We start from the raw sequence: 72,089 nt of genomic DNA on the forward strand, positions 1-72,089 counted from the left end.
CCCGAGTAACCGTTCCGCCAGTACGAGAGCCCTTGATTTCTTGACTTTAAATCCTCCGAAATTTTTCGGGTCGAAGCCGGATGAGGACCCCCAAGGCTTTGTTGATGAGATGCTGAGGACGCTGAAACTTATGCATGCTTCCGAGACTGAATCGGTAGAGTTGTCCTCTTATATACTCCGCGATGTGGCGGTGCTATGGTACAAAAATTGGATGATATCAAGAGGAGAGAATGCACCACCTCCCGTTTGGCAAGAATTTGTGGATGCCTTTATTCGTCATTACTTGCCGCCTGAGGTCCACCGAGCTAGAGCGGACAGGTTCTTGAATTTAAAGCAAGCAAGAATAAGTGCTCGAGAGTATAGTGTGCAGTTCAATTCGTTGGCCAGATACGCTCCAACTATGGTGGCCGACATGGGAGATAGAGTCTACAGATTTGTGAGTGGTTTAGGACCCCACTTGTTTAGAGATTGTTTGACGACCTTTTTGCAAGATGGGATGGATATTTCCCGGATACAGGCTCACGCTTAAAATCTGGAGGAATGAAAACAACAACAAAGGAGTGAGCGTGACGGTGATAGGAAAACAAGGTAAGATGGCTAGATCGATGGGAGCGAGTAGCGAGTATAGAGGGTGACCGAGGCAGACGCACTCTAGGCACTTAGGTCAGTCAGCGACCAGTGCGCCTCCCAGGTTCTCAGACAGGAGGTTCGATCGTTCTTTTCAGTCGGGACAAGGCCAGAGTTTGAGGGCCTCCGATTTTCAGTTCGAGGGAGATTTTAGCCAGAGGAGACCCCCAGTACCGCGGTGTAGCCAGTGCGGTAAATTACATTCCGGACAGTGTCATCAGGGTACCGATGCTTGTTATGCCTGCGGGCAAGTTGGTCACATGATGAGGGATTGCCCTTCAGTGAGAGATAGAGCAGGGACTCAACCCACAGGTTCAGCAGTGGGTTCTTCTTCAGTGCGTCCGACAGGACAAAATTCTCAGACTACAGCAGGTAGAGGCAGAGGCAGAGGGGGAGCATCTACTTCAGGAGCTGTTCAGCCCCGCGTATATGCTTTGGCAGGGCGACAGGATCTTGAATCCTCCCCCGATTTTGTCACAGGTACCTTGACTATATTTTCCTGTGAGGTATATGCTTTGATTGATCCTAGTTCTACTTTCTCTTATGTTACCCCGTATGTTGCTAATTGTATCGGGGTGGAACCCGAGCCGATTAAACCTTTCGAGGTGTTCACCCCGGTTGGTGATCCTGTAATAGCGAAGCAAGTATATAAGAATTGTGTAGTCGTTATATGTGACCGACAAACAAGGGTCGATTTGATTGAACTGGAAATGATAGACTTCGACGTAATAATGGGTATGGATTGGTTAGCGTCATGTTACGCAAATGTTGATTGCCGAACGATAATGGTTCGATTCCAGTTTCCGGGAGAGCCCGTACTTGAATGGAAGGGTAATACAACATCCCCTAAGGGTAGGTTTATTTCCTACCTCAAGGCGAAGAAGATAATAGCCAAGGGCTATATTTATCATCTAGTTCGGGTTCATGATACAGAGGCAAAGTCGCCAATTTTCCAATCTGTCCCGGTAGTAAATGAATTTCCAGATGTATTCCCGGATGAACTTCCAGGTCTTCCTCCTGAAAGGGAAATCGACTTTGCTATCGATGTATTACCAGACACTGAGGCTATTTCTATTCCCCCTTATCGAATGGCTCCGGCAGAACTGAAAGAGCTAAAAGCACAGCTAAAGATTTACTTGAGAAGGGGTTTATAAGACCCAGTTCATCGTCGTGGGGAGCGCCAGACTTGTTCGTAAAGAAGAAGGACGGATCTCTACGAATGTGTATCGACTACAGACAGTTGAACAAGGTAACAATAAAGAATAAATATCCTCTTCCCAGAATCGATGATTTGTTTGATCAGTTACAGGGCGCTAAGTGGTTTTCCAAGATAGATCTGAGATCGGGTTATCATCAGGTGAGAATTAGAGAAGCAGATATTCCTAAGACTGCCTTCAGGACAAGATATGGTCACTACGAGTTCCGAGTGATGTCCTTTGGATTGACAAATGCCCCGGCGGTGTTCATGAATTTAATGAATAATGTGTTCAGGCCATTTTTGGATCTCTTCATGATAGTATTTATCGACGATATTCTGGTATATTCTCGCACAGAGTCAGAACATGCAGACCACCTAAGAATTGTTCTTGGCGTTCTCCGAGCTCGAGAATTATATGCGAAGTTCTCAAAGTGTGAGTTTTGGTTAAATTCTATGGCATTTCTAGGCCATGTTATTTCAGATGATGGCATCTGAGTCGACACCCAGAAAATAGAAGCTGTGAAGACTTGGCCAAGGCCTACGACGCCTACAAAAGTTCGTAGTTTTCTGGGTTTGGCAGGTTATTATCGAAGATTCGTAGAGGGATTTTCATCTATTTCAGCCCCATTAACGAAGCTAACCCAGAAGTCAGCGAAATTTCAGTGGAATGATGCTTGTGAGAGTAGTTTCCAAGAGCTAAAAGATAGATTGACCTCAGCTCCATTGTTAACACTTCCAGAAGGGCCGGATGGTTATGTCGTGTATTGTGACGCTTCCGGTGTGGGACTAGGATGTGTGCTGATACAGCATGGCAAGGTTATTGCATATGCTTCGAGACAGTTGCGGAAACATGAATAGAATTATCTGACTCATGATCTCGAATTGGCTGCGGTTATTCATGCCTTAAAGATATGAAGGCATTATCTGTACGGTGTGCACGTCGATATCTATACAGATCACAAGAGTCTTCAACATATTTTTAAGCAGAAGGAGTTGAACCTACGGCAGAGGCGGTGGTTGGAATTGTTGAAGGATTATGACTTGAATATTTTATACCACCCCGGGAAAGCGAATGTGGTAGCAGACGCTCTTAGCCGTCGATCAATAGGCAGTTTAAGTGAAGTCCCTTCATAAAAGAAAGAAATGGTTTGTGAGCTCTATCAACTAGAAAATCCTGGGGTACGTGTAATTGATTCGGGTAAGGCAGGAATTAGTGTTAATGATCCTGCAGTCTCGCCTTTGAATGCGGAGATAAAAGAACGCCAGTACGAAGATCCACAGATGTGTCACCACAGGGATGTATCCCGTGGGAAAGAGAAGTCTCCATTTGCAGTTTCCATAGATGGGGTTCTTAGATACCGAGACAGACTGTGTGTACCGGATGGGGAAAAATTACGCCAGTGAATTTTAGAGGAAGCGCACCATTTTCGGTATTCCATCCATCCAGGTACGACCAAAATGTATCATGACCTTAAATTGCTATATTGGTGGGATGGCATGAAACGAGACATAGCAGATTTCGTGGCGCAATGCCCGAACTGCCAACAGGTGAAAGCAGAACATCAGAAGCCAGGGGGCTTATTGCAAGCAATGGAAATTCCTACCTGGAAATGGGAAGAGATTAATATGGATTTTATTGTGGGATTACCCCGTTCCCGAGGTAAATATGACTCTATATGGGTGATCGTGGACAGGCTCACGAAAGCAGCTCATTTCCTCCCAGTCAGAACCACGTATTCGGCGGAAGATTATGCGAGGTTGTATTTGAAAGAAATTGTGCGACTTCATGGAATTCCTGTAGCCATTATTACAGACAGAGGGGCCTAGTTTACAACTAAGTTTTGGAAATCTTTTCAAGAAGGGTTAGGTACTCAAGTCAAATTCAGCACGGCATTTCACCCACAGACTGACGGGCAAGCCGAGCGTATCATTCAAACTTTAGAAGATATGTTACGAGCGTGTGTACTAGACTTCGGCGGTAGTTGGGATGATCATTTGCCATTAATTGAGTTTGCCTACAACAACAGCTACCATTCCGGTATTCAAATGGCCCCATATGAAGCTTTGTACGGAAGAAAGTGTAGATCCCCAATTGGATAGTTTGAAACCGGAGAAGTACAATTGATAGGCCCCGACTTAATCCAACAAGCAGTTGAAAAAGTTAACGTGATTCGAGACCGACTGTTAACAGCCCAAAGTCGCCAAAAGTCTTATCCGGACAACCGCCGACGAGATTTGGAATTTCGGGTAAATGATTGGGTATTTCTGAAAGTATCACCGATGAAAAGGGTGATGAGATTTGGCAAGAAAGGGAAGCTAAGTCCAAGGTACATCGGACCCTATAAAATTGTCCGTAAGGTGGGACAGGTAGCATTTGAATTGGACCTACCTTCGGAGCTTGAATCAGTCCATCCGGTGTTCCATGTTTCGATGCTCCACAGGTGTATCGAGGATCCTACAAGAATAGTCCCGGTTGACTATGTGCAGGTGACAGAGAAGCTGACATATGAAGAAGTACCTATTGCCATTTTAGATAGACAGGTGCGACGACTTCGAAATAAAGAAGTCGCTTCGGTCAAGGTTCGATGGCGAAACAACAACCGGGAATAAATGACTTGGGAAGCGGAAGAAAAGATGAAAGCCAAATACCCGCATTTATTCCAACCCCCGGAAGGGATTCAAGATGAAACGTCGAAGATGTAAGGTATGTACACTTTAGTATTATGCTTTTAGTCGTGTGTGGCCATGGATGTGTTGATAGTGTGATATAGCCCTGTAAGGCCATGATATTGTGGGTTGCTGTGACAGGTTGGTAGAGTCAAATTACAAAGGAGACTCTGGCAAATTTTTTCTAGAATTCCTGAGTGTCGAACATTCGAGGACGAATGTTCTAAAAGGGGGGGAGAATGTTACACCTTAGAAATTTTTCCGTACTTATGTGATGAGTAGAACAACGAAAGGCTTGGGTGCAGGATGCTTTGTTAAGTCAGGAATGGCAAATTATGAATTTTTGGAAATAAGGAAGTGGCAGAGAATTTTCAGCTCAGTGGTCGTAAAGGGCACTATACGGCCCGTAAAGTGATTTACGGACCGTATAGTGCAATCGTCCTCCAGTTGTCCAAAAATTTCAAGTTTTGTCAAAGTGTTGAAATGGCAAAAAATGACTTGGAGGACGGCCCGTAAACCTCGGTCGTAAACTGCCATGTCCCTTAGCCAAACTTTCTGTTTTTGAAATGCTTAAAAACGATTGCGGAGGACGGACCGTAAACCACAATACGGTCCGTAAACTGTGGTTTACAACCATTGTTCATCCCGACAATTTTTCATTAAAGATTAGTTTTGTGATTATTAAAAGAAACTTAGGCTTCATTTCATTTCATTTTTCTTCCATATAACTCAAGAAAGCTCTAGAACTCTCCAAATATTTTCTCCATAAGAATTCAAGAGAATCAAAGGGAAAATCAGGATCAACACCACTAAATTCACGAAAACAAGTGTAAGAACACATCAAAGGATCATCTAAGTCAAGAAATCCTTAAAAGGGTGGAACTAGGGTTTTGGCTAAGTGAAGTATTTCAACTCAAGGCCTGTTCGATCATCATTTAAGGTATGTTTCATGAATATACCACGTGATTCAAGGTGTTGGAAGGATTAGATACTTAAAATGTAGAAGAACATATGAATGGGTCATTATTGAGTGAATAGTGACATAAACGAATGATAGTGGAATTAAATCATGAATGTTGAAGTGTTGTGAGTACAAATACGATATAAATGATGTTTATAACGTGAAACAAGTAGTAAATGCACGAAATCACTAAGGTGAGCTATAGGGAGAAATATGGGAAAATTGGAGGAAAATGGTGGATTTTGTTAATGGTGCATAAATGATGATTTTGATTGAGATATTGCGAATAGCATTGTGAATGTTGGGAGTAGATATAAAACATGGGAAAAGTAGTATAAATGAAGGAAGCACTGCCCAAATTTTCCTAGAACTAGCGATCCGTTATTGTAGTTAATTAACTAATGAAGTACGAATTCTCTCATGAAGGTGACGACGTGGTATCGAAGGAGAATAAGTGGACAACAACTTAGCTAAACGGCAAGGTATGTGAGGCTAGTCCTTTCTTTCCAATGGCATGAATCTTATAGTCCGAATTACCATCTTTCCATGAGCTCCTACATTCCAAAAAGTTAAATGCCTATATGAGATAAGTTATACAATATGATGATGCTAGGATGATGATGATGTTATTCCTTGCCTACACTCACCTTATGTACTAGTCCTTTCAAGGTGAGGCAGAATGTCCGCAATTGCTCCATAAAGTAGTCGGGGGGTCACTACCTTACGTCACCTCGATAGAGTAAAGTTGTTCTCAAACCTTACGCATGTGCTATGATAAGATAAGTATTTTACAATGAGTACTTTATTATGATTATTTTATGATAAGCATGGCATGAGCATTGCATACCGGGCCTAGTTGGCCGGGAAGACACCGCTTCGGCGGGCGGCGATACGAATACACCACGACCTTCGGGCATGGGCAGACACCACTAGTGGGCGGCATGAGATGGTATCCCGGACGCGGGAGGCCTGGACGCGGGCGTATATTATTGATTATCACACCGTTCCGACATGGGCGGGCAGCTTGCATACGATGCATACATGTTACGATGATAAGTATAAGTAAGACAGCATGCATTATTCCATTTATGATTATCGGTCAGATCCATATGCTTTATATTGATGCTCTAATTATATAATTGATGCCTTTCTTCATTGTTCATGCCTCTCATACTCAGTACAATACTCGTACTGACGTCCCTTCTTTGGACGCTGTGTTCATGCCCACAGGTAGATAGGGAGGCGAGCTTGATCCAGATACTTAGGAGCTGTCAGCTGTTGGGAGCACTCCATTGTTCGGAGGTGCTTATGATTTCTCTTTGGTATATATGTATATATATTTTGGGCACGACGGAGTCTTGTTCCGTCTATGTATTCATTATGACAGTAGAGGCTCGTAGATACGTAGTGTGGGTCAGGTGGTCTCAAAAGATGCTATTATTAGGTATATATTATTTTGATGGTCGAGAGACATATGTATATAAAGTACTTATGATTTGATACAAATTATGTTTCCTATACTTTCATGCGTAAAACTGGCAAAAGATCATTAAATGAGTAAAATGAGTAGTAGAGTGAGCGGTGCTCGGTATCTAGCTCCGGGTACCCGTCGTGGCCCCTAATTGGGTCGTGACAGTAAAGCATGAGCAACATCAATAAATAAGCATCATGAACAACATATGAAATAGCATAGGAGGGGGGGATAATAACATCATCATCATTACACTTACTTGCCTTTCATAGGGGCTTCCCATTTTTCATACGTATTCGTACACCTACGTCATCATCCGTATTCCATAATAGTACTCGTACCATACTCGTGCTCATATTCGTATACATGTCCTTAGTCGTATTCTCATACATAGTCTTCTCACATTCATATTCATATTATATATTTAGTCATTTCATATACATAGCATTTTACATAGCATACCCGACCTCATAGGATCGGTGTTTCATACATACTTGGCCAACCAAGGCTCTAGGTTACTCATACCTGGCCCTACCAAGGCTTCAGGGTTATCCGTACCATCTGCAGAGGTGTGCGCACGTTTCGTAATTGTATACATACTTTATACATAATCATATACATATATCCTACCCGACGTTATAAGCTCGGGGTTTCATTATAGCCCTTCATAGGCACACATATAAGTATAATAGCCCATAGGCACCTTTAGCATCATTATTATCATCCTTATCATTACTATCGTCATCATTATCGTTACTTCTATATCATAGGCCTACTCGTCGTACGAAGTGCGTGGTACAATCGTAGTACATATCAAGGATCGTGAGCTTATGAGCTCAGAATATCAACCAATTGAAAACAACGTACTCATATAGAGGATGTAAGAGCTTTGCCAAGGAACCATGCCTTATGAAAGAAGGGTCGGCCTTACATACCTTTTCGTCGAACTATTCTACACTTGCACACTTCCTTCCAATGTTTGCATTCCTACCTTCATTAATATCATCACAATGGTCGTTAGTCATTCACATTATCCACATAATCTAGATTTCTCAATTTGCTTCTAATTCACCCATATTTATGGTCATAACATTCAACTTCGCCCATTCGTCCAAAGTGTCGAGTTCATGATCTCAATACTATTTATAACACATTCATATCACAACACAACAACATTTGTGATTCAATTCAAACTATTTCTCAAAATGTCACTATTCATCATTCATGACCTAGTTGACCATATTTTCTACAATCCATGCATTTCAACTCTCCAATATCTTAAACATCGTATAAATATCATGAATATTACCTTAGCAGTTGTAGGAACAAGCTTTAGTTGATAATACTCCACTTTGAGCAAAACCCTAGTTTTTCTCCATTTGGATTTCTTGACTTGGATGACCTTTGATGATGTTCTTACTCTTGATTCACTTTGTTTTATGTTGTTGATGACTTATGATCCTTGAAAACTTGGATAATTAATGTAGAGAGATGTTTTAGAGAGAAGTGATGTAATATTGAAATGAAATAAAACAAGTGTTGGTCCCTTTATTTAATGACTTGCAAAATCTGAACTGAAGTGCACAGTGGTCGTCCATGGGGGTTTACGGTCCGTCCTTCGTGGTCGTCTTTAACCATATTCAGAACCAGAAACTTAAGGCTGCAACATGGTGATTTACGACCATGGTTTACGGGCCGTAAATCACTTTACTGTCCGTCCTCCAGGTCGTATATAACCATTTCCTCAACTGGCAGAAAGTTGAAGTTTTGCATGCCAACTTACGACCTGCTAGTTTACGGACCGTATACCAATTTATGGTCCGTCCTAGCACTTTACGACCACTGGGCAGTTGCAAATCTGCAACTTCCCATATTTCTTAGACTTCTCATGTAATCACCCACGTCCATGCACATGCATTGCTCACCTTATATCTCATCTTAACTTAGCCAACTTTCTCATTTCACATCGGATACCTTTGCAATCTCGCCTAAGGTCATCAAACGTCGTTTCTTGCTCATGGACATCATGCACTCATATTCATCACTAGTTCATTCACTTTCGTACCAACGGAAAAATTTCCGAGGTGTAACAAGTATGTTCCGCGTACCTTGAGGGATAGGAAGAAGGATGAGTTTGGTAATATTGATCAAGGGAACTCGTCTATTTATATTTATGAGTCCCGTATTCATTTCTTGTCTCGATATGCTGTTCAGTTGCTACCTACTGAGGAGGAGAGAATCAAAAATTTTTGTTATGTCCCGTGTTTTCGTATAACGGGAAATTGAGAAATAATTACGATTTGTGTGTTATAAGGAAATATTTTGATTTTGGTGAATATGACTATGTTGGTTATGGAATCATAAATGTTAAGACATCGGGGAAGGCCGGGGATAAATTTGGAATTTCGGAAATTAGTTTCGGGAATTACAAAACGGGACGTTTATCGAATTGGGCCAAGAAAAATTAGAACACAAAATGAGGCCCAAAGTTAGTGGGGTGGCCGACCATATTGGCTAGGCCCAAGCCCTTTTTAATGATCATGTGCCATGCACATGATCTATATTTGGATATATATCACTTAAGCCTCTTGGAATTATCAAGAATCAAGATCAAAACAAAAAAAAATTAAGAAAGCACCTCAAAGAAGCTCTCGGCCAAGCTTGAGAAAAAGGAGAGAAAAAATTTTCCCAAGCTTTGTTGTTGATCCAAAAATCTTAATTTCTACATAGTTGTGAAGTACTCAAGGCCCTCTTCAACGGGGTATAATTAGTTTGGCACAAGAACCTCGTTTGCGACAAGTCGGAAATTCAAGAAAAGGTAAGAATTTTGCCCCTCTAATGTTATAGAATTGATATGAATGTGTTAAGGATTGGGAATAGACGAGAATCCCGTAACTTTGGTGTATATAGAAAGCCGTGGGTGTGTGTGTATATTGTATGTTGGTCGTGAGCCTAGGAAGAAGAAAGTGAGGTGAATTGATCTTGTTTAGTTGGTATAATGTGTTGTTGTGATCCTTGTGTCGTAAATGATTGATTAATGAATTAAATTGGCGTTGGAAAATGATTTCGGACATTATCGGAAAGTGTATACCTTTGGTATAATTGTGTATATCATTGTATATTTGGGGTGCTAAAGACTTTAAATATGATTTATAGTTGATATTAATGAATTCGGAATGAAACGACGCAAGTTAGAATGTTCGTCGCGAATTTTCGATGTTTTGAAGAATTATGGAAAGTAATGGATTTTGGGACAATTTCGTGTATGGTTGGATTGTATTTGGGATGTGATTGTATAAGTTTGAATGAGGAAAGGAATACAATTATGTAGATATAGAGTTGGAGTTTTGGAAATTTGAATGAAAGTTGCCAACTTAGGTAATAAGGTAGAACTTTGAAGCTAGAGTGGTTTGATTATGATTTGTGTTGTTTGATGATGTGTGGGCTGTTGTTGTTGATGTATTTTGAGCCGAGCTAAGTCTCGGGGATGTTAGATTTATAGGGGAAATGCTGCCGAAATTTCGGTAGACAAAACTGAAGTTAATGGCATTTTTAAGCCTAAGAATCTCAATTGGTAAATTTGACCATTTGCAGATTTCAGACGAGACGGGACTTGACTTTTGGGAGAGCGTAAGACGTCTGTAAGGTATGTAAAGCTTCCCACTTCTTCGTTTGGCATGTATTAGTATGCTAGGTGAATATTGGAACCTCCGGAGCATTTCGGCTCCTCGAAAGCCGATCCATAGAAAGGTTACTATTCATTCAATTCAATTGAAGCCTAAGGGCTGTATTTTGGCTAGAATGCCACCAATCGTCCGAAACCTATCGAAATGTGTTCGGGTAACTTAGAAATGATTATGTATGAACTTTTAGCCCCTAAATGGTCGTAAATTATGTTCGCCACCTCAATTCGACTCGAGGTGGGCCCGCTAACCCCGAGACGCCCTATTTGTCTTATTGGGCTGTCCTTTTGAATAAAGTTTGAAATGATACCTTCGATTTTGGAACTTCCTCCTACGAGATATGTTTTGAATATTATGATATGCTAAGTTACGTTTTGAGCCATACGTAATATTTTGGAAACGTTTTGTGAAATGAAACTTTGTATCGACTAAGTATTCGATTATTTTGTACTATGAAATGACTTATGAGACTACTAAGTTTTGAAAGGCTATTTTGAAATATGAATTGCATTTGTCTGCTCACGACTCCGCTCGTGCCTTATTATGACTTCGTTCACCGGTTCCCGGGCCGGTTATGATTCGTGCGCCTTACAATAATTCGGCCGTATGCTGTGTTACGGTTCCCGAGGCTTCGCCATAGGGTCGGGTTCCGTTTGGAGTTATGCTGTGATATGGCTCGTGATGCGATACGCTCACCTATGTTTGTGTTTGTGTTCGGAGATACGGAGATTTGAAACATTCTGGTGTTATGCTGTGTGTGGCGCCAGCGTCGGAGTGGCGACCACGTTCCTAAGCGTTTGCATGATTTCGTTTGCATTATGTATACGTATATGATTTTGATACGGATTTTGACATCCCAATTTGTACTCCACTTTGTTATCTGATTTGCTTTCAGTTTTGATCCATATTTCTGTACTCCGTGCTTTACATACTCAGTACATATTTCGTACTGACCCCCTTTCTTCGGGGGCTGCGTTTCATGCCCGCAGGTGCAGATATTGGTGATCCTCCACTGTAGGCTTCACTCTTTGCTACTTCGGAGTACTCCTTCTTGACTCGGAGTCCCCTTTTGGTACAGACTCCTTTTGCTATGTGTATATACTCTGTACATTTGACTATTTGGGTACGGCGGGGCCCTGTCTCGCCATATGTCTTTGTTTTGCGTTCGTAGAGGCCTGTAGTCATATATGTGGGGCGAGGGTCCTATATATGTTTGTTTGATTTTGTTTTCTGGTCTTAAAGCGGTCCGTTTGTTATGATGGCCCTAAATGGCCCTTATGCTCATATTTGCACTTCTGACCGGCGATGTCTATTCCGCCGCTCCGTTTGAATTTGATGTGACATTATGATTCGTGCGACCGCTTAAGACGTATTTTGATATAAACTATGTTTGATATGACTTGTATGGAATTCTGAAATATGTTTGGGTTTGGCAATGAATATGTAATTTGGTCTGGGTACCCAAGTAGGGTGCCAGTCGCGGCCCACGGGGCTGGGTCGTGACAATTTTGTGAAAAGATTGAACACTGGACTTCAGCTATCAGTTCTTCAACTTGTTGTTATATCCCGTATTTTGTGTATTCGGAGAAATTTGAAATAATTGTGACTAGCAAGAGGTAAGGCCATATTTGATCTAATTTAATATATATGTTGTCATGAAAAATATTGATGCGGAAATATTGAGGAAGGATAAGGGAAAAATTAGAAATTTGGAAAATGGTTTCATGAATTACAAAAATTAGCCACAAGTAATTGGGCTTGGAAAAAATCAAAAAAAAAAAGAAGAAGAAGAGGCCCAAAAGGGGCTGGCCATTAGGGTCAATGGGTCAAGGCCCATGTAGGATTTAATCCATGTGAATAAATAAGATGCCTACCATTAATTATCATCATATTTTAAAGAACATTCAAGAAAGAAAGCTTGAAGAGCAAACTTAAAGGCCATTCGGCCAAGTGAGGGGAAAAACACCCCCTTGAAATCTTGTTCAAAAAATTATTTTCTTCTAGTATTCCCACTAATTCAAGGGTCCTCTTCAACGTGGTATAGTTTTTTGGGTGAATAAACCGTCCGTTTCATCGTTTCCGCACCCTAGCCAAGTGAAGAAGTTAGGAAGAAAAGGCAAGAATTAATTCCCTTTCTATATGTTATGAAGTATTGTTTATGTTGTAGTATGTAGAAATGGAGAGAATTCATGAAAATATGGAAGTTTGCATGGTATAGCCGTGTGCATGTATATGTTGTGTAGGAAGGATGAACTAAAATCTATGTAGTAATTTGATTGTTGTTGATATGTATTCTATGATGAAAATGAGAATTTGATGATTTAAATTGATGTTGGAATGGTTACGGGCTGATTTGGAAGCCAACGTGATTTTGGTGTCATTTCTTTAATCATGAGAATAATGTTGTTAATATGTGTGTTGTTGGGATGGTTCATGAGTTTGGAAGCAAGAATTGCATTGAAATTGTCCTAGGGAAGTTGGGGAGTTTTCGGGTGGAATATGGTATGTTGGTGGAATTGTTGAATATTGTGTAGGTTATGTGACTGTGTTCTTGGATTATGTCTAAATGATCTCGAATTAGTAAATAAATATGTAAGCGTTGATATTGGTTTGAATGTACGTAGTTGGAGAGGAAGTTGATGTATTAGGTAGAAAAGAAGATTACATATGTTAGAATGCGCTCTAAATTGATTGTTGATGTTGTTGGTATTGTCGTTGGTATGGTTGTTGTTGTTTTGGCCGAGTTAAATTCTCGGGGACGTTGAATTTACAGGGGAGATGCTGCCGAAATTTCTGTAGGCAAGTGTTAACTTAAGATTGGATTCTTAAATGCCTATAGTTAATGTTTGGTATTTATGACCAATTGTAGATTTTGTGAAGCGCGGAACTTGAGTTTGGATTGGCGTAAGGAGCAAGTAAGGTATGTAAAGCTTCACCTTTCCTTCTTTTGGCATGTCCTAGACATAATAGGTTATGATACGAGCCTCGGGGGAAACTCGATTCTTAGAAATCCGAGCCTAATTTTGACCTTTATTCATTCAATGTAATTGAATTAGGTACTTTATGCTTTGATAGAAAAATAGTTTAAACATTCGTAACTTTCTCAAACTGAACTGGATTGCCCTAAGATATTTTTTTTGTAGATGACTCCATAAAGTCTAATGTTCATAATTTATGCATACCACCTCGACTAGACCCAGGGTGGGCCCACAATTTTCGAGACCCTTTTGTATTGCTCTACTTGACTTATTTCCATACGGTAATTAAAGGAAACCTTTGGCTATTCTTCCGGCTACTAAACGATAGTGGTTTTAACTATTCCATTGAGTCCCATGATGAGTTTTGACATATACAAACGATCCCAGAAGTTTTGTTTTACCATAATTCATCGTAACATCCGAAAGGTACGTGCTACAACTATCGTCTGAATCTTTTTCTAAATGACCTATCGTTCGGATTACTTTGTCGAGTCTTTCTAAATGTTTATGATGCATATAGTTTCTCACTGCTCTACTCGTGGATGCCTCAACGCTTCCTTCACTGAGCCCGGGCCAGGATATGTTATCACGCGTATTCCACTGCATTGTTCGCCGTGCCTCGATGTGAGGGGGCAGGTATAACATGTACATGGGTTGTGGAGTATGCTGTGCCATGTACACATATTCTGACATTTGATGATATGGTATGATGTGGCCATGTGATATGTTATGACATGTTACGGAGATATTCCCTATTCTGGAGTATGATGTGTTGTGGCGCCAGTGACGGGGTGGCGACCACGTTCTGTTCACCGAGTCCCATAATGGGGCCGGATATGGCATATGTTTTTGCATACATTATTTATGTTTTGTAAATATGTATTTTGATATTCTGGACATTGCACTCATTTTCTGTACATTCTGTTCCGGTTATGATTCTGTTCACTGTACTCAATGCTTTACATATTCAGTATATATTCCGTACTGACCCCCTTTCTTCGGGGGCTGCGTTTCATGCCACGCAGGTACAGACGCTCGATTTGCTGACCCGCCCGCTTAGGATTTTACTCTGCTGTCTTGGAGTGCTCTCTTGTCCGGAGCCCACATTTTGGTACAGACTTTATATTGTACATGTATATGTTATTCAGGGGTATGACGGGGCCCTGTCCCGTCTTATGATTCTGTTGTTATTCGTAGAGGTCTGAAGAGATACATGTGGGTTGTGTATATGTTTTGGGTTGGTATATTCTGTGATAGCCTTATCGGCTTCCACGCGCTATATCTATTTATCTGCGATAGTTAATAATGATGTTCGACTTCTATATCTGTATACTCTGCATATATACTGGTTTGGGTTATTGGTTACGTACGGGTGTCCAGCATGGACACTAGTCGCGGCCTACGGGGTTGGGTCGTGACAAAAGTGGTATCAATGCGGTTCGTCCTCGGAGTGTCTACAGACCGTGTCTAGTAGAGTCCTGTTTATCGGTGTGTTGTGCACCACATCTATAAACAGGAGGCTACAGGACATTTAGGATGTTACCCTTCCTTCGATCTTAGATCGTGCGATAGAGCTGTAAAGTTAGGATGGCTCCTTCCAACGAATTGCTGTGTCTACAGCGAGGCCCCAAACAGAGTGATAGCGTCAGTATTTCGGGAAATTGTTTCTGATCTTCTTCCTACAGGTGATTGTAGATTGACAAAAGATGAAGAGGGCAGCTTTAGATAGTGGGGGTGCTAAGAAGGCCCCTAGAGTATCTCCAGAGCCGAGTAAGAGAAACCTCAGCTATTCGATTGAAACTAATCCGTCGGAGGACCCAGCAACAATTCCTCCAGAGTTTCTTACTTCTAGGGAGGAGGATAGTTATAATATAGATCCATTAGAGCAATTCTGGGATGGGTGACCCCCTGGGAAATATACTAAAATTTTCATAAGTATAGGTATAAGAGACAAATGATAATTTGGGGTAACCGAAAGGAAATTAGAGTGTGCGGAGTGGCTAGGAACAATTATAGAGATCGCGTAGGTGGAGGCGGGTTAGATTGGTGAAAAGGAAGAAAGCGCAACACAGCTCGGGAATCAGAGAAAATTTGAATAGCGATTGGGTCGTAATGTTTGTAAGTGAAATGGTAGTAAATGTATATGTATGCATATGACCTTCCATCGGTGATTGTAGTGATCGAGGGGTGAGTTCCAGCAACTAATGTTGCAACATACGGAAAACGTTAACTGAACGGAATTCAAGGGACAAAGCGAGAGGTAGAGTACAGATGTTATGAAACAAACGAACGCTGATTTCACTACAAGTTGAGGACAGAAAATTCCAACACAATAAAATTTGGAGAAGGAAGTGAGTGGGTAAACGGAAGGCAAGGAAATCAGAATGTCAGAAAGGTGACAAGTAAGAGACATAAATAAGCAAAGCCTTAAAAGAGTCGACAGGCGAACTATGAAACCATTTGCGTAAAAATTTGAAGAACAAGTTTACAAGCGAGCTATCGAATGAACAAAAAGGACTTATTAATTTCGGTAGGAAAAGTGGGAAATGAAGGTTATATGTTGATGAGAAATAACAATAAGAACAGGAAAGGAAAGAGTAATAGGCTATGTTGGACCAAAGTTTTAAGAGACACTTTCCACATCATCCATAAGAGGAAACATTTTTATTTGGGGAAATCTTGCTTGAAGAAGCGTATATGAGCAGTGAACTACCAAGTTATTTATGAGTCCCGTATTCATTTCTTGTCTCGATATGCTGTTCAGTTGCTACCTACTGAGGAGGAGAGAATCAAAAATTTTTGTTATGTCCCGTGTTTTCGTATAACGGGAAATTGAGAAATAATTACGATTTGTGTGTTATAAGGAAATATTTTGATTTTGGTGAATATGACTATGTTGGTTATGGAATCATAAATGTTAAGACATCGGGGAAGGCCGGGGATAAATTTGGAATTTCGGAAATTAGTTTCGGGAATTACAAAACGGGACGTTTATCGAATTGGGCCAAGAAAAATTAGAACACAAAATGAGGCCCAAAGTTAGTGGGGTGGCCGACCATATTGGCTAGGCCCAAGCCCTTTTTAATGATCATGTGCCATGCACATGATCTATATTTGGATATATATCACTTAAGCCTCTTGGAATTATCAAGAATCAAGATCAAAACAAAAAAAAATTAAGAAAGCACCTCAAAGAAGCTCTCGGCCAAGCTTGAGAAAAAGGAGAGAAAAAATTTTCCCAAGCTTTGTTGTTGATCCAAAAATCTTAATTTCTACATAGTTGTGAAGTACTCAAGGCCCTCTTCAACGGGGTATAATTAGTTTGGCACAAGAACCTCGTTTGCGACAAGTCGGAAATTCAAGAAAAGGTAAGAATTTTGCCCCTCTAATGTTATAGAATTGATATGAATGTGTTAAGGATTGGGAATAGACGAGAATCCCGTAACTTTGGTGTATATAGAAAGCCGTGGGTGTGTGTGTATATTGTATGTTGGTCGTGAGCCTAGGAAGAAGAAAGTGAGGTGAATTGATCTTGTTTAGTTGGTATAATGTGTTGTTGTGATCCTTGTGTCGTAAATGATTGATTAATGAATTAAATTGGCGTTGGAAAATGATTTCGGACATTATCGGAAAGTGTATACCTTTGGTATAATTGTGTATATCATTGTATATTTGGGGTGCTAAAGACTTTAAATATGATTTATAGTTGATATTAATGAATTCGGAATGAAACGACGCAAGTTAGAATGTTCGTCGCGAATTTTCGATGTTTTGAAGAATTATGGAAAGTAATGGATTTTGGGACAATTTCGTGTATGGTTGGATTGTATTTGGGATGTGATTGTATAAGTTTGAATGAGGAAAGGAATACAATTATGTAGATATAGAGTTGGAGTTTTGGAAATTTGAATGAAAGTTGCCAACTTAGGTAATAAGGTAGAACTTTGAAGCTAGAGTGGTTTGATTATGATTTGTGTTGTTTGATGATGTGTGGGCTGTTGTTGTTGATGTATTTTGAGCCGAGCTAAGTCTCGGGGATGTTAGATTTATAGGGGAAATGCTGCCGAAATTTCGGTAGACAAAACTGAAGTTAATGGCATTTTTAAGCCTAAGAATCTCAATTGGTAAATTTGACCATTTGCAGATTTCAGACGAGACGGGACTTGACTTTTGGGAGAGCGTAAGACGTCTGTAAGGTATGTAAAGCTTCCCACTTCTTCGTTTGGCATGTATTAGTATGCTAGGTGAATATTGGAACCTCCGGAGCATTTCGGCTCCTCGAAAGCCGATCCATAGAAAGGTTACTATTCATTCAATTCAATTGAAGCCTAAGGGCTGTATTTTGGCTAGAATGCCACCAATCGTCCGAAACCTATCGAAATGTGTTCGGGTAACTTAGAAATGATTATGTATGAACTTTTAGCCCCTAAATGGTCGTAAATTATGTTCGCCACCTCAATTCGACTCGAGGTGGGCCCGCTAACCCCGAGACGCCCTATTTGTCTTATTGGGCTGTCCTTTTGAATAAAGTTTGAAATGATACCTTCGATTTTGGAACTTCCTCCTACGAGATATGTTTTGAATATTATGATATGCTAAGTTACGTTTTGAGCCATACGTAATATTTTGGAAACGTTTTGTGAAATGAAACTTTGTATCGACTAAGTATTCGATTATTTTGTACTATGAAATGACTTATGAGACTACTAAGTTTTGAAAGGCTATTTTGAAATATGAATTGCATTTGTCTGCTCACGACTCCGCTCGTGCCTTATTATGACTTCGTTCACCGGTTCCCGGGCCGGTTATGATTCGTGCGCCTTACAATAATTCGGCCGTATGCTGTGTTACGGTTCCCGAGGCTTCGCCATAGGGTCGGGTTCCGTTTGGAGTTATGCTGTGATATGGCTCGTGATGCGATACGCTCACCTATGTTTGTGTTTGTGTTCGGAGATACGGAGATTTGAAACATTCTGGTGTTATGCTGTGTGTGGCGCCAGCGTCGGAGTGGCGACCACGTTCCTAAGCGTTTGCATGATTTCGTTTGCATTATGTATACGTATATGATTTTGATACGGATTTTGACATCCCAATTTGTACTCCACTTTGTTATCTGATTTGCTTTCAGTTTTGATCCATATTTCTGTACTCCGTGCTTTACATACTCAGTACATATTTCGTACTGACCCCCTTTCTTCGGGGGCTGCGTTTCATGCCCGCAGGTGCAGATATTGGTGATCCTCCACTGTAGGCTTCACTCTTTGCTACTTCGGAGTACTCCTTCTTGACTCGGAGTCCCCTTTTGGTACAGACTCCTTTTGCTATGTGTATATACTCTGTACATTTGACTATTTGGGTACGGCGGGGCCCTGTCTCGCCATATGTCTTTGTTTTGCGTTCGTAGAGGCCTGTAGTCATATATGTGGGGCGAGGGTCCTATATATGTTTGTTTGATTTTGTTTTCTGGTCTTAAAGCGGTCCGTTTGTTATGATGGCCCTAAATGGCCCTTATGCTCATATTTGCACTTCTGACCGGCGATGTCTATTCCGCCGCTCCGTTTGAATTTGATGTGACATTATGATTCGTGCGACCGCTTAAGACGTATTTTGATATAAACTATGTTTGATATGACTTGTATGGAATTCTGAAATATGTTTGGGTTTGGCAATGAATATGTAATTTGGTCTGGGTACCCAAGTAGGGTGCCAGTCGCGGCCCACGGGGCTGGGTCGTGACAATTTTGTGAAAAGATTGAACACTGGACTTCAGCTATCAGTTCTTCAACTTGTTGTTATATCCCGTATTTTGTGTATTCGGAGAAATTTGAAATAATTGTGACTAGCAAGAGGTAAGGCCATATTTGATCTAATTTAATATATATGTTGTCATGAAAAATATTGATGCGGAAATATTGAGGAAGGATAAGGGAAAAATTAGAAATTTGGAAAATGGTTTCATGAATTACAAAAATTAGCCACAAGTAATTGGGCTTGGAAAAAATCAAAAAAAAAAAGAAGAAGAAGAGGCCCAAAAGGGGCTGGCCATTAGGGTCAATGGGTCAAGGCCCATGTAGGATTTAATCCATGTGAATAAATAAGATGCCTACCATTAATTATCATCATATTTTAAAGAACATTCAAGAAAGAAAGCTTGAAGAGCAAACTTAAAGGCCATTCGGCCAAGTGAGGGGAAAAACACCCCCTTGAAATCTTGTTCAAAAAATTATTTTCTTCTAGTATTCCCACTAATTCAAGGGTCCTCTTCAACGTGGTATAGTTTTTTGGGTGAATAAACCGTCCGTTTCATCGTTTCCGCACCCTAGCCAAGTGAAGAAGTTAGGAAGAAAAGGCAAGAATTAATTCCCTTTCTATATGTTATGAAGTATTGTTTATGTTGTAGTATGTAGAAATGGAGAGAATTCATGAAAATATGGAAGTTTGCATGGTATAGCCGTGTGCATGTATATGTTGTGTAGGAAGGATGAACTAAAATCTATGTAGTAATTTGATTGTTGTTGATATGTATTCTATGATGAAAATGAGAATTTGATGATTTAAATTGATGTTGGAATGGTTACGGGCTGATTTGGAAGCCAACGTGATTTTGGTGTCATTTCTTTAATCATGAGAATAATGTTGTTAATATGTGTGTTGTTGGGATGGTTCATGAGTTTGGAAGCAAGAATTGCATTGAAATTGTCCTAGGGAAGTTGGGGAGTTTTCGGGTGGAATATGGTATGTTGGTGGAATTGTTGAATATTGTGTAGGTTATGTGACTGTGTTCTTGGATTATGTCTAAATGATCTCGAATTAGTAAATAAATATGTAAGCGTTGATATTGGTTTGAATGTACGTAGTTGGAGAGGAAGTTGATGTATTAGGTAGAAAAGAAGATTACATATGTTAGAATGCGCTCTAAATTGATTGTTGATGTTGTTGGTATTGTTGTTGGTATGGTTGTTGTTGTTTTGGCCGAGTTAAATTCTCGGGGACGTTGAATTTACAGGGGAGATGCTGCCGAAATTTCTGTAGGCAAGTGTTAACTTAAGATTGGATTCTTAAATGCCTATAGTTAATGTTTGGTATTTATGACCAATTGTAGATTTTGTGAAGCGCGGAACTTGAGTTTGGATTGGCGTAAGGAGCAAGTAAGGTATGTAAAGCTTCACCTTTCCTTCTTTTGGCATGTCCTAGACATAATAGGTTATGATACGAGCCTCGGGGGAAACTCGATTCTTAGAAATCCGAGCCTAATTTTGACCTTTATTCATTCAATGTAATTGAATTAGGTACTTTATGCTTTGATAGAAAAATAGTTTAAACATTCGTAACTTTCTCAAACTGAACTGGATTGCCCTAAGATATTTTTTTTGTAGATGACTCCATAAAGTCTAATGTTCATAATTTATGCATACCACCTCGACTAGACCCAGGGTGGGCCCACAATTTTCGAGACCCTTTTGTATTGCTCTACTTGACTTATTTCCATACGGTAATTAAAGGAAACCTTTGGCTATTCTTCCGGCTACTAAACGATAGTGGTTTTAACTATTCCATTGAGTCCCATGATGAGTTTTGACATATACAAACGATCCCAGAAGTTTTGTTTTACCATAATTCATCGTAACATCCGAAAGGTACGTGCTACAACTATCGTCTGAATCTTTTTCTAAATGACCTATCGTTCGGATTACTTTGTCGAGTCTTTCTAAATGTTTATGATGCATATAGTTTCTCACTGCTCTACTCGTGGATGCCTCAACGCTTCCTTCACTGAGCCCGGGCCAGGATATGTTATCACGCGTATTCCACTGCATTGTTCGCCGTGCCTCGATGTGAGGGGGCAGGTATAACATGTACATGGGTTGTGGAGTATGCTGTGCCATGTACACATATTCTGACATTTGATGATATGGTATGATGTGGCCATGTGATATGTTATGACATGTTACGGAGATATTCCCTATTCTGGAGTATGATGTGTTGTGGCGCCAGTGACGGGGTGGCGACCACGTTCTGTTCACCGAGTCCCATAATGGGGCCGGATATGGCATATGTTTTTGCATACATTATTTATGTTTTGTAAATATGTATTTTGATATTCTGGACATTGCACTCATTTTCTGTACATTCTGTTCCGGTTATGATTCTGTTCACTGTACTCAATGCTTTACATATTCAGTATATATTCCGTACTGACCCCCTTTCTTCGGGGGCTGCGTTTCATGCCACGCAGGTACAGACGCTCGATTTGCTGACCCGCCCGCTTAGGATTTTACTCTGCTGTCTTGGAGTGCTCTCTTGTCCGGAGCCCACATTTTGGTACAGACTTTATATTGTACATGTATATGTTATTCAGGGGTATGACGGGGCCCTGTCCCGTCTTATGATTCTGTTGTTATTCGTAGAGGTCTGAAGAGATACATGTGGGTTGTGTATATGTTTTGGGTTGGTATATTCTGTGATAGCCTTATCGGCTTCCACGCGCTATATCTATTTATCTGCGATAGTTAATAATGATGTTCGACTTCTATATCTGTATACTCTGCATATATACTGGTTTGGGTTATTGGTTACGTACGGGTGTCCAGCATGGACACTAGTCGCGGCCTACGGGGTTGGGTCGTGACAAAAGTGGTATCAATGCGGTTCGTCCTCGGAGTGTCTACAGACCGTGTCTAGTAGAGTCCTGTTTATCGGTGTGTTGTGCACCACATCTATAAACAGGAGGCTACAGGACATTTAGGATGTTACCCTTCCTTCGATCTTAGATCGTGCGATAGAGCTGTAAAGTTAGGATGGCTCCTTCCAACGAATTGCTGTGTCTACAGCGAGGCCCCAAACAGAGTGATAGTGTCAGTATTTCGGGAAATTGTTTCTGATCTTCTTCCTACAGGTGATTGTAGATTGACAAAAGATGAAGAGGGCAGCTTTAGATAGTGGGGGTGCTAAGAAGGCCCCTAGAGTATCTCCAAAGCCGAGTAAGAGAAACCTCAGCTATTCGATTGAAACTAATCCGTCGGAGGACCCAGCAACAATTCCTCCAGAGTTTCTTACTTCTAGGGAGGAGGATAGTTATAATATAGATCCATTAGAGCAATTCTGGGATGGGTGACCCCCTGGGAAATATACTAAAATTTTCATAAGTATAGGTATAAGAGACAAATGATAATTTGGGGTAACCGAAAGGAAATTAGAGTGTGCGGAGTGGCTAGGAACAATTATAGAGATCGCGTAGGTGGAGGCGGGTTAGATTGGTGAAAAGGAAGAAAGCGCAACACAGCTCGGGAATCAGAGAAAATTTGAATAGCGATTGGGTCGTAATGTTTGTAAGTGAAATGGTAGTAAATGTATATGTATGCATATGACCTTCCATCGGTGATTGTAGTGATCGAGGGGTGAGTTCCAGCAACTAATGTTGCAACATACGGAAAACGTTAACTGAACGGAATTCAAGGGACAAAGCGAGAGGTAGAGTACAGATGTTATGAAACAAACGAACGCTGATTTCACTACAAGTTGAGGACAGAAAATTCCAACACAATAAAATTTGGAGAAGGAAGTGAGTGGGTAAACGGAAGGCAAGGAAATCAGAATGTCAGAAAGGTGACAAGTAAGAGACATAAATAAGCAAAGCCTTAAAAGAGTCGACAGGCGAACTATGAAACCATTTGCGTAAAAATTTGAAGAACAAGTTTACAAGCGAGCTATCGAATGAACAAAAAGGACTTATTAATTTCGGTAGGAAAAGTGGGAAATGAAGGTTATATGTTGATGAGAAATAACAATAAGAACAGGAAAGGAAAGAGTAATAGGCTATGTTGGACCAAAGTTTTAAGAGACACTTTCCACATCATCCATAAGAGGAAACATTTTTATTTGGGGAAATCTTGCTTGAAGAAGCGTATATGAGCAGTGAACTACCAAGTTATTTAAATGGGCTAAAGTACACTCTAACCACATTGTGCTGTAGAAGGAGGCTTATAGTGATGGGAAATGACGTCCGGTGATCGAATGTTACCATATTGAAGGAGTGCAAAGTATACGACCAGTAGTTGCAACCTAGATGGTTCGTTCATGGCTCAAGAAGGAATCTGAAGGTAAACCATGCGAATCAAGCATTGGGATGTCCTGTGGCGCTTGTCAGATTCTAGTTCCTTCTGATGATGGTTGAAGAATGTTCCCTAGTAACAGCTTATTAAATTGCGATCAACTAGTTGGAAATGGAATTCGTGGAAGGAAGAAAATAGACATAGATGAGAGAAATAGAAGGAATACCAAAGGTAGCACCCAACATAGGTGGAGCTAATTGACTATGGGTATAGGCTAAAAGAGAAAAATATATAGTTATGGACCGAAGGTGTACCACGACAAAAGGCCATAAGACAAGACCTCTACTGAGACAAAGTTAGTATGAATTCGAGTGAGATTGGAAGTTAGCAATGAGTATACGAGAAGAGTGAAAGAGCATAAGACATAAAGGAACCCTACATGCTGCGTATATATGACCTCACCTCGGGAGTAATGAAATCCTTAAGAGATAAGGATTGGGAATTTACGAAACAACTGATATGTTGTAAGTATCAGAAAGAACAGACGGTATCCATTAGGATGAAGATGGTGTTATAAGAAAGCTTGGAACACTTATCGTCAAAATATAAATGCTACCGAATGAAGAATTTGAAACGACTGTAAGCGCTACTTAACTATTGACTGGAATTAATGGAATATGGCTTTTGATAGGTTGTGACAACAATGATGTTACTCGAGCACTAACCATCGGACTGGATTTTGTACGAGATATTGAGAGTTCTTGTCGCCTCATGGTTGTGTCAGGATTTTTATACAGGGATAATCTAAGTTATAGGTGATATGAAGGAGGACGTGGATATGGTACAGTGTACGAGATAGATTGGAAAAGAATTATATGAGTTGAAGAATTTAAACGGAGACATAGAATGGAATATAAATAGGTAATGCTATGGGAACACCCTAAAGGCGGAAGCGGATAAAAGAAATGCAAGGGTAAGATGGAACCGACTGACATTACAACACGCTTGGTGCGAACACTTAAACTTCCAACGAAATCCCATGTGGAAATCGGTTAGTGAAATCTGAAGACCGCCAACAAACGGATAAAAGCTAAGACGATATGTAAGGTAGTGCTGAGGGTTATTGGTAAAGACCTTGAGTAATATGATATCAAGAAGTGGATGCTTAAAAAAGAGAAAGGGTGATTTAAGAATGGAACCGATCCGTGTATATAAGGAATACATTACGAACCTTAGGGCTAATGCTATAAGCAATAAGAGGAGAAAGATACCCCCTAAGAAAAGATCAAGGGTACTAATGGCTCGATCGAAGGAAAATGAATGTATTTGGAAAGAAAGTAACTAGAAATGATTACGCACCAAAAGAGGTAATGACATCGTCAGACATAAAGGACAGAGATATATCGGAAGGGGAAGGAAAGTAAAGGCTGGAAATGGATGCCCTCATAAATATTTCGATTAGATACGAGATCGTAGTTAGTAAAGAGATAGACAAGACAGACTCCACTATAAAAGAACTCCAGTTGTAAGAGGATTGCGGAAAGCGACAGTTACTTAAAGGGCATAGACGTATATGGATCCTCCAATAAAGGGGGGGGGGGGGAGAATATATTAGAATCAAATGAATTATGACGATTCAAGCTCCAGAAAAGAAGACTTATCAGCTCGGGGCCGGAGTTCGGGGGATGTTGACATACCGTGAAGGGTATAGAGGACGTAGAAATGAACCAACAACAAGCGTACCATGAGGTAGACATGGGGAGAAAATGTGGAAGACACTTGGAAAGGATACTTCATGCTGACACGAACCTCGATATTCCTTGATCAGGGCCTTAATTCCCCGTACTGAGCAGAGCCTGCGTAATACCTGGATATGTAAAGATGTGCCTAAGAGGGTAATAAAGAGAGCAATGAAGGTATATAAGCTAAATCCACAGGATCAAGATAGTAAATCCAAAGGACGTCTCGGATGACAACCGTCACGATGAAGTAACCATGGTTGGTAGTTAATAACTTCTCGAAGGAAGGAAGCGCGTTGCGTATATAAATAGAAGGTAAAAGAGGCTACCGATTATTAGAAAATAGTTCATGGATCATAAATCGTACCGAATGTGAGGGTATACGCTATGGAATTGTAAACAACTAACGTGAAGTTACGCCCAAACATGAGTATAAGAAGTCTACGCCGGAGAGCCAACAAGGAATAACGATCGATGAAGTGATTACTAATCCAAGGAAGTTACAGACAAATATACTGACATTAAGGGATGTGAGGGAAGGAAATAAGGGAAAAGTTACGAGTTAAGAGGTTAACTGGGCTCGAATCACAAGTCATCATGAGTGTAGTCGGACTGCGAAGGGCAAGAAATGCCAAGCAATATCACGTATACGTTCTGGAGGTAGATATAACTAGCCTCGAAGGGAAATATGACCATTATGCTCGTTAGCGACAAAGTCATGATGGGACGAATTCTTAGAATGTAAGGTCAAAAGGAGAAACTAAATTTGAAATATAATAGGCATTATCCAATTGTCCGTAACATTGGCAAGTCACCCATGAATCAGATATATTACCGAATTAAAAGCGGTACATCCAGTCTCCTACATGTTTATGCTTCGCAAGTGTGTTGGTAACCCATCCCAAGTGTTCATATAAGTGATATTTAAGTGACAGAGAAGTCACCACATAAGGAATGATCTGTGTCTACAACGGATGGTCAAATTAGAAAGTTATATACCAACGACATGGTTTCGGTTAAAGTATTGTGGCCAACGATATGCTTCTAAGATGGATGTGCTAAATGATCGTGTGCGACAGCTATAAAGGAAACCTCCCCAAAATTTGAAATAATTGTGACTAGCAAGAGGTAAGGCCATATTTGATCTAATTTAATATATATGTTGTCATGAAAAATATTGATGCGGAAATATTGAGGAAGGCTAAGGACAAAATTGGAAATTTGGAAAATGGTTTCATGAATTACAAAAAATAGCCACAAGTAATTGGGCTTGGAAAAAATCAAAAAAAAAAAAAAAAAGAGGCCCAAAAGGGGCCGGCCATTAGGGTCAATGGGTCAAGGCCCATGTAGGATTTAATCCATGTGAATAAATAAGATGCCTACCATTAATTATCATCATATTTTCAAGAACATTCAAGAAAGAAAGCTTGAAGAGCAAACTTAAAGGCCATTCGGCCAAGTGAGGGGAAAAACACCCCCTTGAAATCTTGTTCAAAAAATTATTTTCTTCTAGTATTCCCACTAATTCAAGGGTCCTCATCAACGTGGTATAGTTGTTTGGGTGAATAAACCGTCCGTTTCATCGTTTCCGCACCCTAGCCAAGTGAAGAAGTGAGGAAGAAAAGGTAAAAATTAATTCCCTTTCTATATGTTATGAAGTGTTGTTTATGTTGTAGTATGTAGAAATGGAGATAATTCATGAAAATATGGAAGTTTGCATGGTATAGCCGTGTGTATGTATATGTTGTGTAGGAAGGATGAACAAATTTCTATGTAGTAATTTGATTGTTGTTAATATGTATTCTATGATGAAAATGAGAATTTGATGATTTAAATTGATGTTGGAATGGTTACGGGCTGATTTGGAAGCCAACGTGATTTTGGTGTCATTTCTTTAATTGTGAGAACAATGTTGTTAATATGTGTGTTGATGGGATGGTTCATGAGTTTGGAAGCAAGAATTGCATTGAAATTGTCCTAGGGAAGTTGGGGAGTTTTCGGGTGGAATATGGTATGTTGGTAGAATTGTTGAATATTGTGTAGGTTATGTGACTGTGTTCTTGGATTATGTCTAAATGATCTCGAATTAGTAAATAAATATGTAAGCGTTGATATTGGTTTGAATGTACGTAGTTGGAGTGGAAGTTTATGTATTAGGTAGAAAAGAAGATTACATATGTTAGAATGCGCTCTAAATTGATTGTTGATGTTGTTGGTATTGTTGTTGGTATGGTTGTTGTTGTTTTGGCCGAGTTAAATTCTCGGGGACGTTGAATTTACATGGGAGATGCTGCCGAAATTTCTGTAGGCAAGTGTTAACTTAAGATTGGATTCTTAAATGCCTATAGTTAATGTTTGGTATTTATGACCAATTGTAGATTTTGTAAAGAGCGGAACTTGAGTTTGGATTGGAGTAAGGAGCAAGTAAGGTATGTAAAGCTTCACCTTTCCTTCTTTTGGCATGTCCTAGACATAATAGGTTATGATACGAGCCTCGGGGGAAACTCTATTCTTAGAAATCCGAGCCTAATTTTGACCTTTATTCATTCAATGTAATTGAATTAGGTACTTTATGCTTTGATAGAAAAATAGTTTAAACATTCGTAACTTTCTCAAACTGAACTGGATTGCCCTAAGATTTTTTTTTGTAGATGACTCCATAAAGTCTAATGTTCATAATTTATGCATACCACCTCGACTTGACCCAGGGTGGGCCCACAATTTCCGAGACCCTTTTGTATTGCTCTACTTAACTTATTTCCATACGGTAATTAATGGAAACCTTTGGCTATTGTTCCGGCTACTAAACGATAGTGGTTTTAACTATTCCATTGAGTCCCATGATGAGTTTTGACATATACAAACGATCCCAGAAGTTTTGTTTTACCATAATTCATCGTAACATCCGAAAGGTACGTGCTACAACTATCGTCTGAATCTTTTTCTAATTGACCTATCGTTCGGATTACTTTGTCGAGTCTTTTTAAATGTTTATGATGCATATAGTTTCTCACTGCTCTACTCGTGGATGCCTCAACGCTTCCTTCACTGAGCCCGGGCCAGGATATAGTTATCACGCGTATTCCACTGCATTGTTCGCCGTGCCTCGATGTGAGGGGGCAGGTATAACATGTACATGGGTTGTGGAGTATGCTGTGCCATGTACACATATTCTGACATTTGATGATATGATATGATGTGGCCATCTGATATGTTATGATATGTTACGGAGATATTCCCTATTCTGGAGTATGCTGTGTTGTGGCGCCAGTGACGGGGTGGCGACCACGTTCTGGTCACCGAGTCCCATAATGGGGCCGGATATGGCATATGTTTTTGCATACATTATTTATGTTTTGTAAATATGTATTTTGATATTCTAGACATTGCACTCATTTTCTGTACTTTCTGTTCCGGTTATGATTCTGTTCACTGTACTCCATGCTTTACATATTCAGTATATATTCCGTACTGACCCCCTTTCTTCGGGGGCTGCATTTCATGCCACGCAGGTACAAACGCTCAATTTGCTAACCCGGCCGCTTAGGATTTTACTCTGCTGTCTTGGAGTGCTCTTTTGTCCGGAGCCCACATTTTGGTACAGACTTTTCTATTGTACATGTATATGTTATTTAGGGGTATGACGGGGCCCTGTCCCGTCTTATGTTTCTGTTGTTATTCGTAGAGGTCTGTAGACATACATGTGGGTTGTGTATATGTTTTAGGTTGGTATATTCTGTGACAGCCTTATCGGCTTCCATGCGCTATATCTATTTATCTGCGATAGTTAATAACGCCGTTCGACTTCTATATCTGTATACTCTGCATAAATACTGGTTTGGGTTATTGGGTATGTACGGGTGTCCAGCACGGACACTAGTCGCGGCCTACGGGGTTGGGTTGTGACACTTGTAGCCACTGGAGCTTCATTCATGGAGCTAGTAGAACGTGTTCGTGGTGTTGAGGGGATTAAATAGGAAAGCTATGCAAAGCAGGCACAGAAGAAGGGCCGAAATGGTGGATATTTCAACAACTCCTTCTCTAGGCTCAGACAGGGTGGTCACGGGACTTAGTATTACGCTTACCGAGCTCCATTCTTACCAGATAGGGAAGGCAAGGACTGTGCAGAGGCATGGTGGGGGGGCCACACCGCAGGTAGAGGTGGCGCTTAGCCTAACCGAGGCGGATCTCAGGTATGTAGAGGTGGATAGCAGCCTAGCAGGGGTGAGGCTTAGACTGGATAGGGTAATCGCAATGGTTCACAGAATAAAAGAGGGCGTGGTCACTTATACGTCTTCGCAGGCAAGCCCGAGGCTGAGGCCTCCAATGCCATCATCACAGGTACTATCTCAGTCTATGACCGGATGGCTTATGTTTTATTTGATCCGAGTTCTTCTTTTTCATATGTGTCTTCATTTTTGCTGTGGGTTTGGATGTTATTTGTTATACACTTGATGCCCTTGTCCATGTATCTACTTCGATCGGGGATTCGGTGGTGGTAGATAGAGTCTACTGTTTTTACGCTGTTACATTTATGGGGTATAATACTTGGGCGGATTTAATGATCCTAGACATGGTAGACTTTGATGTCATATTGAGAATGAGTCAGTTGTCCCCACATTATGTGATTCTAGATTGTCACTCTAAAACAGTTACCTTAGCTATGCACGGGGTACCTAGACTGGAGTGGAAAGGTAACCTTAGTCCTCTCCCTAAGAAAGTTATATCCCAGATACTCCACCTACTAATTCAGTTCTAGTGGTACGCGAGTTTGAGGATGTGTTTCCCGTGGACTTGCCAGGTATGCCACCTAACCGTGACATTAACTTCCGGATTGATTTAGACCCAGGGGCTCCTCCTATCTCTATTCCACCCTATAGGATGGCGCCAACAGAGTTAATGGAATTGAAAGAGAAGTTGAAAGATCTCTTGAGTAAGGGATTTATTCGCCCGAGTGCCTCTCCTTGGGGTGCTCCCGTGTTGTTTGTTAAAAGGAAGGACGGTTCTATGCGCATGTGTATTGATTATCGTCAACTGAATAAGGTTACTGTCCGAAACAAGTATCCCATCCCCCTTATTGATGATTTGTTTGATCAGCTTCAGGGATCTTTTGTATTCTCTAAAATTGACTTAAGGTCAGGGTATCACCAGTTAAAGATTCAGGCAAAAGATGTTCCTAAGACAGCCTTCAGGACCAAGTATGGACACGATGAGTTCTTGGTTACGTCTTTTGGGCTTCCTAATGCCCCAGCTGCGTTCATGGATTTGATGAACTATGTTTTAAAGCCCTATTTAGATTCTTTTATGATAGTGTTCATTGATGATATCCTGATGTATTCTAGAAATAAGGAGGATCATGAGAAATAATTGAGGATTGCTCTTGTGGTATTGCGAGAAAAGAAGTTGTATGCTAAGTTCTCCATGTGTGAATTTGTAGCGATTCCTAAGTGGGAATAGCCATTAATATTAACTGAGAGAAACTAAAGAGAAAAGAAAGTAAAATGTAGATAAAAATTTAAGATTTCATTCAACATAAACCAAAATAGGTTCGACAACCGGTACTTATAGTAGGGAGCAGCTTCTAAACCTATTCTAGAATGAGGATATATTAGTAAAGTAACAATAAAATATGGTCTAATATGTAATCTTCTAAAACTTGGTTGACTTGACCGACACTTAAAATTTATATAGACTAATTATATTACGATCTTCGTACTGCAATCGATACATTCCATTTCCCTTTAAACAATCTTGCACTCAAGATTGGGATATGATTTGAGAACAGAAGAGTCCAAGCAACCAGTCAAAAGTAAAGAGATACTTCCACTTAATTGTTGATGTATCAATCTTCAAAAAGAAATAATTCTCAACTTTCTTAACTAGCGTCCAAGTCCAAACAACCAACACCATGATAAGCCTTGACTGCAATGGTGATTCCTTTCCCAATATAATTCATTTTTTACATTTTAGACAATGACATACTCCACCAGTCTTCCTCTTAAGTCTAAAATGGCTTTTATTCTTCCTCTCACCAAGACTTCCTGATGCTCTCTCCCTTTGTACGTGCTGCCATTCTATAATGTGTTGTTGTGATCCTTGTGTCGTAAATGATTGATTAATGAATTAAATTGGCGTTGGAAAATGATTTCGGACATTATCGGAAAGTGTATACCTTTGGTATAATTGTGTATATCATTGTATATTTGGGGTGCTAAAGACTTTAAATATGATTTATAGTTGATATTAATGAATTCGGAATGAAACGACGCAAGTTAGAATGTTCGTCGCGAATTTTCGATGTTTTGAAGAATTATGGAAAGTAATGGATTTTGGGACAATTTCGTGTATGGTTGGATTGTATTTGGGATGTGATTGTATAAGTTTGAATGAGGAAAGGAATACAATTATGTAGATATAGAGTTGGAGTTTTGGAAGTTTGAATGAAAGTTGCCAACTTAGGTAATAAGGTAGAACTTTGAAGCTAGAGTGGTTTGATTATGATTTGTGTTGTTTGATGATGTGTGGGCTGTTGTTGTTGATGTATTTTGAGCCGAGCTAAGTCTCGGGGATGTTAGATTTATAGGGGAAATGCTGCCGAAATTTCGGTAGACAAAACTGAAGTTAATGGCATTTTTAAGCCTAAGAATCTCAATTGGTAAATTTGACCATTTGCAGATTTCAGACGAGACGGGACTTGACTTTTGGGAGAGCGTAAGACGTCTGTAAGGTATGTAAAGCTTCCCACTTCTTCGTTTGGCATGTATTAGTATGCTAGGTGAATATTGGAACCTCCGGAGCATTTCTGCTCCTCGAAAGCCGATCCATAGAAAGGTTACTATTCATTCAATTCAATTGAAGCCTAAGGGCTGTATTTTGGCTAGAATGCCACCAATCGTCCGAAACCTATCGAAATGTGTTCGGGTAACTTAGAAATGATTATGTATGAACTTTTAGCCCCTAAATGGTCGTAAATTATGTTCGCCACCTCAATTCGACTCGAGGTGGGCCCGCTAACCCCGAGACGCCCTATTTGTCTTATTGGGCTGTCCTTTTGAATAAAGTTTGAAATGATACCTTCGATTTTGGAACTTCCTCCTACGAGATATGTTTTGAATATTATGATATGCTAAGTTACGTTTTGAGCCATACGTAATATTTTGGAAACGTTTTGTGAAATGAAACTTTGTATCGACTAAGTATTCGATTATTTTGTACTATGAAATGACTTATGAGACTACTAAGTTTTGAAAGGCTATTTTGAAATATGAATTGCATTTGTCTGCTCACGACTCCGCTCGTGCCTTATTATGACTTCGTTCACCGGTTCCCGGGCCGGTTATGATTCGTGCGCCTTACAATAATTCGGCCGTATGCTGTGTTACGGTTCCCGAGGCTTCGCCATAGGGTCGGGTTCCGTTTGGAGTTATGCTGTGATATGGCTCGTGATGCGATACGCTCACCTATGTTTGTGTTTGTGTTCGGAGATACGGAGATTTGAAACATTCTGGTGTTATGCTGTGTGTGGCGCCAGCGTCGGAGTGGCGACCACGTTCCTAAGCGTTTGCATGATTTCGTTTGCATTATGTATACGTATATGATTTTGATACGGATTTTGACATCCCAATTTGTACTCCACTTTGTTATCTGATTTGCTTTCAGTTTTGATCCATATTTCTGTACTCCGTGCTTTACATACTCAGTACATATTTCGTACTGACCCCCTTTCTTCGGGGGCTGCGTTTCATGCCCGCAGGTGCAGATATTGGTGATCCTCCACTGTAGGCTTCACTCTTTGCTACTTCGGAGTACTCCTTCTTGACTCGGAGTCCCCTTTTGGTACAGACTCCTTTTGCTATGTGTATATACTCTGTACATTTGACTATTTGGGTACGGCGGGGCCCTGTCTCGCCATATGTCTTTGTTTTGCGTTCGTAGAGGCCTGTAGTCATATATGTGGGGCGAGGGTCCTATATATGTTTGTTTGATTTTGTTTTCTGGTCTTAAAGCGGTCCGTTTGTTATGATGGCCCTAAATGGCCCTTATGCTCATATTTGCACTTCTGACCGGCGATGTCTATTCCGCCGCTCCGTTTGAATTTGATGTGACATTATGATTCGTGCGACCGCTTAAGACGTATTTTGATATAAACTATGTTTGATATGACTTGTATGGAATTCTGAAATATGTTTGGGTTTGGCAATGAATATGTAATTTGGTCTGGGTACCCAAGTAGGGTGCCAGTCGCGGCCCACGGGGCTGGGTCGTGACAATTTTGTGAAAAGATTGAACACTGGACTTCAGCTATCAGTTCTTCAACTTGTTGTTATATCCCGTATTTTGTGTATTCGGAGAAATTTGAAATAATTGTGACTAGCAAGAGGTAAGGCCATATTTGATCTAATTTAATATATATGTTGTCATGAAAAATATTGATGCGGAAATATTGAGGAAGGATAAGGGAAAAATTAGAAATTTGGAAAATGGTTTCATGAATTACAAAAATTAGCCACAAGTAATTGGGCTTGGAAAAAATCAAAAAAAAAAAAGAAGAAGAAGAGGCCCAAAAGGGGCTGGCCATTAGGGTCAATGGGTCAAGGCCCATGTAGGATTTAATCCATGTGAATAAATAAGATGCCTACCATTAATTATCATCATATTTTAAAGAACATTCAAGAAAGAAAGCTTGAAGAGCAAACTTAAAGGCCATTCGGCCAAGTGAGGGGAAAAACACCCCCTTGAAATCTTGTTCAAAAAATTATTTTCTTCTAGTATTCCCACTAATTCAAGGGTCCTCTTCAACGTGGTATAGTTTTTTGGGTGAATAAACCGTCTGTTTCATCGTTTCCGCACCCTAGCCAAGTGAAGAAGTTAGGAAGAAAAGGCAAGAATTAATTCCCTTTCTATATGTTATGAAGTATTGTTTATGTTGTAGTATGTAGAAATGGAGAGAATTCATGAAAATATGGAAGTTTGCATGGTATAGCCGTGTGCATGTATATGTTGTGTAGGAAGGATGAACTAAAATCTATGTAGTAATTTGATTGTTGTTGATATGTATTCTATGATGAAAATGAGAATTTGATGATTTAAATTGATGTTGGAATGGTTACGGGCTGATTTGGAAGCCAACGTGATTTTGGTGTCATTTCTTTAATCATGAGAATAATGTTGTTAATATGTGTGTTGTTGGGATGGTTCATGAGTTTGGAAGCAAGAATTGCATTGAAATTGTCCTAGGGAAGTTGGGGAGTTTTCGGGTGGAATATGGTATGTTGGTGGAATTGTTGAATATTGTGTAGGTTATGTGACTGTGTTCTTGGATTATGTCTAAATGATCTCGAATTAGTAAATAAATATGTAAGCGTTGATATTGGTTTGAATGTACGTAGTTGGAGAGGAAGTTGATGTATTAGGTAGAAAAGTAGATTACATATGTTAGAATGCGCTCTAAATTGATTGTTGATGTTGTTGGTATTGTTGTTGGTATGGTTGTTGTTGTTTTGGCCGAGTTAAATTCTCGGGGACGTTGAATTTACAGGGGAGATGCTGCCGAAATTTCTGTAGGCAAGTGTTAACTTAAGATTGGATTCTTAAATGCCTATAGTTAATGTTTGGTATTTATGACCAATTGTAGATTTTGTGAAGCGCGGAACTTGAGTTTGGATTGGCGTAAGGAGCAAGTAAGGTATGTAAAGCTTCACCTTTCCTTCTTTTGGCATGTCCTAGACATAATAGGTTATGATACGAGCCTCGGGGGAAACTCGATTCTTAGAAATCCGAGCCTAATTTTGACCTTTATTCATTCAATGTAATTGAATTAGGTACTTTATGCTTTGATAGAAAAATAGTTTAAACATTCGTAACTTTCTCAAACTGAACTGGATTGCCCTAAGATATTTTTTTTGTAGATGACTCCATAAAGTCTAATGTTCATAATTTATGCATACCACCTCGACTAGACCCAGGGTGGGCCCACAATTTTCGAGACCCTTTTGTATTGCTCTACTTGACTTATTTCCATACGGTAATTAAAGGAAACCTTTGGCTATTCTTCCGGCTACTAAACGATAGTGGTTTTAACTATTCCATTGAGTCCCATGATGAGTTTTGACATATACAAACGATCCCAGAAGTTTTGTTTTACCATAATTCATCGTAACATCCGAAAGGTACGTGCTACAACTATCGTCTGAATCTTTTTCTAAATGACCTATCGTTCGGATTACTTTGTCGAGTCTTTCTAAATGTTTATGATGCATATAGTTTCTCACTGCTCTACTCGTGGATGCCTCAACGCTTCCTTCACTGAGCCCGGGCCAGGATATGTTATCACGCGTATTCCACTGCATTGTTCGCCGTGCCTCGATGTGAGGGGGCAGGTATAACATGTACATGGGTTGTGGAGTATGCTGTGCCATGTACACATATTCTGACATTTGATGATATGGTATGATGTGGCCATGTGATATGTTATGACATGTTACGGAGATATTCCCTATTCTGGAGTATGATGTGTTGTGGCGCCAGTGACGGGGTGGCGACCACGTTCTGTTCACCGAGTCCCATAATGGGGCCGGATATGGCATATGTTTTTGCATACATTATTTATGTTTTGTAAATATGTATTTTGATATTCTGGACATTGCACTCATTTTCTGTACATTCTGTTCCGGTTATGATTCTGTTCACTGTACTCAATGCTTTACATATTCAGTATATATTCCGTACTGACCCCCTTTCTTCGGGGGCTGTGTTTCATGCCACGCAGGTACAGACGCTCGATTTGCTGACCCGCCCGCTTAGGATTTTACTCTGCTGTCTTGGAGTGCTCTCTTGTCCGGAGCCCACATTTTGGTACAGACTTTATATTGTACATGTATATGTTATTCAGGGGTATGACGGGGCCCTGTCCCGTCTTATGATTCTGTTGTTATTCGTAGAGGTCTGAAGAGATACATGTGGGTTGTGTATATGTTTTGGGTTGGTATATTCTGTGATAGCCTTATCGGCTTCCACGCGCTATATCTATTTATCTGCGATAGTTAATAATGATGTTCGACTTCTATATCTGTATACTCTGCATATATACTGGTTTGGGTTATTGGTTACGTACGGGTGTCCAGCATGGACACTAGTCGCGGCCTACGGGGTTGGGTCGTGACAAAAGTGGTATCAATGCGGTTCGTCCTCGGAGTGTCTACAGACCGTGTCTAGTAGAGTCCTGTTTATCGGTGTGTTGTGCACCACATCTATAAACAGGAGGCTACAGGACATTTAGGATGTTACCCTTCCTTCGATCTTAGATCGTGCGATAGAGCTGTAAAGTTAGGATGGCTCCTTCCAACGAATTGCTGTGTCTACAGCGAGGCCCCAAACAGAGTGATAGCGTCAGTATTTCGGGAAATTGTTTCTGATCTTCTTCCTACAGGTGATTGTAGATTGACAAAAGATGAAGAGGGCAGCTTTAGAAAATGGGGGTGCTAAGAAGGCCCCTAGAGTATCTCCAGAGCCGAGTAAGAGAAACCTCAGCTATTCGATTGAAACTAATCCGTCGGAGGACCCAGCAACAATTCCTCCAGAGTTTCTTACTTCTAGGGAGGAGGATAGTTATAATATAGATCCATTAGAGCAATTCTGGGATGGGTGACCCCCTGGGAAATATACTAAAATTTTCATAAGTATAGGTATAAGAGACAAATGAGAATTTGGGGTAACCGAAAGGAAATTAGAGTGTGCGGAGTGGCTAGGAACAATTATAGAGATCGCGTAGGTGGAGGCGGGTTAGATTGGTGAAAAGGAAGAAAGCGCAACACAGCTCGGGAATCAGAGAAAATTTGAATAGCGATTGGGTCGTAATGTTTGTAAGTGAAATGGTAGTAAATGTATATGTATGCATATGACCTTCCATCGGTGATTGTAGTGATCGAGGGGTGAGTTCCAGCAACTAATGTTGCAACATACGGAAAACGTTAACTGAACGGAATTCAAGGGACAAAGCGAGAGGTAGAGTACAGATGTTATGAAACAAACGAACGCTGATTTCACTACAAGTTGAGGACAGAAAATTCCAACACAATAAAATTTGGAGAAGGAAGTGAGTGGGTAAACGGAAGGCAAGGAAATCAGAATGTCAGAAAGGTGACAAGTAAGAGACATAAATAAGCAAAGCCTTAAAAGAGTCGACAGGCGAACTATGAAACCATTTGCGTAAAAATTTGAAGAACAAGTTTACAAGCGAGCTATCGAATGAACAAAAAGGACTTATTAATTTCGGTAGGAAAAGTGGGCAATGAAGGTTATATGTTGATGAGAAATAACAATAAGAACAGGAAAGGAAAGAGTAATAGGCTATGTTGGACCAAAGTTTTAAGAGACACTTTCCACATCATCCATAAGAGGAAACATTTTTATTTGGGGAAATCTTGCTTGAAGAAGCGTATATGAGCAGTGAACTACCAAGTTATTTAAATGGGCTAAAGTACACTCTAACCACATTGTGCTGTAGAAGGAGGCTTATAGTGATGGGAAATGACGTCCGGTGATCGAATGTTACCATATTGAAGGAGTGCAAAGTATACGACCAGTAGTTGCAACCTAGATGGTTCGTTCATGGCTCAAGAAGGAATCTGAAGGTAAACCATGCGAATCAAGCATTGGGATGTCCTGTGGCGCTTGTCAGATTCTAGTTCCTTCTGATGATGGTTGAAGAATGTTCCCTAGTAACAGCTTATTAAATTGCGATCAACTAGTTGGAAATGGAATTCGTGGAAGGAAGAAAATAGACATAGATGAGAGAAATAGAAGGAATACCAAAGGTAGCACCCAACATAGGTGGAGCTAATTGACTATGGGTATAGGCTAAAAGAGAAAAATATATAGTTATGGACCGAAGGTGTACCACGACAAAAGGCCATAAGACAAGACCTCTACTGAGACAAAGTTAGTATGAATTCGAGTGAGATTGGAAGTTAGCAATGAGTATACGAGAAGAGTGAAAGAGCATAAGACATAAAGGAACCCTACATGCTGCGTATATATGACCTCACCTCGGGAGTAATGAAATCCTTAAGAGATAAGGATTGGGAATTTACGAAACAACTGATATGTTGTAAGTATCAGAAAGAACAGACGGTATCCATTAGGATGAAGATGGTGTTATAAGAAAGCTTGGAACACTTATCGTCAAAATATAAATGCTACCGAATGAAGAATTTGAAACGACTGTAAGCGCTACTTAACTATTGACTGGAATTAATAGAATATGGCTTTTGATAGGTTGTGACAACAATGATGTTACTCGAGCACTAACCATCGGACTGGATTTTGTACGAGATATTGAGAGTTCTTGTCGCCTCATGGTTGTGTCAGGATTTTTATACAGGGATAATCTAAGTTATAGGTGATATGAAGGAGGACGTGGATATGGTACAGTGTACGAGATAGATTGGAAAAGAATTATATGAGTTGAAGAATTTAAACGGAGACATAGAATGGAATATAAATAGGTAATGCTATGGGAACACCCTAAAGGCGGAAGCGGATAAAAGAAATGCAAGGGTAAGATGGAACCGACTGACATTACAACACGCTTGGTGCGAACACTTAAACTTCCAACGAAATCCCATGTGGAAATCGGTTAGTGAAATCTGAAGACTGCCAACAAACGGATAAAAGCTAAGACGATATGTAAGGTAGTGCTGAGGGTTATTGGTAAAGACCTTGAGTAATATGATATCAAGAAGTGGATGCTTAAAAAAGAGAAAGGGTGATTTAAGAATGGAACCGATCCGTGTATATAAGGAATACGTTACGAACCTTAGGGCTAATGCTATAAGCAATAAGAGGAGAAAGATACCCCCTAAGAAAAGATCAAGGGTACTAATGGCTCGATCGAAGGAAAATGAATGTATTTGGAAAGAAAGTAACTAGAAATGATTACGCACCAAAAGAGGTAATGACATCGTCAGACATAAAGGACAGAGATATATCGGAAGGGGAAGGAAAGTAAAGGCTGGAAATGGATGCCCTCATAAATATTTCGATTAGATACGAGATCGTAGTTAGTAAAGAGATAGACAAGACAGACTCCACTATAAAAGAACTCCAGTTGTAAGAGGATTGCGGAAAGCGACAGTTACTTAAAGGGCATAGACGTATATGGATCCTCCAATAAAGGGGGGGGGGGGGAGAATATATTAGAATCAAATGAATTATGACGATTCAAGCTCCAGAAAAGAAGACTTATCAGCTCGGGGCCGGAGTTCGGGGGATGTTGACATACCGTGAAGGGTATAGAGGACGTAGAAATGAACCAACAACAAGCGTACCATGAGGTAGACATGGGGAGAAAATGTGGAAGACACTTGGAAAGGATACTTCATGCTGACACGAACCTCGATATTCCTTGATCAGGGCCTTAATTCCCCGTACTGAGCAGAGCCTGCGTAATACCTGGATATGTAAAGATGTGCCTAAGAGGGTAATAAAGAGAGCAATGAAGGTATATAAGCTAAATCCACAGGATCAAGATAGTAAATCCAAAGGACGTCTCGGATGACAACCGTCACGATGAAGTAACCATGGTTGGTAGTTAATAACTTCTCGAAGGAAGGAAGCGCGTTGCGTATATAAATAGAAGGTAAAAGAGGCTACCGATTATTAGAAAATAGTTCATGGATCATAAATCGTACCGAATGTGAGGGTATACGCTATGGAATTGTAAACAACTAACGTGAAGTTACGCCCAAACATGAGTATAAGAAGTCTACGCCGGAGAGCCAACAAGGAATAACGATCGATGAAGTGATTACTAATCCAAGGAAGTTACAGACAAATATACTGACATTAAGGGATGTGAGGGAAGGAAATAAGGGAAAAGTTACGAGTTAAGAGGTTAACTGGGCTCGAATCACAAGTCATCATGAGTGTAGTCGGACTGCGAAGGGCAAGAAATGCCAAGCAATATCACGTATACGTTCTGGAGGTAGATATAACTAGCCTCGAAGGGAAATATGACCATTATGCTCGTTAGCGACAAAGTCATGATGGGACGAATTCTTAGAATGTAAGGTCAAAAGGAGAAACTAAATTTGAAATATAATAGGCATTATCCAATTGTCCGTAACATTGGCAAGTCACCCATGAATCAGATATATTACCGAATTAAAAGCGGTACATCCAGTCTCCTACATGTTTATGCTTCGCAAGTGTGTTGGTAACCCATCCCAAGTGTTCATATAAGTGATATTTAAGTGACAGAGAAGTCACCACATAAGGAATGATCTGTGTCTACAACGGATGGTCAAATTAGAAAGTTATATACCAACGACATGGTTTCGGTTAAAGTATTGCGGCCAACGATATGCTTCTAAGATGGATGTGCTAAATGATCGTGTGCGACAGCTATAAAGGAAACCTCCCCAAAATTTGAAATAATTGTGACTAGCAAGAGGTAAGGCCATATTTGATCTAATTTAATATATATGTTGTCATGAAAAATATTGATGCGGAAATATTGAGGAAGGCTAAGGACAAAATTGGAAATTTGGAAAATGGTTTCATGAATTACAAAAAATAGCCACAAGTAATTGGGCTTGGAAAAAATCAAAAAAAAAAAAAAAAAAGAGGCCCAAAAGGGGCCGGCCATTAGGGTCAATGGGTCAAGGCCCATGTAGGATTTAATCCATGTGAATAAATAAGATGCCTACCATTAATTATCATCATATTTTCAAGAACATTCAAGAAAGAAAGCTTGAAGAGCAAACTTAAAGGCCATTCGGCCAAGTGAGGGGAAAAACACCCCCTTGAAATCTTGTTCAAAAAATTATTTTCTTCTAGTATTCCCACTAATTCAAGGGTCCTCATCAACGTGGTATAGTTGTTTGGGTGAATAAACCGTCCGTTTCATCGTTTCCGCACCCTAGCCAAGTGAAGAAGTGAGGAAGAAAAGGTAAAAATTAATTCCCTTTCTATATGTTATGAAGTGTTGTTTATGTTGTAGTATGTAGAAATGGAGATAATTCATGAAAATATGGAAGTTTGCATGGTATAGCCGTGTGTATGTATATGTTGTGTAGGAAGGATGAACAAATTTCTATGTAGTAATTTGATTGTTGTTAATATGTATTCTATGATGAAAATGAGAATTTGATGATTTAAATTGATGTTGGAATGGTTACGGGCTGATTTGGAAGCCAACGTGATTTTGGTGTCATTTCTTTAATTGTGAGAACAATGTTGTTAATATGTGTGTTGATGGGATGGTTCATGAGTTTGGAAGCAAGAATTGCATTGAAATTGTCCTAGGGAAGTTGGGGAGTTTTCGGGTGGAATATGGTATGTTGGTGGAATTGTTGAATATTGTGTAGGTTATGTGACTGTGTTCTTGGATTATGTCTAAATGATCTCGAATTAGTAAATAAATATGTAAGCGTTGATATTGGTTTGAATGTACGTAGTTGGAGTGGAAGTTTATGTATTAGGTAGAAAAGAAGATTACATATGTTAGAATGCGCTCTAAATTGATTGTTGATGTTGTTGGTATTGTTGTTGGTATGGTTGTTGTTGTTTTGGCCGAGTTAAATTCTCGGGGACGTTGAATTTACATGGGAGATGCTGCCGAAATTTCTGTAGGCAAGTGTTAACTTAAGATTGGATTCTTAAATGCCTATAGTTAATGTTTGGTATTTATGACCAATTGTAGATTTTGTAAAGAGCGGAACTTGAGTTTGGATTGGAGTAAGGAGCAAGTAAGGTATGTAAAGCTTCACCTTTCCTTCTTTTGGCATGTCCTAGACATAATAGGTTATGATACGAGCCTCGGGGGAAACTCTATTCTTAGAAATCCGAGCCTAATTTTGACCTTTATTCATTCAATGTAATTGAATTAGGTACTTTATGCTTTGATAGAAAAATAGTTTAAACATTCGTAACTTTCTCAAACTGAACTGGATTGCCCTAAGATTTTTTTTTGTAGATGACTCCATAAAGTCTAATGTTCATAATTTATGCATACCACCTCGACTTGACCCAGGGTGGGCCCACAATTTCCGAGACCCTTTTGTATTGCTCTACTTGACTTATTTCCATACGGTAATTAATGGAAACCTTTGGCTATTGTTCCGGCTACTAAACGATAGTGGTTTTAACTATTCCATTGAGTCCCATGATGAGTTTTGACATATACAAACGATCCCAGAAGTTTTGTTTTACCATAATTCATCGTAACATCCGAAAGGTACGTGCTACAACTATCGTCTGAATCTTTTTCTAATTGACCTATCGTTCGGATTACTTTGTCGAGTCTTTTTAAATGTTTATGATGCATATAGTTTCTCACTGCTCTACTCGTGGATGCCTCAACGCTTCCTTCACTGAGCCCGGGCCAGGATATGTTATCACGCGTATTCCACTGCATTGTTCGCCGTGCCTCGATGTGAGGGGGCAGGTATAACATGTACATGGGTTGTGGAGTATGCTGTGCCATGTACACATATTCTGACATTTGATGATATGATATGATGTGGCCATCTGATATGTTATGATATGTTACGGAGATATTCCCTATTCTGGAGTATGCTGTGTTGTGGCGCCAGTGACGGGGTGGCGACCACGTTCTGGTCACCGAGTCCCATAATGGGGCCGGATATGGCATATGTTTTTGCATACATTATTTATGTTTTGTAAATATGTATTTTGATATTCTAGACATTGCACTCATTTTCTGTACTTTCTGTTCCGGTTATGATTCTGTTCACTGTACTCCATGCTTTACATATTCAGTATATATTCCGTACTGACCCCCTTTCTTCGGGGGCTGCATTTCATGCCACGCAGGTACAAACGCTCAATTTGCTAACCCGGCCGCTTAGGATTTTACTCTGCTGTCTTGGAGTGCTCTTTTGTCCGGAGCCCACATTTTGGTACAGACTTTTCTATTGTACATGTATATGTTATTTAGGGGTATGACGGGGCCCTGTCCCGTCTTATGTTTCTGTTGTTATTCGTAGAGGTCTGTAGACATACATGTGGGTTGTGTATATGTTTTAGGTTGGTATATTCTGTGACAGCCTTATCGGCTTCCATGCGCTATATCTATTTTTCTGCGATAGTTAATAACGCCGTTCGACTTCTATATCTGTATACTCTGCATAAATACTGGTTTGGGTTATTGGGTATGTACGGGTGTCCAGCACGGACACTAGTCGCGGCCTACGGGGTTGGGTTGTGACACTTGTAGCCACTGGAGCTTCATTCATGGAGCTAGTAGAACGTGTTCGTGGTGTTGAGGGGATTAAATAGGAAAGCTATGCAAAGCAGGCACAGAAGAAGGGCCGAAATGGTGGATATTTCAACAACTCCTTCTCTAGGCTCAGACAGGGTGGTCACGGGACTTAGTATTACGCTTACCGAGCTCCATTCTTACCAGATAGGGAAGGCAAGGACTGTGCAGAGGCATGGTGGGGGGGCCACACCGCAGGTAGAGGTGGCGCTTAGCCTAACCGAGGCGGATCTCAGGTATGTAGAGGTGGATAGCAGCCTAGCAGGGGTGAGGCTTAGACTGGATAGGGTAATCGCAATGGTTCACAGAATAAAAGAGGGCGTGGTCACTTATACGTCTTCGCAGGCAAGCCCGAGGCTGAGGCCTCCAATGCCATCATCACAGGTACTATCTCAGTCTATGACCGGATGGCTTATGTTTTATTTGATCCGAGTTCTTCTTTTTCATATGTGTCTTCATTTTTGCTGTGGGTTTGGATGTTATTTGTTATACACTTGATGCCCTTGTCCATGTATCTACTTCGATCGGGGATTCGGTGGTGGTAGATAGAGTCTACTGTTTTTACGCTGTTACATTTATGGGGTATAATACTTGGGCGGATTTAATGATCCTAGACATGGTAGACTTTGATGTCATATTGAGAATGAGTCAGTTGTCCCCACATTATGTGATTCTAGATTGTCACTCTAAAACAGTTACCTTAGCTATGCACGGGGTACCTAGACTGGAGTGGAAAGGTAACCTTAGTCCTCTCCCTAAGAAAGTTATATCCCAGATACTCCACCTACTAATTCAGTTCTAGTGGTACGCGAGTTTGAGGATGTGTTTCCCGTGGACTTGCCAGGTATGCCACCTAACCGTGACATTAACTTCCGGATTGATTTAGACCCAGGGGCTCCTCCTATCTCTATTCCACCCTATAGGATGGCGCCAACAGAGTTAATGGAATTGAAAGAGAAGTTGAAAGATCTCTTGAGTAAGGGATTTATTCGCCCGAGTGCCTCTCCTTGGGGTGCTCCCGTGTTGTTTGTTAAAAGGAAGGACGGTTCTATGCGCATGTGTATTGATTATCGTCAACTGAATAAGGTTACTGTCCGAAACAAGTATCCCATCCCCCTTATTGATGATTTGTTTGATCAGCTTCAGGGATCTTTTGTATTCTCTAAAATTGACTTAAGGTCAGGGTATCACCAGTTAAAGATTCAGGCAAAAGATGTTCCTAAGACAGCCTTCAGGACCAAGTATGGACACGATGAGTTCTTGGTTACGTCTTTTGGGCTTCCTAATGCCCCAGCTGCGTTCATGGATTTGATGAACTATGTTTTAAAGCCCTATTTAGATTCTTTTATGATAGTGTTCATTGATGATATCCTGATGTATTCTAGAAATAAGGAGGATCATGAGAAATAATTGAGGATTGCTCTTGTGGTATTGCGAGAAAAGAAGTTGTATGCTAAGTTCTCCATGTGTGAATTTGTAGCGATTCCTAAGTGGGAATAGCCATTAATATTAACTGAGAGAAACTAAAGAGAAAAGAAAGTAAAATGTAGATAAAAATTTAAGATTTCATTCAACATAAACCAAAATAGGTTCGACAACCGGTACTTATAGTAGGGAGCAGCTTCTAAACCTATTCTAGAATGAGGATATATTAGTAAAGTAACAATAAAATATGGTCTAATATGTAATCTTCTAAAACTTGGTTGACTTGACCGACACTTAAAATTTATATAGACTAATTATATTACGATCTTCGTACTGCAATCGATACATTCCATTTCCCTTTAAACAATCTTGCACTCAAGATTGGGATATGATTTGAGAACAGAAGAGTCCAAGCAACCAGTCAAAAGTAAAGAGATACTTCCACTTAATTGTTGATGTATCAATCTTCAAAAAGAAATAATTCTCAACTTTCTTAACTAGCGTCCAAGTCCAAACAACCAACACCATGATAAGCCTTGACTGCAATGGTGATTCCTTTCCCAATATAATTCATTTTTTACATTTTAGACAATGACATACTCCACCAGTCTTCCTCTTAAGTCTAAAATGGCTTTTATTCTTCCTCTCACCAAGACTTCCTGATGCTCTCTCCCTTTGTACGTGCTGCCATTCTATTTTAAAACCAGAACAAACCAACACATCTGTAGGTTGTACTTTATCCCAAGTAACATCAAAATATGACGCTTCCCTCATACCATAACTGCAACCACAAAAAATATGTTGCTCATGGTTCTTAAAGAATTCCGATGAATTCACACAAGAGCTCCACTAGGGGCTTGTGAACCGTGCATTTAAGAAGTGAGCTGGTGACACTTTCTTAATGTATTTTCTCTCATTGTAAATGTTCCAAACAGCATCTAGTGGCATATTTCCTGAGGCAATATTTCTAATAGAAAAATACTAGTCGGAGCACCCCTGTCATTTTGAATAGCATCATAACTTGTCTTTCCAAATCTAGTATTATCATTCTTGAGGCATGATGATTTCTTTTTCGCTAACTGATCATTGAGCATGAAAATAATATTGGCATGACTATGAATCAGGAAATACAAAGTAATGTGCCTCCATTTCCGCGATCAATATTTACAAGCTCTGTGAAGATACACTTCAAATAAATAACAAAAGTTACTATCCAAAGCACAAATAAGGACACCCTCTTGATTTCAGCAAATATAACTGTATGCACATGAAGTAATAATGTAAATAAACTCTTGTAAGCAACTACCAGATTTTTATAGCCCAAGATGATGAATCTGCTCCAATAATCCTTTTGAAAAACCTCAAGGAATTGGGTCGCAATTTCACTATTATTCTACTCTATTCCAATAGTACATGTTCTAATCCTCCTTTCCTGACTATAAGCCGTAATACTACCAAGAAATATAATCTTACTAGGCTTCACCACAGTTTCTACCCTTTCTTCCGACAAATTTAATACATCATTTGCACTGATATGCAATTCCAAACCGATCATATCCAGTCAGAAAAGGAATAACATTGTCACGACCCAAACCCCATGGGCCGCGACTGGTACCCTAACTGGATACCCATACGTACCTATCTGATCGAATTCGAATCATACAGATTTTTTTTTTTCGTTTCAAAACAGAAGTACGGAAATAGGCCGATGCAAATACGGCACGCGCGCAACCATACGTATATATACATATATATCTGAACATACAGACATTTACAAGTAAGCCGATAAGGCTAACATACAGACGAAACCCGTAACCCACACATCTATCTACAGGCCTCTACAGACATACAGAATCATATGACGGGACAGGGCCCCGCCGTACCCAGAATATACATACATACGGAGTACACAGAAGACAAAAAATATATACCAAAAGATATGCTCCGGGTCAAAGGAGCTCTTCAGATAGCAGAGTCGGAAACCTACGCTGGCGGCGTATCACCTGGTGCGTCTGTACCTGCGGGCATGTAGCGCAGCCCCCGAAGAACGGGGGTCAGTACGGAAAATGTACCGAGTATGTAAAGCAGAAACGTACCAGATATAAACATAGTCCGAACTAGAATCGCAGAAATATAACGGGCAAAATCATAAGTCAAACTGACGGACAGAGTTATGATCCAGACAGACATACAGAATCGTGTTACACACAAATGGACAGAATTATAGTTCGGACAGACAGACGAAATCATAATACGGACAGACGAGCAGAATCTGAATCCATACGGACATACAGAAGCAGAAGCCATACGGACAAACCGAAATAGTCGTAACATAGACGGGCAGACAGACAGTAGTATGACGGACAGAATTATGCATGCAGAGTAGCACAGAGTCATACAAAATCATACAAAGGCGTGTGCTTTATAAATACAGAGGGCACACGCATATATTCATACAGATCCCGGCCCTGTCTGGGGGCGCGGTAACAGAACCCGGCCCTCTTAGTACGGGACGCGGTGGACAGACAGAATCAAATTAGATCATATGCCATCCTGGCCGCCATCCCCATACACAGATCATACAGACATACAGATCCCGGCCCGTACGCCGAGGGACGCGGTGAACAATGCAGAGAACATATGCACGATAACAGAACCTGGCCCGGGTCGCAGTGAAAGAATGCATTGAGACAGAAACGAATTGATAAATGAGAAACCACCTACCTACAGACTCAACATACAGACTCGATCAATCAGAAGGGTGCCAAACGGCGAGCCAAAATCAGAATATCCAGATAGTATGCATAGCACGCGCTCATATCCTAGTTAGGAAGGCACGACAGATTATCAGAATGGGACGCTCGGATGTTCAGAAATCATATTGTATAAATTACACAAAAATATCCATAATATTCCAAAAATAATAGTTCAGAAGTTTTTGGAGAAGATCGGACCAAAACAGAAGTATTTTAATAATCGTACCGGAAGTATCGGGCCTTGTGGGCCCACCTCGGACCAACCCAAGGCTACATACGTAAATTACTGATGATTGACCTTATGAGGTCACCCATACTCATTCGGAAGTGTTCCGACTCCGTTTGGGGAAGTTTTGTGCAAAATCTCACTTTAAGGACAATTTGTAAGAAAATAGGTTCAATTGAACTGAAGGAATTAGAGCGGTTTTCCGTCTCGAATTCCGGGGAACGGAGTCGGACCTAAGGCTCGCGGCCGAGCCTACCACATCCAGAACATGCCTAGGAGCGTATAGAAGTGCTTCACATACCTCGATGGCGCCTTATGCTCGCTCGGCGTCAATCCAAATTTCGTCCAAAATCTGGAAATGGTCAAGTTTACCATTTGGTTAGTTTCATTCTTTCAATACTCTATCTTTACACATAATTGCCTACCGAAATTTCGGCAGCATTTCCTCTGTATATACGACATCCCCGAGACTTAGCTCGGCTCAATTTAGCAACACAACAACCCAGGGGAGACATCCAAACAACAACAACATCAATAAACACTAAATCATACACTATGGCATTATTAGCCACCTTTCGACACGACGAATCATCTTTCGTTTCAAACTTGCATTTCCAACCAAAACTTATTATTTTCATATCCATTACCTACCAAAATCATTACGACACTCATCGGAGGCATCCATACCATATTCACATAACATTCACAAGTTACTCAAACATTCAACTTTCTATCAAATCACTATCTTTCCAATCTTTCCTAACTTTCAACATACGAGTTCATAAACGCATTTTCATACTCCAAGTTCATTATCATCAATCAAAATTTTAAGACATTAGGCTAAAGCGACACACTTTCCGACAACGACTTAACAACCAATTCTTCGTTTTTGGCTTAACCATTATCCTTCAATCTACTACACAAAGCCATACACAATTAACATACAACCAAAATCAAATTCACATCCCATATTACACATAGTACCATACGGCCAACATACTATATTTTCCAACTCTCACTAATTCATCCCACTTTCCTTTCTAATACAATTTCCACCATACTACAACTAACTTACACAAGAATTCAAACCATTACAATCATGCAATACATATATATGCATTCGGCCACCACCCAAAAATTCCAACACACCAAATTTCCATATTTTTCATTCATTCACACATACTACAACATACATACATCATTTTTAACACAACAAAATCATGAAATCCTTACCTTTCTTCAAGTTCTTCACTTGGGGTTGAAGTTGTTTCCTTGTCAAGATGCTTACATCAACTTGTAGAGAATCTTGTGCTTAGCAATAATCTCTCAAGAGTTGAACTCTTTAGACCAAAGGATTGGCTCCAAAAAAATTTTCTTTATTTTCTTTTTTCTTTCTCCAAAACCCGAAATGGCTTCTTTCCCCTTTTTTTTGCTTCTCTTTGATTTCTTTCTTGAATATTCTTAAGGATAGGGATGCTATATATTAGCACATGGGAATTAATTAATTCCATGGGCTTTGGATCAATGTACATGGCCGGTTGGGCCTTCCCACTTGGGCCTAATTTTCTCCCTTTTTTTTTTTTTTGAGCCCACTTGGCTAATTTTTTTTGTAATTCATGGAACAAGTTTCCAAAATTCCAATTTTGTCCTTGGCCACCTTTCGTAATTCCACCCCATTGAATTCATAACTCACACATTCATACCAAGTAGTGTCCAATAGTGGCCTTATTCATCACAAGTCAATTTATCTTGAACTTTCCGAATGATCAAAAATGTCGGGTGTAACATCCTCCCCCCCTTTAAAACATTCGTCCTCGAATGTTAAATTGATCTTATGGGACATCTTACTACTTCGGGAGGGTTCTCTTTATAGCCGTCCTTTACCGACTTTCCGACATGGCTTCTTTACCATCATTATGGGGTAAATTTTTTTCTCACATCCCTGATTCAAATACCATTATAATATATTTTCTCATACCCCACATAATTATCGGACCATAAACTGTTTTCTCGTGACGGACGAACGCTTTCCAGACATCATAGTCCATTTCGTTTCTTGTTATACTCCTGAGATCCCTACCGCATTTCCGTAATCCCACTTCATACCAGACACTTCTTACCAACAGATTTAGGACTAGGACCGGACGCGTCGAAGCATATCGGACGGATTCGTAATCGGAAGCAGACATGCTAAGCTATGGCGGGTGGATTCATAATCAAAAGAAGAGATACGGAAGTATGTCAGACAGATCTGAGATCAGAGTCAGATGTACAGAAAGGTATCGGACGGATTTCGAAATCGGAATCAGGCTTACAGAAATGTATCATACAGAGTCGCACTTAGAATCAGACATGCGGAGATGTATCAGACAGATGCATGATCACAATTAGACGTACAGAGGCACACCAGACGGATTTATATCCAGAGTCAGACATACAGAGGTGTGTCAGACAGATTCGTAATCAGGGTTAATCGTACAGAGATATGTCAGACAGAAACGTATTCGGAGTCAATCATACAAATCGCATTGGGTGTCGCTTATCGACTTTTTCAAAGATTCTGCTTACTCGCTCTACTTATCTCTCTCCTTCCCTACTACCCATACACTCTTTCCTTTTACAACCATCGCCATCCCAGACTAACTTATGAGGTAATTGGGCTTTCTCTATCCCCTGACCACATTCGGGTCGTTGCTGACTGTTATCCAGATTCGTTCAATTTTCCGAGCGGTATCACACCTTTTCTTTTTGCCCATTTAATCCGCGTCGGTCTGTGTGGTGTCTGTAAAGGCGCTAATTACTCCATACATTCTCTTTTCCTTTAGATTACCCCAAATTTTCATTTATATCAGTCATACCTACACTTGTGCAAAACTTTGCATTACTTCCCAGGGGGTCACCCATCCCAGAATTGCTCTGGCTTGAGCACGCTTAACTCCGAAACTTTCATGCATTTTGACGCGTTAGGGCTAATATAATTTCGTCGATCGCCCCGCACGACCTTTGTCACGAAATTTTAGAGTAACTCGGGGTCTTCGCAAATTTTCGGAAAATTTTTGTATCGGGTCCCACCCCCGGCTAAGTCGTACCACTACCATGTCGCCTTTCTGAATCTTAAACATTCACTTTCATACACATATACATATGATGACAGATAACCCACGGAACTAAGTCTTCGTCACACGAATTCCGCCTCCAAATAATCGGTGGAATCTGATAAAATGTCACCGCAAGGTGTTCTTCGGCCACCGACAGAAGGAACTAAAGTCTGACAAGTATCGCGGGACCTTTTTGCCTAATCTACATGTTAACCTCCATATTCCTGGAAAAATTTGGGCAGAGTTTCCTCTGCATTTCTTACTATCAAAAACCTGTACACCAGAAATACCAATCATGCCTTACAGGGCCAACTCATATACACATACATACATATCATATCATGTCGTATCGCAGCCACACGGGGCTGATAACTTCAAATGAGAATTATAATGTCGTCGACACTTACCACACGTGCCCAACTCAAACAGCATCGGAGACACCTTCCTGTTTACTTTCATCCAGGATTTCTAGACTCACACTGACGGTGGGGACATCTCCGTCGCCCTTGCCTTGGGGTCACTAGGTCTCTAATTCCTTTAAATTTCCGTCGTCTTCATAGAACAACGTCTTACAAATATCATACACACATAGGAAGTTCTAAAAACTCATACACTTATAAATAATCAATATCGAGTCTGACCTGGGGAGCTGCCGTGAGAGGTATGCCCACTATCATCCACGCCTGTCTGCTCCCTACCTACCCGGTCTCCATTATCACCCGCATCCGAATCGGAGGGGTATGGACGATCAGACAAATCCTGGCCCACTGGTGACCCAGGCCAAGAACAGGAGAAATCCATAGCACTCTCCGAGGTGGCCGGGCTATCAAGGTTCTCCCTAATAATAAGAGGTGGTGCATACTTGAAAATCTCCTCCTGCGTCATCCCAGAAGAATGCTCCGACGGGCCTGCCTCATGACTATCCTCCTCCTCGGAGGTCAGAAGCTCCGGAGGGGTCATCGCCAAATCCTCCGAGATATCTGTATCGTAGCCATCCTCCACGGGATCCTCTGCTCCAGGGTTCGGGGACTCTGGAGGAGTCGTAGATGGGTCCTCTGACGGATCCGTATCGTAGCTATCCTCCGGGGAATCCTCCGAAGGATCCGTCTCGATCGAGTAACTGGGGCCCTGCCTACTCGGCCCTGGTGACAACCTGGGGGCCTTCTTGGCACCCCCATCCTCATCGTCGGAAGTCGTCCTCTTCATTCGTCACCAACCTACAACCACCTGCAAGGAGAGGGTCAGAAACATTTTCCCGAATACCGACACTTCTGCTCCTTTGGAGCCCCGCTGTAGATACAACAATTCGTAAGGGAGAATCATCCTAATCATACAGCTTTATCGCACGATCTAAGAATTAAAAGAAGGGTAACATCCTAAATGCCCTGTAGCTTCCCGTTTATAGATGTGGTGCACAACACATCGATAAACAAGACTCTACTAGACACGGCCTGTAGACATTCCGAGGACTAACCGCTTTGATACCACTTTTGTCACGACCCAAACCCCATGGGCCGCGACTGGTACCCTAACTGGATACCCATACGTACCTATCTGATCGAATTCGAATCATACAGATTTTTTTTTTTCGTTTCAAAACAGAAGTACGGAAATAGGCCGATGCAAATACGGCACGCGCGCAACCATACGTATATATACATATATATCTGAACATACAGACATTTACAAGTAAGCCGATAAGGCTAACATACAGACGAAACCCGTAACCCACACATCTATCTACAGGCCTCTACAGACATACAGAATCATATGACGGGACAGGGCCCCGCCGTACCCAGAATATACATACATACGGAGTACACAGAAGACAGAAAATATATACCAAAAGATATGCTCCGGGTCAAAGGAGCTCTTCAGATAGCAGAGTCGGAAACCTACGCTGGCGGCGTATCACCTGGTGCGTCTGTACCTGCGGGCATGTAGCGCAGCCCCCGAAGAACGGGGGTCAGTACGGAAAATGTACCGAGTATGTAAAGCAGAAACGTAACAGATATAAACATAGTCCGAACTAGAATCGCAGAAATATAACGGGCAAAATCATAAGTCAAACTGACGGACAGAGTTATGATCCAGACAGACATACAGAATCGTGTTACACACAAATGGACAGAATTATAGTTCGGACAGACAGACGAAATCATAATACGGACAGACGAGCAGAATCTGAATCCATACGGACATACAGAAGCAGAAGCCATACGGACAAACCGAAATAGTCGTAACATAGACGGGCAGACAGACAGTAGTATGACGGACAGAATTATGCATGCAGAGTAGCACAGAGTCATACAAAATCATACAAAGGCGTGTGCTTTATAAATACAGAGGGCACACGCATATATTCATACAGATCCCGGCCCTGTCTGGGGGCGCGGTAACAGAACCCGGCCCTCTTAGTACGGGACGCGGTGGACAGACAGAATCAAATTAGATCATATGCCATCCTGGCCGCCATCCCCATACACAGATCATACAGACATACAGATCCCGGCCCGTACACCGAGGGACGCGGTGAACAATGCAGAGAACATATGCACGATAACAGAACCTGGCCCGGGTCGCAGTGAAAGAATGCATTGAGACAGACACGAATCGATAAATGAGAAACCACCTACCTACAGACTCAACATACAGACTCGATCAATCAGAAGGGTGCCAAACGGCGAGCCAAAATCAGAATATCCAGATAGTATGCATAGCACGCGCTCATATCCTAGTTAGGAAGGCACGACAGATTATCAGAATGGGACGCTCGGATGTTCAGAAATCATATTGTATAAATTACACAAAAATATCCATAATATTCACAAAATAATAGTTCAGAAGTTTTTGGAGAAGATCGGACCAAAACAGAAGTATTTTAAAAATCGTACCGGAAGTATCGGGCCTTGTGGGCCCACCTCGGACCAACCCAAGGCTACATACGTAAATTACTGATGATTGACCTTATGAGGTCACCCATACTCATTCGGAAGTGTTCCGACTCCGTTTGGGGAAGTTTTGTGCAAAATCTCACTTTAAGGACAATTTGTAAGAAAATAGGTTCAATTGAACTGAAGGAATTAGAGCGGTTTTCCGTCTCGAATTCCGGGGAACGGAGTCGGACCTAAGGCTCGCGGCCGAGCCTACCACATCCAGAACATGCCTAGGAGCGTATAGAAGTGCTTCACATACCTCGATGGCGCCTTATGCTCGCTCGGCGTCAATCCAAATTTCGTCCAAAATCTGGAAATGGTCAAGTTTACCATTTGGTTAGTTTCATTCTTTCAATACTCTATCTTTACACATAATTGCCTACCGAAATTTCGGCAGCATTTCCTCTGTATATACGACATCCCCGAGACTTAGCTCGGCTCAATTTAGCAACACAACAACCCAGGGGAGACATCCAAACAACAACAACATCAATAAACACTAAATCATACACTATGGCATTATTAGCCACCTTTCGACACGACGAATCATCTTTCGTTTCAAACTTGCATTTCCAACCAAAACTTATTATTTTCATATCCATTACCTACCAAAATCATTACGACACTCATCGGAGGCATCCATACCATATTCACATAACATTCACAAGTTACTCAAACATTCAACTTTCTATCAAATCACTATCTTTCCAATCTTTCCTAACTTTCAACATACGAGTTCATAAACGCATTTTCATACTCCAAGTTCATTATCATCAATCAAAATTTTAAGACATTAGGCTAAAGCGACACACTTTCCGACAACGACTTAACAACCAATTCTTCGTTTTTGGCTTAACCATTATCCTTCAATCTACTTCACAAAGCCATACACAATTAACATACAACCAAAATCAAATTCACATCCCATATTACACATAGTACCATACGGCCAACATACTATATTTTCCAACTCTCACTAATTCATCCCACTTTCCTTTCTAATACAATTTCCACCATACTACAACTAACTTACACAAGAATTCAAACCATTACAATCATGCAACACATATATATGCATTCGGCCACCACCCAAAAATTCCAACACACCAAATTTCCATATTTTTCATTCATTCACACATACTACAACATACATACATCATTTTAACACAACAAAATCATGAAATCCTTACCTTTCTTCAAGTTCTTCACTTGGGGTTGAAGTTGTTTCCTTGTCAAGATGCTTACATCAACTTGTAGAGAATCTTGTGCTTAGCAATAATCTCTCAAGAGTTGAACTCTTTAGACCAAAGGATTGGCTCCAAAAAAATTTTCTTTATTTTCTTTCTTTCTTTCTCCAAAACCCGAAATGGCTTCTTTCCCCTTTTTTTTGCTTCTCTTTGATTTCTTTCTTGAATATTCTTAAGGATAGGGATGCTATATATTAGCACATGGGAATTAATTAATTCCATGGGCTTTGGATCAATGTACATGGCCGGTTGGGCCTTCCCACTTGGGCCTAATTTTCTCCCTTTTTTTTTTTTTGAGCCCACTTGGCTAATTTTTTTTGTAATTCATGGAACAAGTTTCCAAAATTCCAATTTTGTCCTTGGCCACCTTTCGTAATTCCACCCCATTGAATTCATAACTCACACATTCATACCAAGTAGTGTCCAATAGTGGCCTTATTCATCACAAGTCAATTTATCTTGAACTTTCCGAATGATCAAAAATGTCGGGTGTAACAAACATGATTAACCAAATCACAAGATTAATGTAGAAGACAAAACCAACATGATAGATCACCCAAACGTGCTCATTTGTAAAAATAAGGAACCTGATACCACCAGTAACTCTTTGCATATAGATATAAGGAAGATAGCAAAAGTTACCAAATTGATCCCATTGTTGAACACTAAGAACAAATAGTGAAATATGCGAGTACTCTAACAAGTTGGTAACTCAACAATGGGATCAATTTGGTAACTTTTGCTATCTTCCTTATATCTATATGCAGAGAGTTACCATGTAAATATTCGCATATTCGCAACAGAATTACCGTGTAAATATTCTCTGTCAACAGTGACTGTGGAGAAACTCTCAGTTTGGGCAAATTCCCCAGTCTCGCGAAAGTTATGGCAATCAAGAGTAATCAAAACAGGCTCCACATTTACATATTTTATTTCACATTTGAAAGTATTGTCCAGATTTCCAACCTCTTTATGAGTTATACCCTATCACTGGAAACCATTTTTAGTGGGAGAGATATTGGATTCACGAGTGCTAATCTAGCTGCTTGCAATTTCTTGTCATCTAGAACCTCAGCTTCGTCCTTAAGGGAACTTATCTCAAACACATTGTCCGCAACTGGTTCTAACTTTTCTTCAGTGCTACTACAAACTAGTTGATTAGCAATTGCCTTTGGTTGGGGAAAATCGTCAAACACTTGGTCCTTCTTAATTTCTGAGCTCTCCTCATGCTCATCTTCAACATCCCTCAGTGTATTTCCCCCTTGTAGCTCCTCAACAGTAGCATCAATTTGAACAATTGGATCTCCCTTTCACATTGCCACCACCCACGCGAACTCGTCTGACTATCTTGTTACTTGTTAGCTTAGTTTTAGCTGGTTGGCGACAAAGTTCATATTTGCGTTTCTTCTTCCAAATATTCCTCTTGCCACCAGTGGGACATTTTTGGTGCTTAGAGTGTCTTATCATACCCATAGTTGCTGAGTTATACTCTAATCCATGAGGATTTGGATGAATATTCAAATTTACACCGTAATTCTCAAACCCATAAAGTGTTGGAATAAAATTTGGATGATAAGGGCATTGATCAGCTGAAATCTATTGTTCGTTGTACCATCTTTTAACTTCGTACTGACATGGTGAACTATGGAAAGTCCAGGAAAGATATTGTTTCCATTCTTCCATATGCTACATACTTCTATTCGATGTCTCAATAAAACCTTAGATCCGTTGCTCCAACTGATTAAGACCTCCACCGAAATCCCTAATTTTCTGTCTATCCGCCATTAACAACGATGAACAGCCGAGAATCGTCAACTCTGATACCAAATGTAGCGATTCCCAAGTGGGAATAGCCATTAATATTAACTGAGAGAAACTAAAGAGAAAAATAAAGGAAAATGTAGAAAAAAATTTAAGATTTCATTCAACATAAACCAAAATAGCTTCTACAACCAGTACTTATAGTGTGGAGCAGCTTCTAAACGTATTCTAGAATGAGGATATATTTGTAAAGTAACAATAAAATATGGTCTAATATGTAATCTTCTAAAACTTGGTTGACTTGACCGACACATAAAAATTATATAGACTAATTATATTACGATCCTCGTACTGTAATCGTTACAGAATTTTGGTTGTCTTCTATGGCCTTCTTGGGGCATGTAATTTCGAAGGAGGGTATTATGGTGGATTCACAGAAGATTCAAGCAGTCAGGGATTAGGCTAGCCCACCTCAGTGACCGAAATCTATAGTTTCGTAGGTCTAGCTAGTTACTATCGTCGGTGTGTGAAGGGGTTTGCGTCTATTGCTTTTCATTTGACCCGTTTGACTCAGAAGAGGTACCATTTCAGTGGTCTGACGAGTGTGAACAGAGCATTCAAAAGCTCAAGACCTTGTTGACAACAGCTATTCTAGCATTACCGTGGAGGGCAAGAATTTTGTTATTTATTGTGATGCTTCGCGTTCTGGTTTGGGTGTTGTTTTGATGCCGGAAAACAAGGTGATTGCTTAAACTTCCAGACTGTTGAAAGTGCATGAGAAGAACTATCCTACTCATGACTTAGAGTTAGCAGCAGTGGTGTTTGCTCTGGAAATCTAGAGGTACTACTTGTATGGTGTCCATTGTGAGGTGTACACCAATCATCGCAGCTTGTAGCATGTGCTCACTCAGAGGGATCTGAACTCCAGGTAGCGGAGATAGATGGAGTTGCTGAAGGATTATTACATCACCATTCTATATCATCCTGGTAAGGTGAATGTCGTGGCCGATGCGTTAAGTAGGAAGTCAGCAGTATGGGAACTCTAGCTAATTTGAACTCTTCAGAGTGTTCGTTAGATAGAGAGGTTCAAACTCTGGGTAACAGTTTTATAAGGTTGGATATGTCTAGCATGGGCAGGGTGTTAGCTTGTGTTGAGGCTAGGTCATCGTTTCTGGAGCAGATTAAGGCTAAATAGTTTGAGGATGCTAAGTTGTTAAAATTCTTGACAAGGTGTTATGTGGTAAGGCCAAAGAGGCCATGATCGACGAAGAAGGGGTGTTGTGTGGTGAGGCTAATGAGGTGATAATCGACGAAGATGGGGTGTTGCGAATTAAGGGGCGAGTTGCGTGCCATGTGTGGGTGATTTGATCAAGACTATCCTAGCAAAGGCTCACAGTTTGAGGTAGTCCATTCATCATGGCGCTACTAAGATGTATCAAGATCTGACACAATATTACTGGTGGGCTGGGATGAAGCGTGACATAGTGGAGTTTGTTGCTCAGTGTTTGAACTGCCAATAGGTGAAGTATGAATATCAGAAACCTAGAGGTACACTTCAGAGGATGCCCATTCCTAAGTAGAAGTGGGAAAGAATAGCAATGGATTTTGTGGTTGGTCTTCTGAAGACATTGAGGAAGTTTGATTCTATATGGGTTATTGTCGACAGGTTGACTAAATATGCTCATTTTATTTCAGTTTGGATAACTTATGACGCTGAGAAATTAGCCAAGATCTACATTCATGAGTTGGTTAGACTACATGGGGTTCCTATTTCCATTGTATCTGATAGGGGCACGACGTTTAAATTGCAATCTTGGAAGCATCTATATTTGGAATTGGGTACTAGGTTGGACCATAGTACAAATTTCCACCGTCAGACTGACGGGCACTCCGAGCATACTATTTAGGTTCTTGAGGATATGCTTCAGCCTTGTGTGATAGATTTTGGTGGTCACAGGGATCAGTTCTTACCATTGGCAGAGTTTGACGAAGCTACTTGTGAAACAGAATTGGATATGCGTAGCAAGTATCCTCAGCTTTTTGCCGAGACATGTATCTTTTTCCTTGATTCCTCATCCTCTTCGTTCGGGGATGAACGAGTTTTAATTGGTATCTAATATAATGACCCTCCCAGTCGTTATGGAAAATCTAGGATCACCCTATCAAATAGAACACTTCCAAGGGTAGAAAGAGCTTATAGAAACTCAAATATAAAAGTCTAAGAACTGAAAACTTGTCTTGTTTGTGATTATTGTTTGGTTGGGTTGAGTTCATTGAGGGGTGAAGTAAGAAATTTGATGTCCTTTGGGGATTCAGAGGCCACGGGTGAGTCCGTATGGTGTTTTTACATTAATGTGCATGTTTGGTTGTGTTTGTGAGGCCTCGGATGAAGTGGTGGTGGAGTGGAAAACTGGTAAGCAAAATTCAGATCACTGGTCTGGGTTGTTGCTGAGGTGGACAAAGTTCCGCTGCAGTGAGCCCGCGGTAGCGACGGACTGTTCGCTGCCGCGGGGGAGGAGAAGGGGCCCGCTATGGCAGACACTGGACCGCTGTAGCGCTTGCGATATGGCGGGTCTGTGCTTGCCACAGCAGAAGTGAGCATTTAGAGGAGGTCTGCTATAGCGGGCCCTTGCCCACTATAGTTAGACCACTGCAGCGACAGAACGACCTCCGCAGCGGTCGACAGGGACAGTAAACCGTGTTTTTAAACACTTAGCCTGAATTCTTTATTCATAAAACTCCAACACAGTTTCCAAGGAGCACCTAGGGCGAAGTCCTATGGCTAGGGCAAGAATATTCTTGAGAGGTAAGTCTCAACCCTTCCTTCCTTCACTACACATTCATCTCTAAGATTATCATCATTCTAATGGGTCTACAATGGTAAATTTAGACTAGTAACCCTAGAACTTAATAGGCCTTTAATAGTTGTTGGGTTATGAATAGTATTGTGTAATTATCATCTAAAGGCTTAGGTTATCACTTCCTAATCAAGAATTGAACCGTTAGAGACATTAACTAAGTGAATTGAGACTTAGGGTTTCATGAAGATTGTAGCTTGACCATAGAAATTGCCTGCAAGAGATAACCTGAATGAATAACCTTATAAATTGATATTTTATGGTTTCTAAGGCCAATGTTAGGATGGTGTATACTTAGTAGGCATTCACCCATTAGAAAGGGGTAAAGTTAAAGGGTGTTCATTGAATTGATATTGTTCACTAGAGTATTGTGACTTATTTAGCATCTTCATTTCTAGACTTTGAGCATTCAGAGGCATTACAGAAGGGAAAGGCTATAGCGGAGTGATTCACATTGTTCTCGCTCTGTAGTTGAGGTAGGTTACGGTTTACTTGAGTTAGACTTGAATAGTTGATTGTATGTGTTATGAGATTGATAGGAGAAAGCATGTCCTGTCTTTGAGCATAATGTGTGGTTGGAATTCCTATATGCTATTGATTGAGTGATAATGTTGGCAAAATGCCATTACTCAATATGTGGTGATTTATAATTAGACGACAATTGTGGTGAGATGTCAATATGATCTTCTTGATGAAAATGATATAGTACTTGATAATCGCTCATTAAAAGTGATGTGAAATATATATATATATATATATATATATATATATATATATATATATATATATATATATATATATGAAAATGAGCATCTGAAAGGGGGTGAGGATGTGACCTAGATTTTGGGCACATTTGACAGGGGGTGAGGATGTGGCCTAAGTTAAAGACTCGTGATCCGAGGTAAGATTCCGGAGTGAGGGTACGTGGATACCATGGGTCCCCTGCAGGTCATAGCTATTTGGCAAAGACACCAATTAGCATATATGTACACGAGTGATCAGTGACTGAGTAAGTGACAATGTTGTGGCGAGGTTTATTCCATTTCTTGCTTCGGTTGACTTGATTGTTAATATCATTGGTGGACTTGATTGACAATATCATTGGTTGACTTGTTTGGCTAATATCATTGATTGACTTGGTGTTGGCTATCTGATTATTTATTGTTGACTGGTCTGTCTATTTTATTGATTTTATGATTCATGCATGATACTAATCTTAGTCGGCCTACGATATCTACCGGTACATAGTGTTTGTACTGATACTACCTTGCTTCATTCTTTTTAGTGCAGATTACGATCCCGAGACTGCTACTCGTTGCTGACAGATTGAGGGTGAGCTTCTATCCGTGCCAGGCCGCCCGAAGATCTTCCTTTATCTAGTGTCTATTTCCATTCCAGACATTGAAGTTTATTTATTTCAGACAATATGAATTCCTTAGACATATTTTGGATTAGAGTCATTGTACGGTGACTTTCGTATTTTAAGGTTGTAATAGTTGGGACTTCCGCATTTACATTATTGTTTATGGCAAGAAAAATTTTGATCTAATCTTGCGTTTAATTTATTGTGAACTGAATAAATTGACTAAGTAAAAATGCACTTGAATGAGGAGATGGTTAAGCGTATTAGTTCGCCCACTAGGAGTTAGTGTGGGTGTCAGTCATGGTGGGTTGGGTCGTGACATTCTTTCTCAGAATCCATCTACGTCTAGAACACATCTGATTTGATACCTCAAAGTACCATCATCTCACAGTGGTTCAAAAACAGTCATTTTATGTTTGTGATTCCTTTCCTATAACTGCAACAAGTAGGGAGCATTAAACTCTATCTCCTTAACTTCGACTGTTATGGAGGATTCAACTCTATTAATGAACAACAACACGACCATCTTTGTAGTCCAAAAGTCAAACTCCTAGATTTTCTATGTGGTGAACTTCTCTCAATATAGTTATCTTGCCTTCCTCAACATGAGGTAAACTTCCATGGATCGCCAACTAAGAGCATCAGCTACAACATTCGCCTTTCCTGGATGGGAGAGAATACCCACATCATAATATTTTTGTAACACCAACCACCTTCTTTGTCTAAGATTCAACTCCCGCTTCTTAAAAATATATCAAAGGCTCTTATGGTCGGGGAAAATATTGACGCCATATCTTAAGCGCGAACAACACAGCTGCCATATACAAGTCAGGAGTCAGATAGTTATTTTCAAGAACTTTAAGCTATCTGGATGCATAAGCTACTACCTTACCATGTTGCATCAAAACACACTCAAGACCAACTCCTGAAGCATCATAATATACAATGAACCCATCGGTTCCCTCTGGTAACGTCAAAACTGTGGCAGAGGTCAACTTTATTTTTTACTCCTGAAAATTGACCACTAAAACTTAGTCTTCTTCTGCGTCAACTTAGTCCACGAAGCTGAGATAGAGAAAGCCCCTCAACTAAACATTTGTAGTAACCAACCAGACCCTAGAAACTTCTTATCTCTATTGCTGAAGTGGGTCTAGGCCAATTCTTTACGGCCTCAATTTTCTGGAAATCAACCTTAATGCCTTAGCCAGAAATCACATGGCTTAGAAATGCAACTGACTTCAACCAACATTAACACTTCAAAAATATCACGTATAACTTCCTATCCTAAAATGTCTGTAACACAATCCTGAGGAGGTCTACATGGTTAGTCTCACTATGAGAATAACCAGGATGTCATCAATAAAAACAATGATGACTAAATCAAGATAAGGCCTGAAGACTCTGTTAATAAGATCCATGAAAGCTGTTGTAATATCCCGTACGATTAGAGTAAAACGTGAACTGTGTAATGCATGGCATAAGACTTGAGCCCTAAAGAATTTTTTGCTGTATGTAAGTGAATCCATGAAAATTCTGTTATCATAGAAGGTTGACATAAAAATTCAAAGTGAAAGTCGCTCATAGTTAAGTTTTTCAGAATACATTTGAACAAGGTACAACTTTCAGTGATTTTTGCGACCTGTGTATTTGGATTTAGGGCGTGATCAACCTATCAAATCAAAGGTCTTTATGTCTAGTTTTCAACGCCACAAACTGTTCAGCGCTACGACATCCGAGTAAAAAGTTATGCCCGTTTTACTATGAACTTACGCAGAGCCCCATTACATGTGGACACGTGACACCTCCAACTTAAGTCAACCAAACCTTAACTTTTATAAGCCACAAAATTGTCAATTCATTCCCATTCATTGTTAAACAGTGTAGAAACTGATTTTCTCCATTTATCTTCTTCTCTCCATCCCTTCATAAACAAGGTAAGTTATTTCTTGGTTTAATCATGATTTTCCTACGTCAATTTCATGTTTCTTTGTATATTAAAAAGTGGCTTGAAGGCTTCATTTGTTAGATCTCATTTTGGGTAGATTGTTGAGACTTCTACCATGTTTCTTCATCCATCTTCCTTCTATGGCCAACGTGAGTATGATTTCCATTTTGTAAGATGACCTCTTCCATGAATCTATGAGTTTAATGTCACAACCCAACTAAAGGGCCATGACCGGTACCCGGAGCAAGCCTACCGAGCACCATCTAGCATACTCCTTCTCCTTCATCTCGGTGGACCACACCTCAAACTCTTAACTAACACTACATGCATGAAGGTAAGTTCTCAAATGAAACACATTATACGATAACCATTAACTTCATCTCATTTACTTATTCCCACAGAGGCCCTCAAGGTTACAAAAATGATATACAAATTGTGTATCAGTAAGATCATGAGTTCGAACTATCCACATATGTCTACGAGCCTCTATCTGGAGTACTGGAAAGCCTAAGGATTGACAAGAACCCGCTATGCCCAAATATTTACAAACCAAAAGAGATATACCAATAGACTGCACTTCGAAGTACTGGAATGCTCCTGAGTCTCGCTAATAACTCCTAAGGATCAGATCCGTCTCCCTGTCTACCTGTGGGCATGAACGCAGTGTCCACAAAAGAAAGGACGTCAGTATGAACAATGTACTGAGTATGTAAAGCATGAATATTAACATGATAAAGAAACAAGTAACGTGGAATAAAGAGATAACCTGCATATCAAGTTGCCTCTTAAGGCGAGAATCATGCATGCTAACATTTACTTATAAAACATCATAAACACATATACGTAATCATCGTTAGCCCGCATCCGGGGTAATCGTGTTATACCTTGCACTTTAAGATCATGAGCATGCTACGTACTTCACCATATTAATGAAGTATCGGAGACGTCCCATGAAGTTTTGAAAGGTACAAGCCATGGGAAGTATGTAACAATGAAGTAAAGGATGAATTATGATCTCGTAAGCCGTAACCGGGAAGGAAAACCTTGAAACCAAATGACATGACTATTATCAAGTATGATTAATGATAAATATCAATTATGGAGTGTTTTGGAAGATTCTGGGACCAAGCAAATCGAAGAAAAAAAGTTTGTCAAAAATTTGGAAAAAAAGTTGGCAAACTTTTGGGTCAACTTTAGAGGGGTATATCTCTAGGGATATTTGGATTATTAAGGTGTTTCAAAAGCCTAAAATGAATTTTGTCGAGTCTAGTTTCCAACGCAATAAACCACCCGTCAAAACGACATCGGAGTAAGGAGTTATGGCCATTTTAAGATAACCACCCCAAGCTGCCAAATGGCTTTCGCGGGTCCCACTTGGGAAAATCGGTGGAACCGACTTATGAGGGGTATAAAAACCCCATTAACCCCATTTTTTCATCATTCTAAACACTCATGAGTCCTAGAAACTTCTTAACACATCCCCCAAAAATTTATAGCCCATTAAATCATGCTTTTAACAAGATTACACCAAACTAGTCCATGAAAGGTGATTGTTTTTACTTCTACTTGATGTTGTGGTGAGTTTGGTCTTGAAGAATGTTGGTGTGGCTAAAGTTATTTGAGTATAAGGTGTGTTCTCAATCCTATCTCTTATGTTGAGTTGATTTGAAGGTTTATCAAGTCTTAAAAGTGAAAATAGTTATGGAGGAAAGGTCATAAAGTGTTGTGTTGAAGTTGTTGTGTTTATGGACTGTTTTGAGCATGTTGTGGCCGTGTGGTTGGCCTGATTTACATGTATGTGGATAGTGTTTAATGTTGTTGGTGCGTTGATGAGATTATGCTCCTTGATTGGGAAGAAGGGAAGTGTATATTGTTGTTGTATTTGATAAACATCGTGTGGGATGTTTTATGGAATATTTTGGTATTGATGATGATGTTGTTGATATTAGTATTGCTATTGTTGTTGTTGTTGTTGTTTGGTATTGTGATTTCGGGCTAGGGATATAAACAGGAGAGATGCTGCCCGAATATCGGCAGATTTTAGAAGGAATTAATTTGAGGGCTTAAGAAAAGCATATGACGATAAGCCTAACAATAATATGAATTCTCATGAATGTAGATTTACGAGCTTGGGAGGATAAGCATTAAATAGTTAATGTTAAGGCGACCGAAAAGGTATGTTAAGGCTATTCCCTTTCTTTCAAGAGGCATGATTCCTATGTTGTGATTCTATATATGTTTCCATAACCTTCTTAGTTCCAAAAGTTAGAAGTTCATGATTATTAAAAGCTTCTTATGATACTAAAGATGAGATGTTTTCTATGATGAACATGACGATAATGATTCCATTTCTAGAAATTCCAATTCCGCAACTGCCTTGAAGCATAGGCAATGACCTTACCGTGTTGCATTAACACACAACCCAACCCTACACCGGAAGCATCAATATACACAACATAGCCTTCTGATCCTTCTGGAAGTGTCAGAACCGGAGCCGAAGTTAATCTATCTTTCAGCTCTTGAAAACTTCACTTACAAGCGTCGGCCCACTGAAATTTTACCGATTTCTAACTTAGCTTCGTCAATGGTGTAGAAATGGAAGAAACTCCCTCTACAAACTTCTATAATATCCTGCCAACCCTAGAAAGCTACAGACTTTTGTAGGTGTTGTAGGCCTTGGCCAAGTCTTCACAGCCTTAATCTTCTGACTATCTACTCGAATACCATCAGCTGATATAATGTGGCCCAGAAAAGTTATAGAATTCAATCAGAACTCACATTTTGAAAATTTAGCATATAGTTCTCGAGTCCGAAGAATTTTAAGGACTGTACGTACATGATCTGCATGCTCCACCTCTGATTGATAATATACCAGAATATCATCGATGAACACAATCACGAATAAATCTAAGAAGGGCCTGAATACATTATTCATCAAGTTCATGAATACCGCCGGGGCATTAGTCAATCCAAACAACGTCACCTGAAACTCATAATGACCATATCTAGTTCGGAAAGCTGTCTTCAGAATGTCCTCTTCCTTGACTCTCACTTGATTGTATCCTGACCTCAAATATATATTCGAAAACCACTTGGCACCCTGCAACTGATCGAATAAATCATCGATCCTGGAAAGTGGATATTTATTCTTTATTGTCACTTTGTTCAACGGCCTATAGTCAATGAACATTCGCAAGGAACCATCTTTCTTTCTCAAGAACAATACAGGTGCTCCTTATGGCGATAAACTGGGTCTAATAAATCCCTTCTTGTGTAAATCCTTCAATTGTGCTTTCAACTCTTTCAATTCTGCAGGAGCCATTCTGTAAGGAGGAATGGATATAGGCTTTGTATCCGGAAACACATCAATAGCAAAATCAATCTCCCATTCTGGTGGAAGACCTGGGAGCTCATCTGGAAATTCATTTACTACCGGAACCGATTGAAGAGTTGGTGGCTTTGCTTCGGTGTCATGAACTTAGACTAAATGATAAATATAACCTCTAGCAATCATCATCCTCTCTTTGAGATAGGAAATAAACCTACCTCTTGGAGATGCTGTATTACCTTTCAATTCTAGCATGGGCTTTCCCGGAAACTGGAATCGAACCATCTTCGTTCTACAGTCAACATTGGCATAACAGGAGGCCAACCAATCCATGCCCATAATAATATGAAAATCCAACATTTTTAGCTCGATCAAATCAGTTACTGTGTGACGATCACACACCACAACAACACAGTTCCTATATACGTGTCTAGCTATTTCCGGGTCGCTGACAGGAGTAGACACCTCGAAAGGTTTGATTGGCTAGGGTTGCACCCCAATACAATCAGTAATGTAAGGAGTAGTATACAATAAAGTAGACCCCGGAACAATCAATGCATAAACATCATGAGAGAATGCTGATAATATACCTGTGACCACGTCTGCGGAGGAATCAACATCCTGGCACCCTTTAGGGCCAATCGAACTGGATGTTCCCCCTCTGCCCCTGTTGCGGCCTGATAGCGCCTGCAAGCCTTTACCTAAAGGGTGTACGGACGATGAGGAGCCGGCTGCTGATCCTACGGGCTGAACTCTATCTTTGTCACCCACCGATGGGCAATCACGCATCATGTGCCCAATCTGACCACAGGCGTAACAAGCATCAGAATCTCGACAACATTGTCCCGACTGCAGCTTACCACACTGGCTGCATCGTGGTACCGGCGGTCTTCTTTGACTGCAATCGCCTCCATACCGGAAACCAAAAACTCTAAAGCTCTGACCCGATCCAAAATAGATAGGGCGATAACGTCTCTTGCCCGCAAATCGAGGAGGTGCACTAGTTCAAGACTGACCTGAATACTTGGAGTACTGCTGCCTCTGACCCCCTCTATACTCACTACTAGCACCTACAGATCTAGCTCACTTACTATGCCCTCTATCAATATCGCTCTCACCCCTGTGTGGTTGCTAGTACTCTTCTATATTCTTAGCATGGGCCTGAATAGTGGAGATGTCCATCCCCTCCTAGAGTGAAGCTGTCAGACAATCTTTAATCAAATATGGCCCCAAACTACTAACGAACCGATGGACACGGTCCCCCATGTCGGCTACCATAGCTAGAGCATATCTAGCCAAAGAATTAAATCGAAGACTATACTCTCAGGTGCTCATACTTCCCTATCTGAGATTCAAAAATCTATCGGCTCGGGCCCGTCGAACCTCTTGTGGCAAATAATGGCGAAGAAAGGCGTCTACGAACTCTTGCCATACCGGAGAAGGCATATTTTCCCCTCTTGTAGATATCCAGTTATTGTTCTAAACAATGGCTACATCCCGCTATCTGTAGGAAGCCAATTCCACTGACTCTGTATCAGAAGCATGTATTATTCTCAGCGTCCTCAACATCTCATCTATAAAACCTTGCGGGTCTTCATCCGGCTTTGACCCATAAAATTTTGGAGGATTCAGGCTGATAAAATCACGGGCTCTTGCAATTGCCGCTCTGTCACCTTGACCCGTACCCTGCCGCTAAGCTTGGGCAGCAACTAACTGGGTCAACAGTTGAATAGCCTCAGCCATCTATTAGCCTGAGGCACATGGTGGAGGGACTGGAGGTACTGGAGCTGAAACCCCTTCATGCTCCTCTGAGATAGGTGGAGTGTGAGAGGTCCGAGATGGAACCTTATTATAGGACTCACCCTCTATATTTGCTAGTGGATCCCGTTCATCCCGCCTTCCTGTCGCTGCCTTTCCCTTCTGGGCAACTGTCACTTTTCTCTTCATAGGCATTACTGAAATCAGAACACACGATTAGGAAGAAAAGGATTCTTATACCATGGCTCTATCGCATGACCTCTGAAGAAGAAAGAAGGTCAATTATTCCTAAATACCCCACAGCTTCTTATTTATAAGTATGGCACGCTTCACACCCATAACCAAGACTCTACTAGACACGGCTCGTAGACACACCCTAGGACGAACTGCTCTGATACCTCTTCTGTCACGATCCAACTAGAGGGCCATGACGGGTACCTTGAGCTAGCCTACCGAGCACCATCTAGCATACTCCTTCTCCTTTATCTCGGTGGACCATACCTCTAACTCTTAACTAACACTACATGCATCAAGGTAAATTCTCAAATGAAACTCATTATACGATAACCATTAACTTCATCTCATTTACTTATTCACATAGAAGCCCTCAAGGCTACAAAAATGATGTACAAAATGTGTATCAGTGAGATCATGAGTTTGAACTATCCACATATGTCTCTGAGGCTCTATCTGGAGTGCTGGAAAGCATAAGGATGGGACAAGAACCCACCATGCCCAAATATCTACAAACCAAAAGAGATATACCAATAGACTGCACTCCGAAGTAGTGGAATGCTCCTGAGTCTCCGCTGATAACTCCTAGGGATCAGATCCATCTCCCTGTCTACCTGCTGGCATGAACGCAGCGTCCCTAAAAGAAAGGATGTTAGTACGAACAATGTACTGAGTTTGTTAAGCTTGAATAGTAATATGGTAAAGAAACAAGTAACATGGAATAAAGAGATAACCTGCATATCAAGCTGCCTCTTAAGGCGAGAATCATGCATGCTAAAATTTATTTATAAAACACCATAAACACAGTGTAATCATACTTTTGACACCTAATTTTCACCGCGTAGAATGTATATTTTAATTTTCATATTTTCCGAGTCCAAGACGGGGCAAGGATGCCCTTAAAAAATTAAAATCCCAAAAAATTGATGTTTAATTATTACTTTCATAAAATTAACAATGCAAGAAGTTACACGTTATTTACTTTTACAATTTTGGTTTAAAAAAATGATATGCATCCCGCTCCGTCTAGCTCGGGAAAATTGTTAATCAAGATAACGTATGAATTACCGCTCATCTTTACAGCATTTTCACACTTTTAAATGTTCTCCGGAATTATATGAATATTAGACTCGTTTTAAAGATAATTTTCTAAATTCACGAGTTTTAAAAATTTTAATTAGCCTAAAATGACTAGTTAGTTGGTTATACGTTGTTTGAATTATTTAGTTATTAAGGGTGTTACGGTTTAAGGGTTTCTATCCTATTTTTGTACGATTTTACCATTAAAATTCGTTGTTATTTGTCCTATTTGATGATCAGGTGTACTACTCTGTTGATTTTGAATTTTACCAGATTTTTACTTAAATATTTGTAGTACAATTAGCTGTATTTTCTTGAATTGTGTGATGTATACCATTTCTGATTGGTCATGGTACTAATTGTGGTAATTGGTTGAAAATTTTTGTTGTCCTTTGAAAAGAATTCGAATTGTTTGAATTTTAAGGTTGAGAATTTGAGAGGGAATCTGTGGAAAAGGATTTTTACCCCCCTTTGCCCCTAAACCCTAGGGGATTACTATAAATAGCAGGCCATATGGCTACTGGAAGGGATCTTCTTCTTTTTTTCCGATAAAAAATTCCTAAGTTGAAAAAATACTAAGTACCCTAGCCTATAAAATACAATACCTATACCTAAATATACCATTGATATACTGTCACGACCCGACTCGGGGCCGCGACGAGCACCCGGTGCTAGCCCACCCGGGCACCCTCTTAGCTTACTCTTATGCTTACATCTAGGTGAGCCACATAATTATACATGCATTTCCATTCATTCGTCAACTAGTCCCATTTGGACAACAGCATATTTATATCATCATAGGCATCTATGCCACATCAATGTACATGGGCCAACGTGGCCGACAAAATGATATACAAAACATAGTCCGACAAGGCTAGACATATCCAAACACATACATGTGACTACGAGCCTCTAAGAAGAGTATAACATATCACATGAGCGGGACAGGACCCCGCTATACCCATATTTATATACACAAAAGAATGAATACCCAAATGCTATGCCTCCGGAAGAAATAGAGTTATGCTATGTAATCTCTGGATAAGCAGCTATGGATCAAGTCTGTCTCCCTGTGCACCTGCGGGCATGACGCAGCGTCCACAAACAAAAGGACGTCAGTACGAAGAATGTACTGAGTACGTAAAGCATGATCGGCATCGATATATATAAGCATAAGGAACAACATATGAAGTAGCATTGGAGGGGAGACAATAACTCCATCATCATTACACTTACTTGCCTTTCATAGGGGCTTCCCATTTTTCATACGTATTCGTACACCTACGTCATCATCTGTATTCCATAATAGTACTCGTACCATACTCGTGCTCATATTCATATACATGTCCTTAGTCGTATTCTCATACATAGTCTTATCACATTCATATTCATATTATATACTTAGTCATTTCATATACATAGCATTTTACATAGCATACCCGACCTCATAGGATCGGTGTTTCATACATACTTGGCTAACCAAGGCTCAAGGTTACTTATACCTGGCCCTACCAAGGCTTCAGGGTTATCCGTACCATCTGCAGAGGTGTGCGCGCATTTCGTAATCGTATACATACTTTATACATATTCATATACATATATTCTACCCGGCGTCATAAGCTCAGGGTTTCATTATAGCCTTTCATAGGCACATATAAGTATAATAGCCCGTAGGCACCTTTAGCATCATTATTAATATCATCATCGTTACTATCGTCATCACTATCGTTACTTCTATATCATGGGATTACCCGTCGTATGAGGTGCGTAGTACAGTCGCAGCACATATCAAGGATCGTGAGCTTATGAGCTCGGAATATCAATCATTTGGAAACAGCATACTCATATAGAGGAATTAGGGATTTGGCCAAGAAACCATGCCTTATGAAAGAAGGATTAGCCTTACATACCTTTTCGTCGGACTATTCTACGCTTGCACGTCCCCTTCCAATGTTAGCGTTTCTACCTTCATTAATGTCATAACAATGGCCATTAGTCATTCACATTATCCACATTATCTAGATTTCTCAACTTGCTTCTAATTCATCCATATTCAAGGTCATAACACCCAACTTCGTCCATCCGTCTAAAGTTTCTAGTTCATGATCTTTAATACCATTTATAACACATTCATATCACAACACAACAACATTCGTGATTCAATTCAAACTATTCCTCAAAATGTCACTATTCATCATTCATGACCTAGTTGACCATATTTTCTACAATCCATGCATTTCAACTCTCCAATAGCTTAAACATCATATAAATATCATGAATATTACCTTATAAGTTGTAGGAACATGCTTTAGTTGATAATACTCCACTTTGATGATGTTCTCACTCTTGATTCACTTCGTTTTATGTTGTTGATGACTTATGATCCTTGAAAACTTGGATAATAAATGTAGAGAGATG

The sequence above is a fragment of the Lycium barbarum genome, chromosome 4 (assembly GCF_019175385.1).
Source record: "Lycium barbarum isolate Lr01 chromosome 4, ASM1917538v2, whole genome shotgun sequence".
Classification (NCBI taxonomy): domain Eukaryota; kingdom Viridiplantae; phylum Streptophyta; class Magnoliopsida; order Solanales; family Solanaceae; genus Lycium; species Lycium barbarum.